Here is a 72089-nt window from a genome sequence, read left to right as displayed (position 1 = left end):
GAGGAGATAATTGACTGCAAGCAGGCCTGAGGGAAACTTTTGTGATGATGGAATTGTCCTGCATTTTGATTGGGTAGTGCTTATAGCACTGAACACAGTTGCCAATCATATTGACCTGACAGTCTACATGGGTGGATTTTATTGTATGTAAATTATATCTCAAGCTGATCAAAAATAATTTAATATCAACTATATAAAGTATATACATTTTATCATGTGCTGATCCAAAAACTGATTTTAAAAGTAATGTGGTAAACACTAATTATACTATGCCATCTTGTATTTTAAAATAAGAGATTAAGGAGATGTATATTTACATTCATATTTATATTTATATTAATAAAAGATGAGCCAAAAATCTAACAACTGGGTGAGGGAGTGAATAGGGTAGAGAGGACAAGGATAGAAGCTAAATTTTGCTGAATGCACCTTGTTTAGTAGATTTGACTTCAAAGATATGCAAACAATTTAAAACAAAAATAACTAATAAAACATCAATCCTTACAATTCAAAAGCAAAAGGAAGAATTTAAGTAAATATTGATTTGTGACTTTAAGATATCAGTAATTTGACTACACGTCCCTAACCTGAGAACAAGAAAAACATCCTATAAGGAAATGTCAAACTTTCCTTATTAATCATTTTATTAGCAATAATATTGGTATTGTTACACTGAAAAAAGTATACAGTTGGATAAAGCAAATAAGCAAGATAAGTTATTGGCAATCGAAATGTTTACCATAAGAGAGAATAAAAAGGGAATACACTTATAAAATCAAAGAATTTAAACAAAAAATTAAACCATGAAATCCTAAATATGAATTGGAAATATCAGTATAAACTTATAAAATATTTTCTCTGAAAAAATTTTAAAGAGAGTATTGCCTAGAGCTATATGACCTTGTGTGTAAATACCACTTACAACTAAGAGGACCAGGTCTCCTTGGAAAGTGGTGCTTTTGACATTTTGTCATACAGAAAACAAAGAAACTGTCAAAAAAAACCCCAACTGGAGTAAAAAGATTGTCAATCTACAAAAACAGAAACCAGTTTAAGAGGCAAAGCATTTATTTGGGATCAGAGAATTGCAACTTAGGGAGCACAGATTCAAGTAGAAACCCAAACAGTGTCTCACTAGGCAGTGGAAGTCAGAGGGTTTTAAAGGCAAAGAAGGGAGGTTGTGTTACAAAGAATTTTACTTGGAATGGAGGCAGAGAGCTAGTCATGGCTAAGCATTGACTATTGATTCTGTCTTCAGAAAGTCCAGAATCATGAGTCTTCATCATCAGGACATCCACTCTCCTGCAGACTTCTTCAAAAGTTGCTCATAGCACAACTCCCGTTTTGGCCCAGTCCAAGGCGTTTGGCCTGGTCCAAGGTTCAAGACAGCGAGACAGTTTCTCTGGAAGCAGCTCTGACTCCATTTTAAAATGGCTCTACTAAAGTCAACTTTGACAAGACTAAGGAGCCACATTGAGGGGCCTTTTTGTCCAAATCTGTTAAAATTCATGAGTTCATGATTATACACATGCATACACTCACAATCTCAATGATTTACTGCTTTTGAAATGTTCTAAGGAACTCAGTCATTATTCAGAAAACTATTAAATAAGAAAAAATAATTAAGCAGTTACTCTGCCTTGCTTAGATGAACTGTATTTAATGGTAATGAAAAGTTTATGAGGGGGCCAGCCCCATGGCTGAGTGGTTAAAGTTCCACGTGCTCTGTTTCAGTGGTCCGAGGTTCGCAGATTTGGAGCCTGGGTGCAGACCTACTCCACTCGTCAGCCATGCATGGAGGCATCCCAAATGCAAAAAATAGAGGAAGATTGGCCCAGATCTTAGCTCAGGGCTCATCTTCCTCAAGCAAAACAAAAAGAGGAAGACTGGCAATGGATGTTAGCTCAGGGTGAATCCTCCTCACACATATACAAAAAGTTTATGAATAACTTTTTCTTTATAAAACTACTCCAGTTAACCAAAATAAAAATTGTGAAATCTCTAATGAAATAATGCCTTTTAAATTCTCTCATGTGTTTATATTCCATTAATAAAATGGCATTGTGATATGGTAGGAAGCTTATTCCTGCAATCAGAACACCTAAATTTTAATTCAGCCCACTTTTCCTCTTAATAAGCAAATGCACATCATCTTTTGTTGCTGCTTCAGTGTCCTAAAGTATAAAATATGAGTGTTAGACTGGATGATCTTTTTTTTTTTAAATTAAATGGAGCTTTTTTTTTTGAGGAAGATTAGCCCTGAGCTAACATCTGCTGCCAATCCTCCTCTTTTTGCTGAGGAAGACTGGCTCTGAGCTAGCATCCGTGCCCATCTTCTTCTACTTTATATGTGGGATGCCTACCACAGCATGGCGTGCCAAGCAGAGACATGTCCCTACCCGGGATCCGAACCAGTGAACCCCGGGCCGCCAAAGCGGAACATGTGCACTTAACCACTGTGCCCCCGGGCCAGCCCCAGACTGGATGATCGTTAAAGGCAATTCTATTTTAAAAAAAGACTAAAAGTCTAACGTATTTAACAATGGATCATTTTCCTGTTCTCCATATGTATAACAGGAATTCTATTATTGAATAATTCCATTTTAGTATCTACATAATTACCAGTAGTTTAATATTACTTTATTTACTCAATTTCAGAGAGAAAAGTGAGAAATATGATTTACATAAATATATCATAATTTCTTCTCTGAGATTATTTCAGTTACAAATGCAGGAAATACCTGATTTATTTAAGTTCTATGCTAGACAAACCCAGAATATCAATGTCGTGTCACCTAGAATCTAGTCTCACCTGTGCTATTAACTTCCTGATTGACTAAGAACAACTTGATTAGCCTCACTGTATTTCATTTATCTTAAAAATTTATGGTATAAGACTTCCCCTCAAGACAAGATGGTTTAAATTTGTTTTTCCCTGTTTCTCCCAAATAACCACTACTATAAACTCTGGAAATAGTGCAAGAGGCAACCAAAGACTATTATGAAAGGGGACAAGAAGGGAATCTGATATGGAATCTCCATACTAGAACAACACGTTTGGCAGGGCATCTTGTGTCCCCTCACACAAAGGAGGACAATCCAGATCTGGTGTTTTCCAACCGCTAACCTAGGAACAGATGGTAGCCCAGGTGGGCTCATTCCTCCACGAGATCCCTTCGATGAAACCAGGTCTCTCTGACAAAACAAGTCAAGCTTGGCAACATCAGCAATGGGGATTCATTGCTTAATGGGAGCCTAACCAAAGATAAAGTGCCAGGGAAAACACTCTCCTCTCCCACCTAGAGTCACTGTGGTGGGCAGGCTGGCTGAACCAGTATAAAAGACACAGCCAAAATAAACAACCCAGTCTGCAAAGACTCATTGTCTTCAAAGCTCGAGACTCTCCTCCCCTGCCCAGAGACACCCACTAGGGCAGGTAGGCAGAACAAGAAAAAGGGACCCAGTCACAGCAAGCAGCCTGGTTGGGTAATCCATTTTGTCCCCATGGGCTTGAGACTCCCCTCCCCTGCCCAAACACACAAAGGTGGCCTGGAGGGACAGGCAGAATGAAAGGGACTCAAATCACAGCAAGCTACCAGGTATGAGAAGCCTCTTTGTTGGAAGAACCAAGGTGGGCTGTGGAACTGGAAAAAAGGACACAGCCATAACAAATGACCCAGTCTGGGAAGTTTTTTGTTCCTGGGGGTCCAACACTTTCCATCCCGGCCCAGAGAAACAGGGCACAGAACCCAGGAAAAGAGCACCGTTATAACAAGTGGCCAGCTTGGCAATACTTTTTGTTTCTATGGGCAAGACTCTCCTCCCCTCCACCAAACACAGACAAACACACATGCACACACACAAACATACGCACACACATACACAGAGGGAGCTATGATTCTCCTTCACCAGGCACAAGAGACATAAAGGGGCATTGGAGGACATCTCCCCACCTGAGAGACACCCAGGGACCAGAGCTGTGGAAACCTGTTTGACTTCTTCAGACAGCAACAGCAGGAAACAGTGGGAGTCCGGAGGCAACAGACATACAAAGCAGACCAAATGGCAATACAAAAACTCCAACAATTAAACTGTTTTAGAATCACAGCAAAGTTAGGCCAAGACCCAGGCAAGTCAACCTAAATAAGCTGACTGCTTACTAAATTTAAGATTTAAATATGAGTTAGAGTCTCCTAATATAATGGACAAAAAGTCCACAATACAATTGAAAAACACCCTTCATACTAAGAAACAAGAAAATCCAAACTGGAATAAGAACAGACAATCAATTGATGCCAACAGAGACTTCAGAGAAAAGAAAATTACTAGAGATGAAGGAATTTTACATGAGAACAAAAGGATCAATCCAAGAAGACATTGAAATTCTAAATGTATAAGCATAAAAAAAGATAAAGTGCCTAAAAATATATAAAGTCAAACTTGATAGATCAGAAAAGAGAAATAGCCAAATCCACAATTATCTTTGGACTTTAAACTACTCCTCTCAGCAACAGAGAGAGCTGTTAGATAGAAAATCAGCAAGAATATCTGAACAACACAATCAAACAGAAGGATCTGATTGACATATATAGAACGTTCCTCCCATCAAGAGAAGAATATGTGTTTTTTAAAGGGCCCATGGACTATTCACCAAGATAGAGTTTATGCAGGGTCATAAAACAAATCTCAAAAAATTTAAAAAATGGAAATCATACAGTGTGTTCTCTTCATATTGGAATCAAACTAGAAATCAATAACAGAAAGCTAATAAAAGCACTGCTCCTACAACACGGAAATTAAACAACACACATCGAATAATAATCCATGGGTCAAAGAGGAGATCTCAAAGGAAATGAAAACATACAGAAACTGAAAGGAAACATATCAAAATATGTGGGATGCAGCTAAATCAGTACTTTGAGGGAATTTTATACCACTAAATGCTTCATTACAAATGAGTAAAGATTTCAAAACATTGACCCAAGTTCCTACTTCAAGAGAGTAGAAAAAGAAGAGCCGAATAAATCTAAAGCAGGTAGAAGAAAGGAAATAAAGATAAGAACAGAAATCAATGACATGGAAAATAGGAAAAAATAGATAAAATCAATGAAACAAACAGGCAACTCTTTTTAAAAAAATACTTTCACACTGATAAACTTCCAAAACTTACAAAAATTGAAACAGAGAAGATACAAATTATTAATATCAGGAATGAAATAAAAGTTATCACTACAGATCCTGCAGCCATTAAAATGGTAATAAGAGTACTAAAACTTTCTGTGCATATATTTGGTGACAGAATTGCACCAATTCCTCCTTAACCACAAATGACCAAAATCAACCAAGATGAAATAAGAAATTGAATACTTATAACCATAAAATAAATTAAATTATTAATTTAAAGTCTCCTATAAAATAACCTTTAGGCTCAGATTGTTTCAATGTAGAAACCAACCAAATGTTTAAAGAATTGACACCAATTTTTCACAATCTCCTCTAGAAAAAAAAGAAGGTGGAATACTTCCCAACTTGTTTTATGAGGCCAGTATTAATCTGATACAAAAACCTGACAAAGACGTATAAAAAAAGACAACTATAGACCAGTATTTGATTCAGGTGATGGCTACACACACCTATACATGTGAAAAATAGTATAGAACTAATTACACACGTGTAAATGAGTACAAGTAAAAGTAGATAAATCTGAATAAGAATGGCAGATTGTATCAATGTCAATATCCTGGTTGTGATGTTGTCCTACAACATTGCAAAATGTTATCATTGGGGGTGAGTGCTAGAGTGTAAAAGGGATCTTGTGTCATTTCTTACAACTGTATGTAAATCTACAATTATCTCACAAAAATATCAATTGAAAAGTATATGTTGTCATCGAAAGACTGGATGTGGAATCAAAGAATCATGGAATCATGAGATTTGAGAACCATAAGAGAACACAGGGATCATCACTAAAACCTCATTTTACAGATAAGGAAACAGAGATATAGAGACTTTTTCCAAGGTCACAAAGAAAATTAGCGAGAGTCAGAAAAGCTGAGCTTGTCCCATCTCTGCCATTTGCAAGCTGTGGCCCTATGCAACTCACTTGACCTCACCTAGCCTGTTTCTTTACCTGTAAATTAAGGATAATAGAATTATCCCCAACAACCTGACAAAGATTCTTATAAGGATCAAGCGAGATAACCTATGTGAAATTGGTTTAAAAACTATACAGTTCTACCTGCTTCACAGTGTTGAAAATAAAATAGTAATTATGAAAGCACTTTTAGATTTTATTTTTTTTTTCCTTTTTCTCCCCAAAGCCTCCTGGTACATAGTTGTATATTCTCCGTTGTGGGTCCTTCTAGTTGTGGCATGTGGGACGCTGCCTCAGCGTGGTTTGATGAGCAGTGCCATGTCCGCGCCCAGGATTCGAACCAAGAAACACTGGGCCGCCTGCAGCGGAGCGCGCGAACTTAACCACTCGGCCACGGGGCCAGCCCCTGAAAGCACTTTTAAAAGATAAGAGCTCCATATAAATGTGAGCAATTGCAAAGAACAAGATGTTCGGAATAGATTTGCAAGAAAAAAAGTTGTTTTTTTTTTTTATTTCAAAGCTGTGTAAGCTTACATTTCTTATTGGTTTTAAAGAGTTCTATATACAAGATGTGGCATTTTTATTTAATTTATCTCGACCCATAACAAGGTAATTATTTTGTTTCATTGAAACTAAACATTATTTGATCTGATTTCTTGGTTTTTATTATCCGTTGTGTATTTTAAACAAAGCAGCAAAAACACTATTCCAAATGGATGGTGTTAATTGTATGTTTTCCCCTTGTGCTCAAAATATGTATTTATGTTTTGCAGCTAATTACTGCTAAAGTATATTCTTAAACTAAGAGTTTATTCTTTAGATAAGAAAAATCATGTTTAAAAAAATTCAGAGGATTACACTGCTTTGAGTTTACTTTGTTTATTAAATCACTAACTCCAATTGTGCCAGGCGAACTTTTAGGTAGTATATCTGTCCCTTTAACTTATGCTCAAATCATATTAAGAAAAATGTAATAATTTTCTGGTTACGTATTCCGGCATTATATCCATTTTCTGCCTTTTCCATGTGCCTGTTGCCTAAATGAAATGATCCATAATGACAGTATTCAATTATTTGAAGAAAAGATGAATCAGCTTACTACGCTATTAACCTCGAAGGGTGCAGGTCTATACAAATTGCTAGCTAACAAACTTTTAGTCATTAAAAAGTACTTATTTCAGGGGAAAAAAAGAAAAATCTTGTTTGCATTCTATTAAATAGCTCATTATGAAAGTAAATGTAGCATTTTTAGCATCTTTGTTATCCATCGGAGAAAAGAATCTATCCTAGTCAATTCTTTGTAAGGTCTAATTACAACTCTTTGTAAAAGTCTAATAGGCTTTCCCCCAATTTATAATTTGTAAAACTTTACATACCACAGGCAGTGTTTGCATGGGTTTAACATATCTTAATAGGAGAAGATCTAGTCTCTTATTCTCTGTAATTAAGTACTTGTATTTTATTAAGTTGTTTTGTATTTTCAAATAAATTTTTGGACTTGTGGTAACCGTACCTGTCAAATTTTGAATCAAAGTTCAATAGTGCATGTGTGGATATTTCTTGGGAAGTTGAAGAGTAATAGAATCTTTTCAGTTTGCCACATTAATAAAGTTTAGTAATCAAAATGCAGTCTACTCATTAAAGTTTTAGATTTCCATTAATATGGCTTCCGTGGCCATCTCACTTTAATAGACTTTATCTTTTTCTTTAATGTAATTTGAACTTCCTATACAGGTGAATTTAGTTGCTAAGACATTAAATGTTAATCCTTTCATGTCTTGAGAGACTCAGAGGTGATGTGTTGAGGTTTTGCCACTATTAAAATTATAAAAATTTACAGCTGTAAGTAAAAGTTAAAGCATTTAAACCGCATGTAGATTAGACCATAAAACAATATTTTTGATGCTGTGAAAATTGGATAATTGCTGAATTTAAACACATTTTTAGAAATATGTAATGAGGTAGGCATCATGTATAGATTTTTAAATAATATCAAACTTAATTGCTATCCCTTGTAGGAAAAAAAGTAGTATTTCTTTGATGTTTGAGTGCCAGCTTGGTTTGTGATACGTAATTCTGTTTCACTATATAGTTGTGATTATCTTTGAATACACCATCACTGTGTTTAACATCATCACAAAACTATACTGACAGGAAGGCTTAATTTTGTTCCCTAATAGCAATATTTCACGAGAATCATGTGAGTGAGGAAAAGGAAAGCAGTTAACTCTAGAAATCTCAAGTAAATTATTATGAGATGGTATGCAACACCGAAGGAGGTAAAAACTTGAATTTATCCATCATCATTATCGGTAAGCAGAGCTTCCAGGGAGGCAATATAGCACAGCACAATAGTTAAATGAACATGCTTTGGGGCCTCATCACTGTTTGAGTTACTAGCTCTTCCACTTAATGATTCCTTATCATTGGGAAAATTACTTAGCCAAAGCTGCCTCTTCCATAAATTTTGGAAAACAATAATAGATCCATTTTAAGGGTGTTATGAGGATAAATGAAGTATTACATTAACATTGAGCCTGGCACATAGCAAGCACTCAAGAACTTTAAATACTATATATTAATGTGGTGTATGTAAAAGTTTAAATCATTTGGATAATCTATCTGCTCTCTACTGTGACCACATTCACGGCTCCAAAACAGTTGGTATCTGGGGAAATGGAAATAACTTAAGGGGGCAATATGAAAGAAGGCAAGTATCACGTTGACCTGTGGCTAGGGTAGACACTAATTTTGTTCCGGCAGGGAATACTGATGATTTGTCTGACACTTAAGCTGTGGGTGAGAGAGGACAATATATGTGTGTGTATGGGCATCTATCTGTGGTCAGCTGGGAAAGGGTACCAAGAAAAAGAAAGAGTAGATAAGTTAACAAAATAAATTACTCTAATGTTTAATAGGTAGCATAATCAAATAGATAATGGAACAAAATAATAATTGTAATTACAATTAAATTCTTTGATTCCTTTCTATGTTCCTCTCCATGACTTGGTATCATGGAAATTTGGCCCACTTGGTCCAAGGAGAAATTCTGACCCTAGATAATATATGGAAGTAAATGTTCCATCTGCAACTATAAGGAATGAAAGAAAATGAGAGAAATGTGTGCCTAGATTAAAAAAAATGAATAATTTTTAAAGGGCTGATTATTATTTATGCATTTTAATGTATAGATTACTATACTTAAGAACAAAGAATATTTAGTTAAATGCTAATTTAATCTACATTTAAAACAAATTGAGCTATTTAGTGTGTACAATTAAGGTACTACTTAAACAAAATCAAGAACCAATACCTTTCAAATGTATTTTAATGAAAATTTTCTTGCACAATTTCAAGAAACGTAATAACACTTTTCTAGAATTTTGGTAGATGAAATAAAAATTATTAAAATGGCTTAATAAACTAGTGGTATATTTCTTTTACAGTTCTCCAGTAAATATGACAGTGGAAAAGGAAATTGCCAAGAGTGGCTATTAAGACATCCCAGATATATAATTATTAGTGTATTTAGTAATGCCCCACAAACCTCAAACAAAGATCAATGGCTTACAGAAGAATTTGCTATCTAAAGTGTAGCTGCTATGACTGCAATTGCATTTGTAAACTTTTTAAGCTCTTGATAATTTAAGGTCCGTCAAGCAATGGAAATCAAAGTCACTGTGCAAAAGTCCCCAAGATATCATCAAAAGAGACATAGATGTGTTGCTATCTCTAGACACTCCTGCCGTTTGTGACACATGTTGTAGTACAAAAAGGGAGATCCCTGAACTAGTCATAGAAGACAATGCCATTGAAAACAAAAATCTCAAAGGTGAATCCTCCAGTAGGAGAAATGTATTTGGAGTGGAGAAAAAAAATACATTACTAAAAGCAACAGCTCTGATCTTGCTATGATACGGCTATACTAGAAAGATAAGAATTTATTTAATTCTAATAATTACAAATACATGTGAATTCTTTGATATCTTCCTAATGGATTAATTTTTGTGTGATGCCCAGATGCTAGAAGCCATGGAATTGATCAAAATAAAAAACATCACTTTTGCTCACAGTTTAAAAGCTTTATATGGCAAGTGTCAAGTTTTAAAAATGTTTACTAAGGTACAGGAGTCTTTCTATTGGAAAAGAAATGTTTTCAGAGAGCATAAGTCACATGAAAAATGAAAACAACCACTGTTTTTAAATCTTCAGATGCATTGCAAAAGCATACATGTACCATTCCCTGAGCTGTGTGACCATGGAAATACATTTAATATTACTTCTGGTATGTGATTTAATAGAATTAATCAACAAATCAGATAATTAGTTAATGAAATTAAGCTACTTATACAGAGGAACTAAATATATAGGAGTAGTTTTTTCTTGTTCTTGGGAAAAATATTAAAATTATGTAATTCACTATAAGTTTACTGTAATAATCAACATAGAATTCTAAGGCAAAATTTGCTCAGAACTATATATACATTTCAGCAATATTTGATTTGAATTCAATGTTTATCTAGATGGATTATCTCACAAACAAAATTCATAAAGCAATTGCCAAACTAGAGCCTTTAATACAATGCATTCTCATTCATAGATGATGCCTAGAATTTTTCTAGGATCTCAGAATATCACATCTTCCAAGGTTATCAAGCTCTCTCTTCTGCATTCATGTGGGTTGTTTTCTAACTACTACAGGCAGGTAGCTATCACAAGTTTGCAGGAGATTATTTTATAGCCTTCTTTGGATGCCTTTAACTATTCTAAGGCTTATAGCTTCAGGCTTAAACTATACTTATTTTCACTACATTTCTAGGGCATTGTTTGATAGTCTCTAATGTTCAAATTCACTAACAAATGCCAATCTTTTGTTTTACTCTCTGGTATTTAAAAATTTTTCTGGCATGTAGTTTTTTCTAATGTCTACCTTAATTTTTCATGGTATGATTCAAGATAGTTCGTTCCTTTTCAGGTCTCCAGAAATCTTGCATATGAAAACAAATAAGTAAACAAAAATCTAATATCAATATCAATATTTGCTGTCATTATACTTCCTAATTTCACATCTTTTTGTACCTGGAAAAACAGTCTGAAGTTATTAAATACTTCTTATAAGTCAATAAAATTCTGATTATTCTTGTGATGTCCAGTTTTATTCACATTTCTCCAATTTTTAGAATCTAGATAGCTATAAAAAACATATTAAGTATGATTTTAACCCAGTAGAATATGAAATTAAGCTAGGAAATCAGCCATTTTAGAATAGAGTCTACACCTGTTTTGCTAGATGACCTTGGACCAGTCATTTTACTTCATTATCTACTGTTAAATGCTAATCAGTCAAATTCTCATTTCATGATATGAATCTGAAATATAATTTTCCATTGAAATCGATTGGGCTATTTGTGAATTAAGAGAAAGATGATGTTTAAATCCCGTTTGTAATATACAATAAGATTGTCAAATAAAAGATGATGATTACTATAAGTTGTTCTGTTCTTTGTTTTGGCCAAAAGAGTGTGAACAACATGGAGGAGTATTGACGACATTAACGACAATCACACTGAAAATATAAGCCATGATGAATATCAATCTACTGTGACAAGGGGCAATAAGCAAGGTAAATGATGTGTAGCCCTCGTGTATAACTTGCAAGTGATATTTGTGAGTTAGGATGATAACTTATTTTCAGTTAACACCTCTTTTAAGGATACAAAAATAAATTGTTTTCTTTCTGCTCTTTAGCCCTTGAGAAGTTCTTATTTCTCAGGAAGCAATCTTCAATAAATGAATGAATTCTCCAAACCAAATAAAATATCTAAATTCTATGAAATTACTAAACATCAAATTTCAAATGATAATGGGATAATTATACTACCATTAAAATTTGTGTTTAAAAAAACTGTGAGGCAATCGTGGCATATTAACATATGTAGATTATAATTACTCTGACTACAGAGAAAACGAATTAATTTTATTTATACTAGTCATAAAATTTCAAAGTACAATAAAGTTATGAGGAAAATTAAATCTTTAAAAAAGCGTTATGAGGGAGTAACATTAGCATTACAGTGGCATAAGACATTCTTTTTGGTCCTCCTTTTTCAGCAAAGAATTAAACATCCAGCAATGAACAAAAGAATTTTTATGTGAGTTGTGGGATCCAGCACCATATGCCAAGGGACCTGGGAGGAATTTCGCCAATCTCTGCATCCAAAAATAGGCAGGCAGACCTTGGGATGGGCTGTGAAATCAGTGAAGCAGCAAAACTTCTCTAACTCATCTCATCATATTCGGGGAAAAAACCTAGAGAGTACTCACCTGAGCAGATACTCAGGGATGAGAGAGAGATTGCTTAAGTCCAGCCTTCCTCTCGGAAGATTTCAGCATGCCATTGGTGGAAAATATAAGTTTGGATACAGCAGAGATAGTAAGAAGAGCTTTACCAGTACCAGCCTCCCGAAAAACACATTGTACGGAGCTGAACAATTAGGCAGTGGTAACCCATCTCAGAGGGGAAAAGGAGAGCAGTGCATGAGTACCTGGCTGCTCCAGTGGTCCAGGAGGCAGCTGCAGAATCCCATTTCAAGCCAGCAGCATCTAGAGTACTGAGGCTGGGCCTCCATGACAGGAAGGAGAGAGGAAACCAGAAAAGGAAAGATTAAGAATCTCAAAAGGTGTTAAAGGGACATGGTTCCCTCTGACTGTGCTCAGAATTTCAAGAGGAGCCCACCCATGGGTCTCTGGGAGTATCACACCTAGGGATCTCCCTCCTGGGCCTGCAGGCACTCCCAACACACCAAGTGTTAAACCCACACCTTCCTCCACTCTGTGGCTGGCTCTTTGTGTGTGCTCCCAAGTGCAGTGACAAAAGCAAGCTCTGGTAGACAGAGTGTGCTCAAAAAACAGGCCAGAGTCTGTGAGCAAGGGAGAAGCCACAAATTTGAGCTATAGCACCATCTTCTGAAAAACAAGAGAGGTTTCCAGTCACCAGCCTGGTAAGATGTAAGAACCAGAGACATAAAAGCTTAAGAATTCTGCCACAAGGGGGAGAAATAAGAGGGGAGGAGGGATACCCACACAAAGGTAGAGAAAGCCTCAGATAATAATTGAACCAACAAAGAGAATACCCCATCTGAAGGCAGCTAGCAAAGATTTTATGAGGTGTCAGCTACTCCAAATGTGAAATCAGCAATGCAAAACTGCAAGGAACATAAAAAAAACCAAGAAAACATATCATCACCAAAAGATAATAATAATTCTCTAATAACTGAGCTCAAAGGAACTAAATTTTGCAATCTAGCTAATAAGGAATTCAAAATAGCTGTTTTGAAGAGACTTGATAAGTTACAAGAAAATTCAGAAAGACAATTCAAAGAAATAATAAAAAAAAAACGATCAAAGTGAGATGTTTACCAAAGAGATAGAAATCATTAAAAAAAATCAAATAGAAATTCCAGAGCAGAACAAGTCAATGAATAAAATAAAAAATCAGTAGAGAGTATTTGCAGTAGAATAGAACAAATGAGGACAAAATAAATGAGGTAGAGGATAGGAACTTTGAAATAACCCAGTTAGAGGAGACCAGAGTAAAAAGAATGAAAAAAGGCAAAGAAAGCCTATGATCTATGAGTTCCTTCTAAAGCACAAACATTAGAATAATTAGGATTCCAGAGGAAAAGAGAGGGTCCAAAAGTTTATTTAAAGAAAAAACTTGCCAAACCTGGGAAGAGACTTGGATAACAAAGTTCACAAAGCAAACAGATCACCCTGTTATCTCAATGCAAGAAGACCTTCTCCAAGACACATTATAATGAAACTGTCAAAAATCAAAGATAGAGAATCCTAAAAGAAGCAAGGGGAAAAAAAATATTGTAATCTACAAAACAATCCCCATCAGGTTATCAGCAAATTCCTCAGCAGAAACAAAATAGACCAAGTAAGAGTGGAACTACATATTCAAAGTATTGAAAAAAAAAAAAGCCAACCAAAAATACTCTATCTGACATGGTTATCCTTCTGATATGGGGACATAAAGACTTTCTCAAGCAAAAGAAATGGAGTTCATCACTGCTAGACTTGCTTTGCAAGAAATGCTGAAAGGAATTCTTCAAGGTAAAATGAACTAGACATTAATCAATGACATGAAAACATACAAAAGTATACAACACACATATAAAGGTAAATATATAGTCAGAGTTAGAAAACTCTAATGCTATACCAGCCTGGTGGGTTAACCACTTAAATATAGAAGTCAAAAGAAAAGTATTAGAAATAATTATAGTTGCTATAATTTGTTAATAAATACAAAATATAAAAAGAGGTAAATAATGACATCAAAAATAAAGGGGGGAGGAAAACAGTGAAGCTTTTCTAGGTGATTGAAGTTAAGTTTCTAACAGCTTAAAAATAGACTGGTTTAATCTATGAAATGTCTTATATAAGCAACTTGGTAACCACAATGCAGAAAACTAGAGTAGATGCACAAAAGGTAAGGAAAGGGAAAACAATGCATACCACCATGGAAAATCACCAATTTACAAAGGTAGGCAGAAAAAGAGGGAAAAAGAAAGAACAGAAATATAAAACAACTAGAAAACAACTAATAAGGTGGCATTAGTAGGCCCTTACCTATCAATAATTATGCTAAGTGTAAATGGATTAAATTTTCCAATAAAAAGTCATGGAGTGAAAGGATGGATAATTAAAAACAGTCCAAACTATATGCTGCCTACAAGAGACCCACTTTAGCTTTAAGTACACATAGATGCTGAAAGTGAAGCATTGGAAAAAATATCCCATGCAAGTGGAAACCACTTGAGAGAGTATGGGTAGCTATGTTTATATCAGATAAAATAAACTGTAAGCCAAAATGGTAACAACAGACAAAGAAAGATATTATATAATGATAAAGGGCTCAATTCATCAAGAAGATATAATAATTGTGAATATATATGCACTCAACATTGGAGCAAATAATTATATTAAGCAAATACCAGCAGATCTCAAGGAAGAAATAGATAACAATACAATAAAAGTAGGGGACATGAGTACCTCACTGTCAGGGGCTGGCCCAGTGGTGTGGTGGTTAAGTTCATGTGCTCTGCTTCAGTGGCCCAGGGCTCACTGGTTCAATCCCAGGAATGGACCTACACACCACTCATCAAGCCGTGATGTAGCAGCGTCCCACATACAAAATAGATGAAGATTGGCACAGGTGTTAGCTCAGGGCCAATCTTCCTCATCAAAAAAATAAATAAAAATTAAAAAATAAAATAAAAATAAGAACAGACAAAAGTAAAAATGAACACCTCACTGTCAGCAATGGATGGATTGTCCAGACATAAAATCAAGAAAACAATCTTTCATAGTATATCCATACAAGCATACCTACTTTTCTGAGCCTTTGAAACTTTTGAATTATCACAACAGTTCTGGTTATATCTAATTCATATAGTATGAGTCATCACTTTTCCCAAGCTCTCAATAAACATTCTACCAGCATGTTAGTACTGTCTGCTTGGGTCATTGTTTGGGTGTTAAATCCTGTGTTACAGAAGTGTGCTGCTCTCATAAATAAACTTTCATTTTTCCAATATATTGATTCAGTGCCCTCAGAATCCAATATCATAGACTCTCAGATCATTCCAGTGCATGTTAATGATATCAAAATACATAAGAAAAAATCAACTAATCTACATGGATAAATAGACTAATTAAAGATTATTGTAGGAATCTTTCACATAATTCTTTCAAGAATTAAAAAATCATAAGAAAAAATAGTAAGAATACAGAGAAAAAAATCGCTGAGGTCACCAGAGTGGTATAAAAATAGTCAGAATTTGAAAGACTAGGGACAACAGAAACTGAGTGAAGTTTTCCACCTTTCTAACTGGTACATGGCACCAAGCAACAAGCTGAAAGCATAAAGCAAAGCAGAAGGAAGCAATTGAGAAATTTTGTCTGTCCCATGGGTCTGAAGAGAGAAAAAAGAAATCAAGTGGAACATGTAGAAGAGGGAAAAATACAATAACTGGAATTAAAACCTCAATATTTTAATTTTAAGAGTAGATTAGGCAGAGCTGAAGTGAAGGTTACTGAATTGAAAACAGATCAGTAGAAAATATACAGACTAAAGCAGAGAGAGGACAAAAACTAGAGAAAAGTATACGAGTACCATGGTGGAAAGAACTACCAGGAGTACTATTATAATCCCAGAAAAACAGCTCTATAAAGAGAGAAGAAACATAAGGAATATTTGAAGAGATAATATTCCTAAAGTGGCATAAAACATCAAACGACAGATCTAATGATGGTGTGTTAGACTGAGTCATTGAAGGTTGAGGTATGGGAGGTGCAGGAGACTGGGGTGTAGGAGAGACAGGAAGAGGGCCATCTCGTCATTTTCTGAATCCATCAGGGCAGGGAGGTCACTAATATCTACATCTTCTTCTATATATGCCTGCCTTGATGTTGAAGGCCAAGGTTCATTGTTTTTGTGGCTGATGTGGAAGGCTTAAAATATGACTATGCTTGGCTGCTTAGCCTCTATAATGGCTTGCTGCAAAATAATCCCTCAAAACTATTTTTACTTTTTGCCTTTTTTCATAAAAGCAAAAATCCTCTTCAAATTTCTTTTGGTTAGCAAAAACAGGTACTAATGTATGTCTTTCATAAAAGCACAGTGGCATAGAAGAAACTTGGACAGTGGGAGAAACCTATATAGTCAGTACAAATATTCTTAAAAGATTAAGAGATGTGAATATATTTTCAGATTAATAAATAAAAACTGAGGAGAGTCATACTAAGGATTTTAAGAGAATACTAATGGATTTTCTGTAGGCAAAAGGAAAATGGTGCCAGAAAATAAGCAAATAAATTCAGAAAAGAATAAAAAGCAACAGATAGGACAAATTTGTGAATAAGTCTAACTGAATATTGGCTGAACAAGACAATATTTATAGTATCTTGTGCAATTTAAAATTTACGTAGAATCAAAATACATGTCAAGAGTAACACAAAAGGCAAAAGAGGATAAATTGAACTGAGTGTTTTGATGTCCTTAATTTGTCAAGAATGTGTTAAAAATAGTAATTTGTATCTTAACCACATAAAAAAAGATATAGTATTCTCTAGGGTATCCACCAAATAGTAAATTCTTGTGTAAATAACAAACTATTAGATAGGTAAATGGACTTATACACATAATTATTTAAAGACAGTAAATAAACGGAGAAAAAAAAGAGGAGAGTTAGAAGCAAATAGTCATACTACTGACGCATTTGAGCTTATATTTACCAATATACTGTTCCTAAACAAATTAGACTAAATATGCTAGTTACAAAGTAAAGACTGACAGAATCAATGAAAAATATGTTGCTTATAAGACATAAAATTAAATTAAGGACACAGACAGAATGAAAGTAACATAATGGAAAAGATATATTTTACAAATAACAACCAAAGAAAGTTGGTACAGTTGTAGTAATATCAGACAAAGTAGATAAAGCAAGAATGCATTTCTCTAGGAAGAGTGACATTTCATTATGATGAAAGTATTCATTTACCAGGAAATATAACACATCTAAATATGTATGCAGCTAATATATATTTTCAAAATCTTAAGTGCAGCTGAAGTAAATCATAGTGGAACATTTTGTGAAACCTCTTTTAATAACTGATAGAACAAGGAAAGAAAGAAAGAGAATGAAAGAAAGGAAGGAAGAAGAAAGAAAGAGTGAGAGGGAAGATGGAAGAAAATGAGGAAGAAAGAGACAAGATTTAAATAACACAACTAACAAAAATTAATTTAACTGGTATAGAGGAACACAGTAGTCAACAGAGAAAGAACACATATTCTTTTCAAGTGCACACATATTATTTACCAAAATTGGCCACATGCCAGACCTTACAGCCAAACTCAAAACATTTCAAAAACCTGAGCTCTTACTGCGTATATTCTTTAACCACAATATAATTAAGCTAAAAATCAATAAGACAAAAAACCCCCAGAAATTCCGAATAACCCTAATTAAGCAATGAGCTCCTAAATAAGTCATAAATAAAAGAAAGTCACAACATAAACAAGAATATATTTTCAACTGAATGTTAATTAAACTTCTGGGATGTGGTTAAAGTCAACTTAGAGGGAAATCTTATAGCTTTAAATCATATATTGGAAAAGAAGAGAGCATGCAAATTTAATGATCCAGCATCCATCTCAAAAATTTGCCAAAAAAATAAGAAGAAATGAAGCCCAAAATCAGTAAAAGGAAGGAAATAATAAAAATCAGGGCAGAAATAAATGAAATAGAGACTAAAACGACAATCAAAAAGATCAATGACTGAGAGATGGTTCTCTGAAAAGATAAATAAAACTGAAAAACCTTTAGTTAGACTCACTAAGAAAAAAAGAGAGAAGCCTCCCGTAAATAAAATCAGAAAAGAAAGAGGAGAAATTACAACAGATACCACAGAAATACAAAGGATTATAAAAGAATACTATGAAAAGCTATATACTAAAGCATTGGATAATCTAGAAGAAAAGGATAAATTCTTAGAATTATACAATCTTCTAAAACTGAATCAAGACTAAATAGAGAATATGAATAGACTGATCACTAGTAAAGAGATCAAAACAGTAATCAAAAACCTCCCAGGCAGAGGGACATCAGCAATATGGCAGGCTGAGCTATTCCCTTTATCTCTCCCCCTTTGAACTACAACTAAATGGACATTCATTGGCCAATGGAGGATACTCACACAGGCCCTGGTTGACTCACACAGCTATACACCTGAAGGTGGATGGACTGGGCTGAAGGAAGTAGTGGAGATAAGTGAACAATCCCTACCCATCCCCAGCAGCCCTGTACACAAGCACAAATGCTTTCTCAGCCAGCAGGAGTGCCCATAGTGCTGCTGCCGTCGTATGAGTAGGAATGGTCCTGTTGCAACCATAAAAAGAGGTGGTGGTAATGCAGAGGCTGTGCATGAATGCTTTTCTGGCTGGCAGGAGAGTCCACTGTGCCACTGTGGTCCCAACAAGTGACCTAGGCTCAAACCTTGTAAAGAAGCCTCTCCCCCAAGCACAGCAGCCAGCGTCACCATAAGAAGAGGTGGTGGTGGATCTACACATGCAAGCAAACACTTTTATGGCCCGTAGGAGTGACAATAGTACCACTGTGGCTACACAAGTGGAAACTCACCTCGGTATGACTGTAAGAAGAGTTGGTGGCAGGCCCAAGCCCATGTGTGAATGCTTTCCTGGCTGGCAGGAGAGATCAACATGCTGCTGCAGTCCAAATGAGTGGCCTAGGCTCAGACCCCACAAAGAATCCCTGTCCACCAAGCACAGCAGCCGGCATGACCATAAGAAGACGTCATGGCAGATCTACGCATGTGTGTGAACACCATCCTGGCTGGCCAGAGTGCCCGTAGTACTGCTGCAACCCCACAAGTGGGAATGCACCTCACTGTGACTATAATGAGAAGTAGCAGCAACCTTGAGCCTGTGCATGAATGCTTTTCCCAGCCAGTGGGAGCTCCCACCATGCCCCAACAACTTCCAGCAGATGAGATGTGATCAGCAACACAGCTCCTGCTTCCCCAAGTGGTAGCAGGTGGAATCTGGGACCTGATACTGCCACAAATGTGCCAGCAAAGGATTAGGTCATCAAACACAATGAGAAACTACAGCAACAATTCAGACTAGAAGGAAAATGATGTCTCCAGAAACCTACAGTGAAGTCGCAGAAATGTACAATCCAAATGACAGAGAATTCAAAACAGCTGTCATAAAGAAACTCAATGAGTTACAAGAAAACTAAGAAAGACAGTTCAGTGAGCTCAGGAATAAAATTAATGAGAAGAAGGACTACTTCACCAAAGAGACTGAAACTAAATAAAACAAGCAGAAATTCCAGATACGAAGAAAAAAATTAATGAGATAAATAATCTAGAATCCTTAAAAAACAGGGCTAATGTTATGGATGAAAGAATTAGTGATTCAGAGGATATAAACTACAGAAATCCTTCAGGTGGAGGAGGAGATAGAACTAAGAATTTAAAAAAAGAAGGAATTGTTAGAGAAATATCTGACTCAATTGGGAAAAGCAACATAAGGATTACAGGTATTCCAGAGAGAGAGAGAGGAGAGGGAGAAAGGAGCAGAGAGCTTGTTTAAAGAAATTATAGCTAAGAATTTCCCAAACCTGGGGAAGAAACGGGACTTACAAATACATGAAGCCAATAGAAGTCCAATTAGATCAATGCTAAAAGACCTTCTACACGGCATATAATAGTAAAATTGGCCATAGTCAACAACACAGAAAAAATATTAAGGGCATGCAAGGCAGAAGAAAATAACCTATAAAGGAACCCCTACAACAAATTTCTTGTCAGAAAACTTACAGACTAGGAGACAATGGAATGATATATTCAAAATGTTAAAAGACAAAAACTTTCAGCCAAGAATACTCTATCCAGTGCAATTACCCTTCAGATATGATAGAGAAATAGGAGAAATAAAAGCTTTCCCAGATAAGCAAAAGCTAGTGGGAGTTCATTGCCACTAGAATCTCCCCTACAAGAAATGGTCGAGGATACCCTCATACTGGAAACAAAAAGACAAAGGACTACAAAGCTATGAGTAAGAACATAGACAGAAAACAGAAAACTGCAGCTCTCTTTCAAAACAGAGTAGCAAATAATTCTAACATAAGATAAAGGGAAGGAAAGCACCAAAAGTTAGTATAAACACTTCAACTTAATCACAAACTCACAACACAAAACAAAATAATTTGTGGTAACAATAACTCAGAAGAGGAAGAAGAAAGGCACGGAAACTGCTTAGACTAATGGAGACAAGAGGCTATCAGAAAATTGACTATCTCATCTATGAGATATTTTAGAAATTTCACAGTATCCACTAAACAAAAAATCAGAACAGAGACACAATTCATAAAAAAAGAGGAAACTGAGAAAACCACCACAGAAAATCACCAAAATGAAATGGCAGTCAGAAAAACAAAGGAAGAGAAACAACGGAAATATAGAATTAGAAAAGAAGAGATAAAATGGCAGTATTAAGCCCTTATATATCAATAATCACTCTAAATGTAAATGGATTGAATTCTCCAATCAAAAGACAAAGTCACAGGATGGATTGAAAAACAAGATCCAACAATATGCTGCATCTAGGAAACACATCTCAGCTCTAAAGAGAAACATGTGCTCAGAGTGAAGGGAGGAAAGACGATACTGCAAGCAAATGGCAAACAAAAGAAAACAGGTATTTCCATACTTATATGAGACAAAGCAGACATCAAGCTAAAAAAGACAATGAGAGACAAAGAGGGGCAGTTTATAATAATAAAAAGGACTTTCCACCAAGAGAACATAACACTTATAAGCATATATGCAGTTAACACAGGAGCACCAAAGTATATAGAGTAACTATTAACAGACCTAAAAGGAGAAATTAACAGCAACACAATAATAATAGGGGACTTCAACACCCCAATTACATCAGTGGATAGATCATCCAGATAGAAAGTCAACACAGAAACAGTGGATTTAAATGAAACACTTGATGAGATGGATTTAATAGATTTATATATAGCATTCCATCTAAAAATAGCAGGATACACATTCTTCTTGAGTGTACATGGAACATTCTCAATGATAGACCATTTATTGGGAAACAAAGCAAGCCTCAATAAATCAAATCATTTCAAGCATCTTTTCTGCCCACAATGCTATGAAAATAGAAATCAAGCACAAGAAAAAAACTTGGAAAGTAACAAATATATGGAGACTAAACAACATGCTACTGAATGACCATTGAATCAATGAAGAAATCAAAGGAGAAATTAAAAAATAACTGGAGACAGATGAAAATGAAAATGCAACATACCAACTCTTATGGAATGCAGCAAAACTGGTTATAAGAGGGAAATTCATAGCAAAAAATGCCCACCTCAACAAAAATGAAAAATCTAAAACTACACCTAACAGAATTGCACAAAGAAGAACAAAGACCAAAGTCAGCAGAAGGAGGGAAATAATAAAAATTAGAGCAGAAAGAAATGAAATAGAGACTTAAAAAAACAGTAGAAAGCATCAATGATAGTAAGAGCTTGTTCTTTGAGAAGATAAAGAAAATTGACAAACCCTTAGCCAGACTCACTGAGAAAAAAAGAGAGAAGGCTCAAACAAATAAAATTAGAAACGAAAGAGGAGTAATTACAACAAATACTAGAAATACAAAAGATTATAGAGAATACTATGAAAAATTATATACCCACAAATTGGATAACCTAGAAGAAACGGATAAATTCTTAGACTCGTGCAACCTCTAAAAACTGAATCAAGAAGAAATGGAGAATCTAAGTAGACCAATCACAAGTAAAGAGATCAAAAAAAGAAAATCAAAACCCTCCCAATAAACAAAAGCACAGGACAGATGCTTCTGTGGAGAATTTGACCAAACTTTCAAAGAAGACCTAATACCTATCCTTCTCAAATTATTCCAAAAAGTTGAAGAAGATAGAATGCTTCCTAAGTCATTCTGTGAGACTAACATCATCCTGAAACAAAAAACAGAAAAGTGTAGCACAAAGAATAAAAATTACAAGCCAATATTGCTAGTGAACATAGATGCAAAAATCCACAACATAATATTGCAAAACCATATACAGCAATATATTAAAAGGATCATACACCATGATCAAATAGAATTTATATCAAGGATGCGGGGATGATTCAACATCCACAAGTCAATCAATGTAGTACAGCACATTAACAAAATGAGGAATAAAAACCACATGATCATCTCAATAGATGCTGAGAAAGCATTTGACAAGATCCAACATCCATTTATAAAAACTCTCAATAAAATGGATATAGAAGGAAAGTATCTCAATATAATAAAGGCCATATATGACAAACCCACAGCCAACATCATATTCAATGGGGAAAAACTAAAAGCTATCCCTCTGAGAAGAGTAATAAGATGAGGGTGTCCATTCTTATGACTCCTATTCAACACAGGACTGGAGGTTTTGGTGAGAGGAATTAGCAAGAAAAAGGAATAAAAGGAATCCAAATTGGAAAACAAGATATGAAACTCTTGCTGTTTGCCAGTGACATGATTCTATATATAGAAAAGCCTAAAGAATCCCTCAGAAAACTAATAGAAATAAGCAACAACTACAGCAAAGTTGAGGGTACAAAATCAACTTACAAAAGTCAGTTGCATTTATATATACTAATGATGAACTAGCAGAAAGAGAAGTCAAGCATACAATTCCATTTACAATCACAATGCAATTGCGAAGGAATAAAATTTCTAGCAACTAATTTGACCAAAGAAGTGAAAGACCTATACACTGAAAACTATAAGACATTATGGAAAGAAACTGAAGAAGATATAAAGAAGTGGAAATATATTCCATGCTCATGGATTGGAAGAATAAACATAGTTAAAATGTCCCTATTACCTAAGGCAATCTACAGATTCAATGCAATCCCAGTCAGAATCCTAATGACATTCTTCACAGAAATAGAACAAAGAATCCTAAAATTTATATGGAACAAGAAAAGACCTCAAATAGTCAAAAAAAAAAAATCCTGAGAAAAAAAGGACAACTTTGGAGGCATCACAATCTCTGACTTTAAAATTTATTACAACATGATAGTAATCAAAACAAGATGCTTCTGGCACAAAAATAGACACACAGATTGATGGAACAGAATTGAAAGCCCAGAAATAAAACCACACACTTATGCACAATCTTCAACAAAGTAGTCAAGAACATAAAATGGAGAAAATAAAGTCTCTTCAATAAATGATGTTGGAAAAACTGGACAGGCACATGCAAAAGAATGAAAGTAGACCATTATCTTGCAACATAAAGAAGAATTAACTCAAAGTGGAACAAAGGCTTGAATGTAAGACCTGAAACCATAAAACTCCCAGAAGAAAATGTAGACAGTACCCTCTTTGTCATCAGTCTTAGCAGTATCTTTTCAAATACCATATCTACTCAGGCATGGGAAACAACAGGAAACATAAACATATGGGACTACATCAGACTAAAAAAGCTTCTGTGAGGCAAAGGAAATCATGACAAAATGAAAAGACAATACACCAACTGGGAGAAAATATTTGTGAACCATATATCCAACAAGGGGTTAATTTCCAACATATATAAAGAACTCATATAACTCAACAATAAACAAGCTACTCGATCAAAAAATGATCAGAATATTTGAACATTTTTCAAAAAAAGATATACAGATGACCTGCAGGCACGTGAAAAGGTGTTCAACATCACTAATTATTAGGGAAATGCAAATCAAAACTATAATGAGATATCAACTTACACCTGTCACTGTGGCTATAATTACCAAGACAAAAAATAACAAGTGTTGAAGAGGATATGGATAAAAGGGAACCCTCATACACTGCTGGTGGGAATGTAAACTGGTGCAGCCTGTATGAAACACAGAATGGAGATTCCTGAAAAAATTAAGAACAGGACTACCATATGATTCAGCTATTCCATTTCTGGGGATTAATCCAAAGACCATAAAAACACTAATTCAAAAAGACATATGCACTCCTATGTTCATCGCAGCGTTATTCACAATAGCCAAGACTTGGAGGCAAGCTAAGTACCCTTCAGTGGATGAATGGGTAAAGAAGATATGGTATATATACACAATGGAATACTACTCAGCCATAAAAAAGATGAAATCTTGCTATTTGCAACAACATGGATGGACCTTGAAGTATTATGCTAAGCAAAATAAGTCACACAGAGAAAGCCAAATACCATATGATTTCACTTATATGTGGAAGATAAAAACAACAGCAACAACAAATAAACACATAGACAACAGAGAATAGATTGGTGATTACCAGAGGGGAAGGGAGGAGGAGGGAGGGTAAAATGTGCAGAAGGGCACATGTATAGGGTGATGGATGGCAATTACACTTTGGGCAGTGAACACGATGTAGCCTACATAGAAATAGCAATATGATGTACACCATAAATTTATATAATGTTATAAATCAATGTTACCTCAACAAGAAATTAAACAAACAAACAAACAAAAGACCTTGCCAAAAGAGTAGTAATTACATTGAAAGAAAACAGATTTAAAAAAAAAGTGAGAGCAGGATATAATAAAATTAAGTAAATAAATATACAATGCAGGAAATCACTAAAGGCAAATGAATAATGAAAATCAAAGTAGAGGAAAATCCAATATTCAGTGAATATATGAAATAGAATTAACTTCACTTATTAGAGAATTGCAAATCAAAACCAAAATGAGATACTATTTCACACAGAAATCACTCCAATTGTTTTGCTTCTTAATTTTCTTGGCTCATATTGTGATTTCCTCTTTGAAATATATATTAAAATTGTGCTTTCAGGTTTTATTCAGAAACAGGGCAGAATTTAGATTTGAATTGTATTGAGTCATTTATTTTCATTTTGAGAGAATTGACACATTGGCTATATCAAATCTGCCAGTCCAGAAAAATGGTCTTACCATTTAGTTGTGTCCTTTTCTTTTTTTTTTTTTGAGGAAGATTATCCCTGAGCTAACACCCACCATTAATCCTCCTCTTTTTGCTGAGCAAGACTGGCCCTGAGTTTTAATATCTGTGCCCATCCTCCTCTACTTTATATGTGGGACGCCTGCCACAGCATGGCTTGCCAAGCTGTGTGTAGGTCCACACCTGGGATCCAGAATGGTGAACCCCAGGCCACTGAAGTGAAACATGCAAACTTAACCACTGCATGACCGAGCTGGCCGCTAAGTGTCCTTTTATATACAGAAAAGTTTTATGCTTTACCTTATATAGAATTTGTACATATTTTGTTCTTTTTATTCTTAAATAAACGGAATTATTCTGTTAGAAAGTCCAGGACTGGTATTTTAGGAAATAGCCTTCCATGAAAGCAGAAAACAAAAAGTTAACTGTTCTGATATTTATAAGTTTTTAAGTTCCCCATCCACTCATCCAATAAGTCTCTATATGACAAGAATAAATCACTTTAAAGAGGAACAATCAGAGAATTAAAAAGGAGGCTCTAAGAAACTAAAACATATGTTTTTTAATAAAAAAAATTTGTAAAACATTTAGATAGAGTGGAAGATAATATAAAAGTCTCCCAGAAAGCAGGAGATGGTAATATTTTGCAAATATGTTATTTGCTCACCTCTATTCACAGCCTGCCTGGAGTAAGCGGAAGCTAATAACAGGTTCTGGCCAAGGGAGTATAAACATAAATCAACTGTCAGTCACAGACTGAGGCATAGAAAAGAGTGTTTGAGTTATTTATGCCGGCTATCGTGATCATAGGAAACTTCATATTTAGATGAAACAGCTACAAGATCAAAGCTACCTGAAATGCTCTGTGGCATTTGTGTATAAATTTTCAAGAACACCTTTTTGTTCTCTCATATAATGACAATAACAAAGCAAAGCAAAGCATTACATGGAAATTTTATTGTCAGTGCGTATTTTGTGATTAATGAATCTCTATATCTCTAAAACTATCAATGACATGTTTTTGAATAGAAATTTGGCTTGGACAATCTGGGAGAAAAAAGTTCAAAAAGTATTGGTTAAAATGTCTACATAATTTGAAATGTAAGCCTGTGTACATATAGTGATGAATGTAACTACCAGTTTTAGCATGGTAAACATATTTTAATTTAGGTTTTCATACTTTTACTCTTATAAGCTATAGATTAGAACGAATGCATTATTAAATGACAGACCAAAGATTAAAATATAACTATTAAAGGGCAAGAGTTCTAAATTATTTTTAATGTAGTAAGAAGCAAGTTCAGAAAATCTGATTATTTCTTTGTCACAAGACAATTTTAAAGACATAGATTGACACATGTACTGAAAGGTTTAATGAGGTTTTATTGTTCAAACAACTTCAATATTCATTCTTTAATTCTATTCTCTCAAATGAGAAAATTATCTCTCTTTAATCAATAGTATATACATCAATTCAAACTATGACTTGCCCTCTCTTAGAAATTGTATGAATTTCTAATTTCCTCTGAGCTTTTGCTCCCCATGCTGAATAGCTTACACTGCAGCATTCCAGGAAACAGTATTAGTTTTTGCATGCCCTTTTTTTAAACACTAACATAAGCAAAGGGAATTTGCTAAATGTAGTGTGACTGCTGTATAATTCTTCAAAAAGTTATACCATGATTTCTTCTCTTTTTTTTCCTGAGGAAGATCTGCCGTGAGCTAACATTCATTGCCAATCATCCTCTTTTTTGCTTGAGGAAGATTAACCCTGAGCTAGCATCTGTGCCAATATTCCTCTATTTTTTTGTGTGTGGGACACCACCACAGCATGGCTGGTGAGTGGAGTAGGTCTGTGCCTGGAATCCGAACCCACAAACCTGGGCTACTGAAATGGAGCACACAGAAGCTTAACCACTCAGCAACAGGGCCTGGCCCATATACCATGATTTCTTAATGCTGCACAACTTGCATTAGTCAATATAAAATCTTTTCAAATGCATGATAAGAAAATTAATATATCCTTGAAAATGAAGATGAAAGAGATTATGGAATCAGGAAAACATCCTAGTGATTAAAGAAAATTAGATTATAAGGTACACACACTCAAACTTACTCATAAAACCAATGCAAAAGATTATTATCCAAGTTGGAAATAAATTTTTGCAAGTAGTACATTCTTAAAAGGAAACCACTTACATACTTGCTTTTATAGACGTTTGGTTAATATAAAATGAGAGAAAACTTTAGTAGTTATGTTCATTAATGTGATATCAAACAAAAGGATTTTAAATAGAGTGGGTGGTAATTTTTATGGGAGTATGCATATATTTAAATGTAAAATTATCCTTTCCAAATTGAAAAGAGTATGATTTCAATATGGAGTTTATTTTTAATTAGTCTTTAAATAACATTCTAAATTATTAATTATTAAAGAATTATAATTTATGTGCAATAAACATTATTTTAAACATATAATTAATGAGTTTTGAAAAATGTAGAATTTACAATTACTAAAATCAAGATATAGAATCTCCTCTTCCCTACATCTCTGATACAAGGCAATGACTAATATTTCTACCATTATTGTTTAGCCTTTTCTAGAACTTCATATAATGTCATCATATATATACTCTTTTCTCAGGGTTTTTGCACTTAACATAATGCTTCTGAGATAACTCTATAAGGTTGTATTATCAATAATCTTTTCTTTTTTTCAATTGAACATTTTATTTAGATAATTATAGATTCACATTTGATTGTAAGAAACAACACGGAGAGATCCTTTGCTTTACCCAGCTTGCAGTGGTAGTAGTATCTTGCAAAGCCATAGCAACAATATCATGACTAGGATATTGACATTGATACAATATACTTGTCTGCAGATTTTTTGAGTTTTACTTGTATTCATGTGTGTGTGTGTGTGAATTTAGTTCTAAACAATTATCTCATGTGTAGGTTCATGTATCCACCACAAGTCAAGATATGGAAGAGATCCATCAACACAAGTCTCCTTCATGATTCCATTTATAAGCACACACACCTCCCAACTGTCCAGCCTTCATTGTAAAACTCTGGCAACCACTAATCTGTCCTACATTTCTAAAAATTTGGCATTTCAAAATTCTTACATAAGTGGAATGAAGAAATATGTAACCTTTGTGGTTGGCTTTTTAACTTAACAAAATTCATTGGAGATTCATCTAAGTTGTTAGATGTAACAATAGTTTTTTCCTTTTGATTTCTGAGTAGTATTGCATGGTCCATCAGTTTCCTAGGGCTGCCACAATAAAGAGCTACAAACTCAGTGGCTTAAAAAACAGAAATATATTGTGTCACTGTTCTGGAGGCCAGAAGCCTAAAATCAAGAGTTGGTTCCTTCTGAGAGTCATAAGGAAATGATCTATTCCAGGCCTCTCTCTTGAGATTATAGATAGCTGTCTTCTCCTTATGTCTTCACATTGTCTTTCCTTTGTATATGTCTTTGTATTCAAATTTCTCCTTTTTATTAAAAAAAAAGTCAGATTTGATTAGGGCCTCATTTTAAAATGACCTCATTTTAGCTTGATTACCTCTGTAATGACCTTATATCCAAAAATAAGGTCATATTATAAGACATTGGGTGTTAGGCCTTCAATATATATAATTTTTGAGGAAAATTCAACCTATAACAGTGCACCAACTTGTCCCCCAAAATTCATGCCTTTCTGATATGTAAAATATATTCACCCTATCAAATATCCCCAAAAGATTTAACCCACTCCAGAGTCAACTCAAAGTCCAAAATCTCATCAAAATGTCACCTATATCAGGTATGAATGAGACTCAAGTTATAATTCACCTGCAAGCAAAATTCCTCTACAGGTATAAACCTGTGAAATCAGAAAACAAGTTATTTGCTTCTAAAATACAGTAGCAGGACAGGTACTGCATGAACATTTCTACTCTGAAAGGGAGAAATTAGAAAAAACAAAAAGGGTATCACTGGTCAGGTCCCAAGCAATTCTGAAACCTAGAAGGGCAAATGTCACTAGTTTTTTAAATGCTTTATTTTTTTAGAGAGTTTTAGGTTCAAGCAAAATTCAGAAGGTACAGAGATTTCCCACGTACACTCTGCCCCCATACATGCATAGCCTCGCCTATTATTAACATCTCCCACCAGATAGATACATTTGTCACAATTGATGAACCTACGTTGACACATTAACTTCATCCAAAGTCCATAGTTTACATTACAGTTCACTCTTCATGTTGGACATTCTATGGTTTTGGACAAGTGTAAAGTGAGATGTATCCACATTATGGTATTAGACATAGTATTTTCACTGCCCTAAAAATCCTCTGTATTGTACAACATGATGATTATAGATAACATTGCTGCATGATATATAGGAAAATTGTTAAGAGTAGATCTTAAGAGTTCTCATCACAGGGAGAACTTTTGTTCTTTTCACAATATATGTAAATCAAACCATCATGCTGTACACCTTACACTTATACAGTAATATATGTCAATTATTTCTCAATAAAACCATAAAAAAAACCCTGTGTTCTCCTTATTTACCCCCCTCCCCAAAAGCCCTGGCAATCATTGATCTTTTCAACATCTCCAGAGTTTTGCCTTTTCCAGAATGTCATGTAGTTAAAATCATACAGAATATAGACTTTTCAAATTGACTTATTTTATTAAGTGATGTGCATTTAAGTTTCCTTTACATCTTCATAGATTGATAGCTCATTTCTATTTAGGATTGAATAATATTCCACTTTGTCCAGAAGTGCCACAGGTTACATATCCATTCCCCTACTGAAGGACATCTTGCTTGCTTCCAAGTTTGCAATTGTGAATAAAGTTGTTATAAACATTTGTGTGCAATTTTTGTGTGGACATAAGTTTTCCACTGCTTTGAGTAAATATCAAATTGTGCTCTTGTTGGATCATATGGTAAGGGTAAGTTTAGTTTTTAGGAAACCACTAAGCTCCCTTCCAAAGTGGCTGTACCATTTTGCATTCCCATAAGCAATGTAAGAGTTCCTGTTGGTCCACATCCTTGCCTACATTTGCTGTTGTCAATGTTTTGGCCATTTTAATAGGTGCTGTCAAGAGATTTTCACATATTGAGGTATATGGGGTGAAAAAACTGATCCAGCTTGGAGCATCATGGCAGAGTGGGCTTTCCCAGTAATCTATCTCTTCCAATATAAAATGAAAAAGACATTCATACTCCAACAGAGGACCTCCAAACACATCAGGAAAAACGTCAGAGAGACCCACACAGCCATACAACAGAAGATGGAGAGGCTGGAGCCCCACTCAGAAGAGGTGGAATGGGGTAAGAGAAAACCCTGCTCCCTCACCTAAAGACTGAAAACTGGGATACGGGAGGCCTCCTAGAGGGAAGGAATGGGGGAGGGGATAATCATTCACAGGAACAGCGAGAATCCCTGAGGGCCCTTGCAGCCTAGAGGAAAGCCCTCTACTGGGGCAAAAGCTTTCACAGGGAGTGACCTTATCAAGCCAACACCCCAGGAGAGCAGATAGCAAGAGCACAGGGAGAAAAATTCCAAAAGCACACAGGAGAAAGTATTCCTGCCCTCACCCACCCAGCACTGGCTCCAGCACCTGGGATCTTGGCAGAAGGCAAAGGGATCAGAATAAAAAATCTCTTGACACCCCCCCCCCGCCCCCACCGAGTGGCAATAGGCAGTAACTGTGACCAAATAACACCAGTATGCAAAAAAACAGAGCCATTTCCTCTGGCAATATCAAACATTATATGAGCTCTCCAGACCACAAAGAAAATGGCAAGTATCCAGAAATCAGTCCTGAGAAACAGAAATATGTAATCTAAATGACAAAGAATTCAAAATAGCTATCATCAAAAAACTCGATGAGTTAAAAGAGAATGTAGAGAAACAATTCAATGAGTTCAGGAGCTACTTCACAACAGAAATTGAAAATATAAGAAGAATCAATCAGAAATATTAGAGTTGAAAGGCACAATGAAGAAATAAAACAAAATATGGATTCCCTGAATGCTCAAGCAAACATCGTAGAGGAGCTCATCAACATAATCAAAGATAGACATGTTGAAATGCTCCAAATAGAGGAGGAGAGAGAAGTAAGACTACAAATAAATGAAGAAAGTCTCTGAGAGCTATCTGACTCAATTAGGAAATGCAAATAAGAATTATAGGTATTCAAGAAGGAGAAGAGGAGAATGGAGCAGAAAGCTTGTTCAAAGAAATAATAGCAGAGAACTTCCCAAACCCAGGGAAGAAGATGGAAATCAACGTGGAAGCAACTATCAGATCTCCTAAATATGTCAATGTAAAAAGACCTACTGCAAGGCATATAGTACTGAAACTGGAAAAAGTGAATGACAAACAAAGAATACTAAGGGCAGAAAGGCAGAAGAAAACAACCTACAAAGGAACCCCTATCAGGTTTTCAGCAGATTTATCTGCAGAAACCTTACAGGTTTGGAGAGACTGGAATTACATACTAAAGTCTTTGAAGGACAATAACTTTCAGCCAAGAATACTCTAGTGAAAATATCCTTCAGATATGATGGAGAAATAAAAACTTTCCAAGACAAACATAAGGTAAGGGAGTTTGTGGCCACGAGACCCCCCTCCCACAAGAAATCCTCAAGAAGGCCCTCATACATGAAAAAAAACGAGAAAGGTGCTACAAATCACAAAGTAAGGAGACAGATAGATAGACAGAATCAGAGCAGGATAGCAAATACTCAAGTACAGCATTAAAGACAAAGGAAAGGAAAACACCAAAAACAAAGATAATCTTGTCATTTTAACCACAAACTCATAACACAAGATGGAATAAGATGTGAGAAAGACAATTTAGGAGGGGAAAAGGAAAGGAACTGACTTGGTTGAGTCTAATGAAATAAGAGGACATCAGAAAAGGGACTATCAGATACACGAGAGCTTGAATGCAAACTTCATGGTAACAGCTAAACAAAAAGGCAGAACAGAGACATGAACAATAAATAAAGAGAAAACAAAGAAACACAACATAAAAAACTACATGACTCAATTGGTAGACCAAAATACACAGGACGAGAAACAAAGGAAATGCAGGAGAATCGGAAAATGAGTGATAAAATGGCAGCATTAAGCCCTCATATATTGATAATCACCCCAAATGTAAATAGATTGAATTCTCCAATAAAAATACAAAGAGTAGCCAGATGGATTAAAGAACAAGACCCAACAATATGATCCCTCCAGGAAACACATCTCAGCTCCAATGACAAACACAGGCTCAGGGTGAATGGATAGACGACGATACTCCAAGCTAATGGCAAACCAAAGAAAGTAGGTGTTGCAATACTTATATCAGACAAAGTAGACTTCAAGATAAAACAGGTAATGAAAGACAAAGAAGGGTAGTATATAATGATGAAAGGGACACTCCTTCAAGGAGAAATAACACATAACTATCTATTCACCCAACAGAGAAGCACAAAAGTACACAAATCAACCATTAACAAAACTAAAAGAAGATATTAATAATAACACAACAATGGTTGGAGATCTCATCTCTCCACTCACATCAACGGATAGATCATCCAGACAGAAAATCGACAAGGAAACAGTGGAATTAAATGAAAAGCTAGACCAGTAGGACTTAACAGACATACATAGAACACTCCATCCAAAAACAGCAGAATACACATTCTTCTCAAGTGCGCATGGGACATTCTCAAGGATAGACCATATGTTGGGAAACAAGGCAAGGCTCTATAAATTTAAGAACATTCAAATAATAACAATCACCTTTTCTGATTACAATGCTATAAAGCTAGAAATTAATTACAAGAAAAAAGCTGAGAAAGGGACAAAGATGTGGAGACTAAACAACAGGCTTTTGAACAACCAATGGATCACTGAAGAAATTAAAGGAGAAATCAAAAAATATCTGAAGACAAATGAAAATGGCAACATACCATACCAACTCATATGGGATGCACCAAAAGCTGTATTAAGAGCGAAATTCATCGCAAGACAGGCTCACCTTAACAAACAAGAAAAATTCAAAATAAGCAACCCCAGACCACACCTTACTGAATTAGAAAAAGACCAAACAAAGCCCAAAGTCAGCAGAAGGAGAGAGATAATAAAAATTAGAGCAGAAATAAATGCAACTGAAACAAAAAAAGGCAGTAGAAATGATCAATGAAACAAAGAGCTGGTTCTTTGAGTAGATAAATAAAATTAACAAACCTCTAGCCAGACTTACAAAGAAAAAAGAGAGAAAGCTGAGATAAATAAAACTAGAAATGAAAGATAAATAAAAACAGATACCACAGAAATACTATGGATTTTAACAGCATACTATGAAAACCTATATTGCAACAGAATGGACAATCTAGAGGAAATGGATAAATTCTTAGACTCTTACTACCTCTCAATGCTGAATCAAGAAGAAACAGATAATCTGACTATATCAAACACAAGTAAAGAGACTGAAACAGTAATCAAAAGTATCCCAAAGAATAAAAGCCCAGGACCAGATGGCTTGCCTGGGGAATTCTACCAAACTTTCAAAGAGGATTTAATACTTATCCTTCTCAAGCTATTTAAAAAAATTAGGGAAGATGGAACACTTCCTAACTCAGTCTATGAGGCCAATATGACTCTGATACCAAAACATCACAAGGACAACACAAAAAAGGAAAACTATAGTCCAATACCGCTGATGAACATAGATGCAAAAATCCTAAACAAAATATTGGCAATCCAAATACAGCAAAACATCAGAAAGATCATACATCATGATCAAGTGCAATTTATATCAGGGACACAGGGATGGTTCAACATCCACAAATCAATCAATGTGACACAGCACATTAAAAAAATGAGGAATAAAAACCACATGATCATCTCAATAAATGAAGAGACAGCATTTGACAGGATCCAACAGCCATTTATGATAAAAACTCTTAACAAAATGAAGATAGAAGGAAATTACCTCAACATAATAAAGGTCATATATGACAATTCCACAGCCAACATCATAGTCAATGGGGAAAAACTGAATGCCATCCTTCTGAGAAGAGGAACGAGACAAAGGTGCCCACTCTCACCACTCTTATTCAACATAGTACTGGAGGTTTTGGCCAGAGCAATTAGGCAAGAAACAGGAATAAAATGAATCCAAATAGGGAGTGAAGAAGTAAAACTCTCACTGCTTGCAGACGACATGATCTTACATATAGAACACCCTAAAGAATCCATCGGAAAACTATTAGAAATAAGAACTACAGCAACATTGGGGCGTACAAAATCAACTTACACAAATCAGTTGCATTTCTGTACTCTAATAATGAACTTACAGAAAGAGAACTCAAGAATACAATTCCATTTACAATTGCAACAAAAAGAACACAGTACCTAGGAATAAATTTAACTAAGGAGGTGAAGGACTTATACAATGAAAACTATAAGACATTATTGAAAGCAATAGATAATGACATAAAGAGATGGAAAGAGATTCCATGCACATGGATTGGAAGAATAAACATAGTTAAAATGTACATACTATCCAAAGCAATCTACAGATTCAATGAAATCCCAATCAGAATCCCAAAGACATTCTTCATGGAAATAGAGCAAAGTATCCTAAAATTCATATGGGGCAATGAAAGACCCCTAATTGCTAAAGCAACACTGAGAAAAAAGAGCAAAGCTGGAGGCATCACAATGCCTGACTTCAAAATGTACTACAAAGCCATAGTGATCAAAACCACATTGTACTGGTACAAAAACAGACACACAGATCAATGGAACAGAACTGAAAGCCCAGAAATAAAACTGCACATATACGGACAGCTAATCTTCAACAAAGGTGCCAAGAACATACAATGGAGAAAAGATAGTCTATTCAGTAAATGGTGTTGGGAAATCTGGACAACCACTAGCAAAAGAATGAAAGTAGACCATTATCTCATGCCATAAACAAAAATGAACTCAAAGTGGACCAAAGACTTGAAGATGAGTCCTGAAACCATAAAACTCCTAGAAGATAATATAGGTAGTATACACGTTGACGTTGAACTTAAAGGGATCTTTTCGAATACCATGGTCAGACAAGGGAAACAAAAGAAAGAATAAACTGGGAGTTTGTCATACTAAAGAGCTTCTGCTAGGCAAAAGAAACTAGGATCTAAACAAAAAGACAACCCACTAATTGGGGGAAAATATTGGCAAATCATATATCCAATAAGGGGTTAATCTCCATAATATATAAGGAACTCACACAACTGAACAACAAAAAAACAAATGGCCCGATCTAACAATGGGCAGAGGATATGAACAGACATTTTTCCAAAGAAGATATATGGATGGCCAATGAACACATGAAAAGATATTAAACATCACTAATCATTAGGGAAATGCAAATCAAAACTACCCTAAGATACCACCTTACACCTGTTAAAATGGCTATAATCACTAAGACTAAAAATAACAAATGTTGGAGAGGGTATGGAGAAAAGGGAACCCTCATACACTACTGGTACGAATGCAAACTGGTGCAGCCACTATGGAAAACAGTATGGAGAGTCCTCAGAAAACTAAAAAATAGAACTACCATATGACCCAGCTATCCCATTACTGGGTATCTACCCAAACAACTTGAAATCAACAATCCAAAGTAACATATGCACCCCTATGCTCATTGCAGCACTATTCACAATAGCCAAGACATGGAAACAATCCAAGTGTCCATCGACTGATGATTGGATAAAGATGATGTGGTATTTATATACAAAGGAATACTACTCAACCATAAGGAAAGACAAAATCATTCCATTTGCAACAACATGGATGGAACTGGAAGGAATTATGCTAAGTGAAATAAGCCAGAATGAGAAAGACAAACACCAGGTGATTTCACTCATATGTGGAATATTAACAAACATATGGACAAAGGAAACAGTTCAGTGGTTACTGGGGGAAGGGGAGTGGGAGGTGGGCACAGGGGGTGAACGGGAGCACTCATGTGGTGACAGACAAGAAATAACATACAACTGAAATTTCACAATGATGTAAACTATTATGAACTCAAATTTTTTAAAAAAGACCAAAAAAACCTGATTCAGCTTGAACTAAAGAGCCTGACTTATGGCCTATCAAATATGCATTGTACATCTGCATTTACTGTTAAAAAATGCATTCTCTTAGATAAGAATGCATGCTTTCCCTTCTATGCCCTGTTGGTAATGCCTGTATTAGTCCCTTTCCTGACATTAGGGTCATGTTGACTTGATAATTTGCCACTAAATATCTCTTTGAAAATTTTATGAAAATGTATCCTGGATGTGTTTAATGTATATCCTTTGTGCTAAAAAGATATAAGACTGTACTGAAAACCATGCTTCTCCAGAAGGCTTTCTAGGACCTTCCTGGGTCATAATCCTCACTGTGGCTCAAGTAAAACTCACCTTATTTCCCTTATCCATAGAATGATTATTGGCTATTTGGGTGGAGAGTGCACAGTGGTCTCTCATTATTTTAATTTGCTTTTTCCTGATGTTATATGATGTAGAGCATCTTTTCGTATTCTTATGAAAATTCCATTAGGGGAAAATTCCATTAGTTCTTAAGTCTAAAGAATAATTCTCTTTGGCTTGATACTTTGCTCTCCAGGCCTACTGGAGTAGAAGTCCCACCTTCAAGTCACGCTGAAGCAGAGGTTCTGCCTTCTGAACCTACCAGGGTGGTGGCCTTGCATTCTGGACCCACTGGAGAGGACTCCTGCCCACAGGACCCCAAGGCTCCTGATGGCTCTGCCCTTGAGGCTTGTGGCAGCCCTACCCTCAAGGTTTCCCTCTGCCTGGGACCATACCTCCACAGCTCTGTGAAACATTGATCTCGTTCTTTGAAATCTAGGTGGAGGAAGCCGTGCCTCCAGAGCTCATGCACTCTGCATGCCAGCAGAGATGATGTCGTGCAGATGCCACCAAAGTTTGCTACCTGTGCTCCCTGGATGGATGACCACTGTGGCACACATCACACCTGGGCCTGCCAGACATGCATTGGGTTGCAGCCAAGGAGCACAGAGCTGAAGTGTGGGGAACAGAGCAGGCAATATGGGACAGCATACACTGAAGTCCCACAGACAGTGGCTCTTCCTTTGAAACTGCTCTATCTCCCCAACTTGTACTATGGGTCTGTGATGGGATTGGTAGCCCTCATGATCTCTGAATCACCTTGGTAGGAAGGAGACTCATTCTTCCACTGTTTTGGAGAATAGCTCCTGGCTTCTTTTGAGGTGACTAATCCATACTAATCTCCTTATCAAGTGATCCCTTGGCCAAACCTTAGTCTTCTTATTTGTTGCAATATGAATAGGCTGAGAATTTTCCACATCTTTAAATTCTGTTTCCTACTTGCTTAAGAAATCCATCTTTAAGTCATTTCTCTCTTCTTGAATTTTACAAGTAGTCAGGAGGAACCAGTCCACTCCTTTAACACTTTGCTTAGATGAGCTTCAGCTAAATATCTAATTTTATCACTCACTAGTTTTATTGTTCAGAAAACACCATAACATGAACACAATTCAGCCAAGGCATTTGCCACTTCATAAAAAGGATTGTCTTTCCTCCAGTTTCTAATAACTTGTTTCTTCTTACTAACTGAGACCACATCAGAATGGTCTTTACCATCCATATTTCTACAAACATCCTGTTCAGGATTATTTAGGTATTATCTAAGAAGATTGGAGCTTTTTATACAGCTCAACTCTTTCTGAGCTCTCACCAGAATTGTCCATTCATGGTTTGGGGGCCCAGGGCAGGCCATCACACAATATCCCACCATAGCATATTGATTATTTTAAAATAAAATTACTTGAGAAGCAAAAAGGGCATTTTGACCCTCCTGTCTCTGTTCCCCTGAAAGCAGGAAATAAATCTCCAGTGTGAAAGGTGCTCTCCTCATCACCAGAGCCAGGGATTCAGGGCCGAGAAGCCTGAATAAACAAACCTTGCTAATGTACTACCTCAAGCCTAAACTCTGCTTAAATTCTTCACTAATTACGTACCCCAAACCTAAGTTTCTTTGTCCTGTCAATTCTTCACAAATTTATTGTTTCCTTGTGTAAAAACACACACATATATATGCTGCCTGCTTTGTTCACTCTCTGAGCATCATTTGTTTATGATCTCAAATATGTATGTGTTAAACTGGAGCTTTCTTCTGTTAATCTAGCCTTGTGTCAATTTTATTATTAGTCCAGGCATAAGAACACAAGAAGGGAAGGGAAGAAAGGAGATTTTCACCACCTTCACAAGTGCAATGTAGGCTTTTTCTAGCATGCATCTCAACACTCTTAAAGACTCTAACCACTACTCAATTACAAAGCTACTTCCCCATTTTTAGATATTTGTTACAATAGCATCCCAACTTCTTGGTACCAATTTCTTAGTCCATTTGTGTTGCTATATAAGAATACCATAGACTAGGTAGCTTATACACAACAGAAATTTATTTCTCACAGTTCTGGAGGCTGAGAAGTTCAAGATCAAGGTGTAAGAAGATTTGCTGTCTGATGAGAGCCCACTTCCTAGCTCATAGACATCCATCTTATCATTGTGCCCCAACATGGTGGTGTAGGGGAGGAAAAATAATTTTCCCTCTACCCTTCTAGGTTCTTGGCTGAGACCCCCGTCATAATAAAAAGACCGATTAATAGGAGAAAAACAAATTTAATTTTGTATGTACAGGAGCCCACACGTACATGAGATTCAAAGGCAGTCAGGCACTTGATGGTTATATACCATCCTGAACTAAGAAAGGAGATAGGGGTCTAGGACTTCAAAGGGGAGGATGACAATTCACATGAAGACGAGAAGAGCAGATGTTTGCCTTGCCATGTAGATAAGTCTCTCAGATGAAAAATTTATCTCTGATAATAGCTCTCTTCTGGTACAGTCCCCCTTCGCAAAATCTTTGGGTAATTAAGGAGTAGGTAAAAAGCTTTCCCTGAGTCTGCTCAGTCTTGATTGCCTTCAGCTCAAAATAATCCTTACTCCAAAGAAGCATATTCTGCAGTGGCATGTTATGCTCCCCTTCAGTGGAAGGAGAAAGAGAGCTCTGTGAGTTCTCTTTAATAAGGGCACTAATCCCATTCATGAGGGCTCTGCCTTCGTAAGCTTATCATCTACCAAAAGCCTCATCTCTAAATATCATTGCAAACAGGATTAGATTTCAACATAAGAATTTTGGGGAGATATATACGTAATATAATTTAAAAACAAATTCATGTCTAGATACACTGTAGTGAAATTGTAGAATTCCACACAAAGATATTTTAAAGGTGTCCAAGATAAAAACCAATCACCTACATAAAGAAGAGAATTATATTGACAGCAGATTTTTTAACAATAATAAAAATCAGAAAGAAAAGAAAGTCTACAAATAGACAACAATTAGGCTTAATGTGGAATTTTCAACAGAAATATGGGAACCCAGGAGATATTAAAATGATATGTTTAAAGCCCCAGGACAAATAATTTTCCAACTTGAATCTCATGCCCAGAAAAGTTATATTTCAAAAATGAGGGCAAAATAAAGACCTTATCATATAAACAAAAAAAAAAAATCATTTACTGCAGGCTGGCCCCATAGTGTAGTGGTTAAGTTCATGGGTTTGGATCCCAGGTGCAGACCTATACCACTCATCAGCCATGCTTTGATGGTGACCCACACACAAAATAGAGGAAGATTGGCACAGATGCTAGCTCTTGCCCGATATTCCTCACCAAAAACAAAAAACCTATCAAAATCTCTCATTGAAGGAAATACTAAAGAGTCTGTTCTTCATGTTAAAAAAGAGAAATCTGGCCCAAAATGGAGTCATTTGTGCTAAACCCCACATTAGCAAACCAAGACCTAATTGCAATTTCAGCTTCTCCCAGGAATGTGACGTTTAACCGGTCAATCTGGAATTACCAGATCAGCACTAGTGAGGTAATCTGCCTGACAGAGCTCCACCCTCCCCCAAAGGTAGGTGACCTTGCCTGAAATAATCCACTGTGTGCTAGCAACTTCCTTTTCTCCTCTCCCTTCTGCCTATAAAAGCCTTCCATTTTCTACAGCTCCTTGGAGCTCTCTTCTATTTGTAGATGGGATGCTCCCCAATTCATGAATCGTTGTATAAAGCCAATTAAATTTTTAAATTTAAAAATTTAAATTCTTTTTATGTTTTTAAAAAATTTTAAATACTCAGTTGAATTTTGTTTTTTAACATTCGTGAAGAAGTAAAAAAGCCTTAGAAGAAAGTCTGATAAAGGAGGAAATTGTAATAATATAGTTTAACAAAACAGCTGGATGAAAGATATTAAAATAAAATAATGAAAGACAAATAAAATAAAAATAGAATAATAAAATAACATAATAAATAAAATAAAATTGCATTAAAATATTTAAAACTAGGACAAAACATTAAACAATATACAATGCAAATAAAAAGATATATTTTCTCAGAGCAACAAAAAATAAGTTGCCTGGAAATACGTCCATTAAAAGATGTAGAGACTCTCTACAGAAAATCATAAAACAATTTTGAAAATTATTAAAATAAACATTTAAACAAGTGGACAGAAAAGCCATATTTATGAATAGGAATATTTAATATCAAAGAGGCTTCAGTTTTTCTGAAATTAATCTAAAGATTGGGCACAAATTAAGTCTAAATTGTAGTAGAGTACTTCATGGATTCTGATTTTAAAAAATGTTAAAATGGAGGTTGGCCCGCTGGCACAGGAGTTAAGTTCTCATGTTCTGCTTCAGTGGCCTGGGGTTTGCTGGTTCAGATCCCAGGCGTGAACCTATGCACCACTTATCGGGTATGCTGTGGCAGGCATCCCACATATAAAATAGAGGAAATGGGCACAGATGTTAGCTCAGGGCCAATCTTACTCAAAAAAATAAAAAAATAATAAAATAAAAATGTTAATGCCCTCCTGGTGGCATAGGAGTTAAGTCTGTGTGCTCTGCTTTGGCATCCTGGGGTTTGCTGGTTTGGATCCCAGGCATGGACCTAGCACCACTTATCAAGCCATACTGTGGTATGCGTCCCACATATAAAATAGAGGAAGATGGGTGCAGATTTTAGCTCAGGGCCAATCTTCCTCAGCAAAAAAGAGGAGGATTGGCATCAGATGTTAGCTCAGGGCTAGTCTTCCCCGGGAAAATAAAAGTTATAATGTATATGGTAAGCAAAAGCCAAGAATTTTTAAGACACTACTGCATAAGAATGACAATGTTGAGGTTAATTCTTTATGAGCCATCAATCATATTATAAATTTGCAGTGATTAAGCCAGTGTGGTATTGTCTCAGGGATTGATAAATAATCCAATAGAATTTAATAGAAAGCTCAGAAACAGACACATGCATATATAAAAACTTGCTATGTGACAGAAGTGGCACCACAGCTCAATAACAAAGAATCAAGTATTCACTAAATTGCACTGGGACAATTGGTTATACAAGTGGAGGAAACAAATAAAATTTTCTCTATATCTCATACCATACACAAAATATAATAACAGGGAGAAAAATTATATCCCCAGCGATGTTATTTGACATATCTAGAAAACATGTATAAAAATATCCAATGACAAGGGAATGGTGAAATAATTTGTGGTACATTTTTAGAAAGGTGTATCCATATGTAGCTGTGAAAATAAACAAGCTATAGCTTTATTCATAATGTACAAGAACTTCAAACAATTATACAAGAAATATATGGTATTTATATAAAGCTCATATATGGAAAGAGATTTTAGAAATATATACATGTGTAGTAAACTAAAAAGAAAAACCTATTTTATTTTTTAAAGAAGAAATTACAAGCCAAAAATTCAAAAAGTTTGTCTTTTGGTATAAAGAAAAGAGATACCTATGGGAAGAGGGATTATAGAGAACTTCAAAAGCAGTGGTAATATTCTGTTTCTTAACCTGACTGATGAATTCCTGTGTATGTGTTTTATTACTCTTACATTTTATGCAATTTTTAATTTTTTATAGGCAAGAAATATTTTATAATAAAACAGTTTTAAAAAAGTTACCCTGTTGAGGCATGAAGAATGCAAGACAACAAGCAGAGAGATTACTAAATAGACTATTCTAAGAATTCAGGTAAAATGTGAGGATGTGAGTTATGGCATTGATATTAGTGATGGATATGGATAGAAGAAATACTTAGAAGGCAGGAGAAATAGAACTTGGTGAATGCAATGGCAAGCATATCAGTCAGGTCTCAATGCAGGAAATAAAAAATAATCAGGTATTTTAAATAGAAAAAGCAATTTAATACAAATAGGAAAAGATATTATAGCCACTACACTTCAAACTCATAGTGTTCTCCAATGGACTCTTCATTTACAACAGCCCCTCCCAACTCATAGAAGAACATTCCTCTCCTTTGTTCCTCTGCACTTGCATGTGGTCAACCATAGACCACATGTCCCAAATTGAAATTCTTTGCCACTCCCAAATAAACCCATTCTGCTGGTAAAATAACTGGTTGTTTATTTGTTTTATGTTAACATTATTTGGTGTGTTGTACCGGTATATGGAGAAGACCCCAAACAACTCTGGGGCTGGTGGACAAACAGAAGCAACACCCACAAAGCCCATTGAGTTCACTGATTTCTTGCCATCTCTGGATGTGTAAGGGTAAGTTTTCTTTTGGATCTCAGGGTCTGCTTTCCTCATATTTTGAAGCCTTTAAGGCCTTCTTCAAGAACTGTCTTTTCTGTTAAAGGCTTTTGCCCTTTCTGTGAGTACTCATTTGGCCTTTGGTCGGATTCATTTTGGAATAGGTCTGCTCCTACAGGAGGTGTGCCATTCAGCCTTTGGCTTGACTTCTGAACCTGGCTGTTCCTTTTGGAAAGGAGCTAGCCTTTGGTCTGATTCCTTTGGAACTGAGCTGGTCTTAATGAACCTGTGCTGTCCTTTGGTTTGATTCCTTTTGGATCTGGGATGTTTCTAATGAAATTATGCTGGTATGTGGCCTGTAGCCTGTTTAGGAATTTTTCTTTTGCTTTAGAGAAAAAACCTCTAAGAAATGGGATCTCAGTCATCTAAATGCTTTAAGGAATTCCCCCTTCAGAGACTCCAGCTGGTTTTATGTTTAAAATCCATGGTCTCTTCTCATGTGCATTTCTAACTAAATGGACCAACTTAAACGAAAATAATTTAGAACACCAACGGTTATTATGGGGAACGTTTGAACTCTCCAAACTTACTTTCCTTAAAACTGAGTTGGACATCCATAGCTCTGAAATTGCTGAAACAGAATGGAACATTTATTTTGATTGGTATTTTGAGGCTTCCAGACATTACTAGGAGTCTACAATTGTCTCTTTCACAAAATAAAATTTTAAGATTAACTGAGGTGAACAAACAATTAAAGAAAGACAAAAGGTTTTTGAAGTTGTAGCTGCCCCTGACACAGGAAGGGTTAATAATCACTGGAAAAAGCTTGCCAACAAACTGTGACCCGGAGGTGAGAAGGCCGGTTAGCCAATGACAGGTAAGACCTCCAGGGGGAGGCAACCTAAGACAGGCATTGGCTGCCCAGGGGCACAGATGGAGACACGATATCAGGAACAGGAGGGGCCATTGCCTAGGAGGCCTTGCATGCTCCGAGAGAAAGTATACGAGCACAGCAATAACATGATAATATCAAAACAGAGGCCAAGGGAGGGCTCCTTGAGAAATCACTAAGAATTCTTGGCATTTGCTAATTACTTCATCCAGAACACCTGTGTATGTTTAACAGATGTAAGCTATGTATCTATTGAAATGCTGGTTATAATAAACTCAGAGTGGCCATCAGCCCTCTCTGCATCTATCCTGATGTGTACATTGGATTGTGACACTGACAGAAGTCTCTCTTTCCCCTCTATATCCGTTGTCTCTGGATCAGTGGCAGCCACCTTGTGCTCAGGCACTGCCACTCCATCATCTTTCTCCTTCCCTTCTATCCCACCTACACTTCCTCTATACCCTCAATTTCCCCATACTAATTCTCTCACCGAACTTCCATTTTCCCCTAAGCCTCTCTCTGCTCCCTCCACCTCTGAACCTATCAGAACCTATCCTTTTAGAGTTAAATCTTCTGAGGATCAAAACAAACTTCAAATCTCTTATCTTTCCTGGACTAAGGACAAATTATGAGCCATAGTTGAAGAGGTTTTCTAAAGTAACTGAGGACTGCCATAGGTTTGTTGAAGAATTTAACATAGTTACTCAAATTTACCAACCTGGTTTTTTAGACCTATATCAATTAATCCAAATGCTTGTTGGTGAAGGCCAAGCCAAATGTTGGATGAAACTTGCCCAATGGGAAAATTCTGGAAAGGATTTAGAAAAATAAACTCCTAACTTTTCACAAGAGGCTACAGTACTTGCTGGAAAACTCTAACAAGCAATTTCAGTAGGTTTTATTAAGCCTATTGATTGAAACAAAATTTTGGCTTGCACATAAAAATCTGATGAATATGTTCATGACTTTATAATCAACGTCACTTTGTTTTCAAAGAAAATTCTCATCTCCCTTCAGATGTTAAGTCCACTCAAGTAACTTTTAATTCTGTTTATTAACAGGCTGAACTGGGACCTTTTTCTTTTAATTAAAAAGATCAGGATGGAATGCAAAAGTATGTACACTCAAGATTTAGTTAGTTTGGCAACGAAGCTCATTCATACCCAAATGAGTCATGTAAAAGAAAGATAGTCAAAATTCTTCAATTTCAATTCTAGCAAATGAAAATCCTTAAAGAAACCAAAAACCTCATAATTTCTGCTATTATTGCAAAGAGCCAAGACATTGGAAAAGAGATTGTTAGAAATTTAAGTACTTTGAGTGCCTTCAGCCTTCTAACCAGCCTTTCCAATGTTTTCCTAATTCCCAATGATGAGGCTTCAAGAAACTACAGAGGCTTTTCCCAATTCTTCCTCTTAATCAGCTTAGAGAAACAACTCTCCAGAATGGGAATGAGTCTCTCTCTGTCCTTATTGACACCAGAGACACAATCATGGTACTCAACCCCACTACTATAAAGTAGCCCCAGCCTCAGAGTACTAAAACAGTTGAAATAGTGAGGATCTCTAATAAATCTCAAAAGGTTCCTCTCTCTGAACCTATTCCCTTTTGTTTAGGTGCTTTGAGAGATACCTACCCTTTTCTCCCTAGCTCCTCTACAGCTATTTATTAATTAGTTTAAAATGTCTTAGAAAATTATCGTGGTGAAAGAAAGATTATTTTCAAAGATCAAATTATTTTGGTGAAAGAAAAGTCTCTTTCACCAAAAGGGGGAAGTAATTAATTATTAAATAATTAGAATTAGATAATAATTCTAGTTCTAGAATTAAGTTAATTTCTAGAATAATGCAAATTCTAGAATTTGACAGTAACAATCAAAACAGTCAACCAAGTGAATTAAATGACACTTCAAGATCTTTTTTTTTTAAAGATTTTATTTTTTCCTTTTTCTCCCCAACGCCCCCCGGTACATAGTTGTGTATTCTTCGTTGTGGGTTCTTCTAGTTGTGGCATGTGGGACGCTGCCTCAGTGTGGTCTGGTGAGCAGTGCCATGTCCGCGCCCAGGATTCGAACTAACGAAACACTGGGCAGCCAGCAGCGGAGCGCGCGAACTTAACCACTCAGCCACGGGGCCAGCCCCGACACTTCAAGATCTTTTACTTGCTCTGTCTCTGATGGTACTACAGCTGACTCTGAAGACACTGATCATTTGTCCCTATTGAATCAGCTACCACTCTCCTGATAGGCAGTCTCCAACTGATATTAGCAAAATTTACAGTACACCTTCCATCAAGACTCAAATAGATCCCTCAAAACCTCTCCCCAGAATTAATCAATATTGTATAAGTAAAGAAGCCCTTCAAGTTATAGAGTCCATAATAGAAGATTACAAGTCTCATGGCCTCATTATCTCTTGCCATAGTCCCTGTAATACTCCTATTTTACCTATAAGAATAGCCAAGGGCCAAGGGTGGAGGTTTGTTCAAGACTTTCTAGCAGTAAACAACACTGTCCTCTCTCAACACTCTGTTCTTCCTCATAGCTACGAACATTTGTCCCAACTGAAAGCAAATTCTTTACAATAATTTATTTATGTGGTGCATTCTTTAGTATTCCAGTCAAAGAGGCTAGCCAATATTTTTTTGCCTTCACTTGGAAAGGAAAACAATTCACCTGGATAGTAATGCCTCAAGAGTTTACTGAGTCCTTCTTATTTCTCACAAATCTTGAAGGCTAACGTAGACGATATAAACTTTACTAGGGGCTCTATTTTCTTGCAATACGTGGACAATTTGATCTTTCGCTCTCCCTCTCAAGTTTCCTCACAGGAAGATAGAATCCATTTGCCAAAGCTTTTAGTCTTAGAGGGACACAAGGTTGCCAAGAAAAAAGTGCAGTTTGTCTAAACTCAGGTTCAATATTTAGGGCATCTGGGCTACATCTAGATCCAGTTAGGCTTCATGTTGTCTTAAGTTTTCCAAAACTCAAAACTAAGCATCAACTGTGAGATTTTCTTGGGCTAGCTGGTTATTGTTGAAATTAGATTCCAAATTTCTCTCCTTTGGCCAAAGCTTTGTATGTTTTACTAAAGAACAACAACTCTGACCCAGTTTTATGGGAAGAATGGATGACATAGTCTTTCAAATCTTAAAGGAGAGTTTAATGAACCCACCTGCCCTTTGGAATCCCAATTATCAGATTTCGTTTTCTTTTTGCATATGAAAAGGAAAGGAATGCCCTTATGGTATTCATCCCAAAATGTGGGGACCACCACTGACCCATAGGATATTATAGCCAGCAACTGGATCCTGAGGCATGGGACTATCCTCCTTGCCTTAGAGCCATTACTGCAACTGCCCTTTTGATTAAGGCCACTGAGGGAATTATGAGATCCCCTGTAACATCTTTGTACCTCATGCAGTAGAAACTCTCCTGAATTCTCATCACACTCAACATTTTTCAGCCACCTCACCTCCTATAAAATCCTTTTGTCAGTTTCTCCTCACATAACTTTTTCACACTGTAATCACTTTAAACATGCTAATCTTCTCCACCTCTGTTACTTATGAAGCCCCTCTTGACAGCTTAACACTGATGGATCACCTTCGACCCCTTATGATAATCTGCAGGAAACTCCTGTGAGTAATGCTGACTTCTCGTGGTTCACTGACAGTGTTTATTTAAGAGGTGACAATGGCAAATATTGTGCTGGATATGCAATGTTAACACCCTCTGAGGTAATTGAAGTGGCACCTTTGCCTTTGGCTACTACAGCCCGATAAGCCAAATTATACACACTCACATGGATCTGCTCCATAGCCAAAGGCAAAACTGCCAACATTTATACAGATAGTAGATACACTTTTATAGTGGCTCATGATTTTGAAATGTTGTGGAAGAAATGTCACGTCCTTAATTTAAGTGGAAATAAAACCAGCCCTATGTTCAGGAATTATTGGATGCTATGCTTTTACCTCCTGCTTTAGCTATTACTAAGATCCCAGAGCATTCTAAAATTGACTCTCTAGAAGCTAAAGGAAATCACCTTGCTGACACTGCTGTATGGAATGCTGCTCTGAAAGAAACCAACAGCAGCCAAACCTCTGTCATGGTCCAGAGGGATATTTCTCCAAATGATTACTTTAAAAAATTGGCTGGAGAAACCCAAAAATCAGCTTAAGAAAAGGAAAAGCAAGGTTGGAAATTCAACAATTTTTGGTCGAATGAAAGGAGAAAGCTCTAGTTCAAGCCAGATAGCAGCCCAGTCCTACCAGAGACTCAACAATTCCCACTTCTAACCACTGTGCATATATGAAACCATTGGTGTACTGACAAAATGACAGCATTTATGAATCAGTGTTGGAGTGGAAATATTAATAAGGCCACAAAATCACCACCTCACTTGTCTCAACTGCCCAAAATCTTAGCACTGCTGAACTAGTTGAGATAGACATAGTCAAAAGTTAGCATAGGGGAAGCCATCTTATAGAAGGAAGCCACACTGGAAGTATAAATGACCCTGACTCATTAGGTCCCCCTCCCCTGCCTTATTCTCACAGTGTGCTTTGGACAAATGCTTAGACTAGAGATCATGACTTGTTAGCAGAAGATTTAAGTCCTTTGCCCAAACTGTTCCTTCTCCCCCCATAAGAAAATAACTAATGTTTTCTTAGATTCCTCAAGAATGTCATATTCAACAGATCTGAAACTTTTTTCTATAGTGAGATGGCCAGTGGTCTGAGGTCATCCAAAACCTGGCACTCCTGAGCCCCCTCCCCTATCCCTGATTCTTTAGTTACATTCATATGTAAATATCAGTTTCTTTAACCTTTGTATCCCTAAACTTCACATTTCCAGAAAACTAGGGCTAAGATTAGAGCCCAAGTGGCCTCATACTGAAGTTTTGCTTAATTATAGTTCTTTGTAAGAAAATGAAGCTTCCCAGACCCCAACTCCTCAGGTTCCAGGTGCCAGAATCTACCATCCATCATGGAGGCAGACAGTCAAGGACATTCATCTGCAAATTCTCTTATCTTGCCATCCCCCATCCTGCAAGCAACCTCACAAGGCCACATGAAAGCTGCCCCACCAACGAGCAAGGCCACATGCTCCCCTTCCCTACAAGCAGCCACATTCCTCACAACACTTAAAAACTCTCACCTCCTATGTTTCAAGAAGACAAATTTGAGGGTTTACTCTCCTCTCCTGGCTGATGTTACCTGAAATAAACCCCTTTTCTTGCCATAAGCCTAGTATTCCAGTTTTTATTTTGGCCCCTCTGGTGTGGTGGCTAAAAGAACCTGTGTTTGTGTCCAGTAGCAAACATACAATCCAGGGAAGTCAGTTTGCATTACTCCAAGACATTTTGAATTGCCTAGTGGACCATTTGAGGCTTGGAAAATTGATTTTATATGGTTGTTCCCATATCATGGATATAACTATGTTTTAGTCATGGTCTGTATGTTTTCTCACTGGACTGAAGCCTTCTTTTGTAGACAGGCTACTGCCTCTTCTGTGGCTAAAGTTCTTTTGGAAAAACATAATTCCTCCCTGGGGAACCCCTCTCAAACTTCATGGTGATTGAGGAGATAATTTTGCTGGTCAGGTGCTCTGACAAGTCTGTGCTGTTTGGCCAGTTTTATAACACTTCACTATGCTTATCACCCTCAATCCTCTGATTTACTCCAACACCCTAACAGCATTATTAAGACTCAATTGACAAAATTTATAGAGACCCTCCAAGTATCTTGGCCAAAAACATTATTGCTGGTCCTTTTAAATCTTGAATTCACTTTCTTTGGAACTCATAAACTCTCACCCTTTGAGATAGTCGCAGGAAGCCCAGTGCACCTGGCCGCTGCCTCTTTTGCCCTGCAGCTGGTAAACAGAGATGCACTTCAATATTGTAAAGGCCTTATTGCTTGTATCAAAGGTAACCATGTTCTGGTAGAGCAATCTTTCATAGTGTGTTCCAGGGAGATGAAGACCTTAAGCATCACACCTTGCAACCTGGAGATTTCATCTATTGGAAAAGACACCTTAGGAAAGATTCTCTCCAACCTTGCCAGAAAGACCCCTATCTGAAACTGCTATCCAACATTTGTGACACCAAATTCCAATGAGCAGACTCTTGTATTCATGTAACATATCTAAAGAAAGCACCGAATCCTGATGGGTCTTCCACACCATTTGGTAACCTGAAGGCAAAGATCTTCTGGAATTGAAGCAGATGACATCTGATGAGACAGTTTTCCCAAGATGTCAAAAACAGGTCTATTAGAAGGATTCAGACTTACATGGAAAATGCCTGAGATCTCCCTTCTACCTCTCCTTGCTACTCAAATGTAAACTGAATAGGTTTTCAATCTCTGCACTTTCCCTCTGATGTGGGACATAACACTCAGGAAAGGTTCTTCCTGGCATTGAGGAACAAAAGCCTACTGAATTCAGAAAAAACTGACTTTTGATCAGCCATGCTTTCAGAGAGAGATCTTTATCAAAGGGGGAAAAATGTGAAAATTAATAAACAGAAACTTCATTTAAAATAGACTTGGGAGGCCAGAAGTGAGAACTCTGGTGCACATGCTGCTCAATGCACATTACTGACCCCAACACCAAGAGATGTTCTTGCATCTCTCACAGGAAGTGACACATTTACTACCCCAGCAGAAGGAAAGAAGAAATTTCTCCTTGCCCAGCAATGGCTCAGTCAATGAGAGACTATCATAACTCAGCCAATGGAAAGCCACTACACTTCAAGCTCCCCGTCTCCTCCAATGGACTCTTCATTTATAACAGCTGCTCCCAACTTCATAAAAGAATGTTTCTTTCCTTTGGTTCTCCAAACTTGCATGAGGTTCACCATAGACTGCATGTCCCAAATTGCAGTTCCTTCCATTACCAAATATACCCATTTTGCTGGTAAAATAACTGGTTGCTTATTTGTTTTAGGTCAACAATATTTACTGGGTATCAGATTTTCTTCTGGTGCCAAGCATACAGTAGTAAACAAAATAAAAATCTCTGCTTTAATGGAGCAGGGGAAATAATAGACATAATATGTAACTGAACATAATATACAACAAAATATATACTATCCAAAATATATATTATGAGTAAAATATAATGTATGTATGTATGATATAGCTTATACAATAAGTTAGAAGATAAGTGCTAAATAAAAAAATAGAGCATAGTAAGACATTTTGATATCAACTCAACACAAGGCAAGCCATACTGTAGAAAAGGAATCATTCTGTAACTTTGAATGACCTCTGACTAACTAGCCAAGATATGCTCTGTAGATTTTGTAGCCCCTCCAGGCTGCTTTAGGATGCTAACTTTGTTCTTTTGAGTTCTCCAGGAATGTGCTGACCCCTGGGCAGAGAGCCTATGCTGATAGCCATCATGAATGACAACTGAAAGATCAGGGTGTAGGACATTGCCCCATTCTCTGATGCATATCCAGCAAAACAATGGGCTATCAGGAACTGGGACCAGATGTCTGCTCCCACCCAGAGATCAGAGGGAGGCCCCACCCAGAGACCAGTAAGCTCCCCTACCTGGAGCCCAGCCCTATATATAACTGGCCTGTAGTCTTTTTTTCTGTAAGATGGTTCTTTCAGTCATTAGGTGGCCATCTTCCCTCTTGCTAGCAATCTGTAATAAAGAAACCCTTTCTCTCCTACCACCTTGCCTCCTGACTATTGTCATGTCTTGTGGCAAGCAGAGGACCACCCTTGGGCGGTAACAATTTGGAAATGCTGGGAAAGGAGTTCAGATTTCAAGTGTGCTGTTAATACAGGCCTCACTGAGAAGCAAATATTTGAGGAAATATATAAAAGAGTAAAGAATGTGGACTATGGAAATATCTGGAGTAAGGGGTAAAGTTGTAGTTTTCACCATGAAACAAACAAACTGCTCTTGACCCCACATCAACTTTCAGCTGCTATCCATTTCTCTATCTTCTCAAAGTCACACTTCTTTAATAACAAACCATGATTTCACTGCTTTCTTTTTTTCCTCCCCAAAGCCCCAGTACATGGTTGTATGTCTTAGTTGTAAGTTGTTCTTCAAAGTAATACTTCTTGAAAGAGCTGCTTATTGTACTAATCTCCAGTTACTCACATTATGTTCTCTCCTCAGCCCATTACAATTGTTCTTCCATACTGTCACTTTTCAACAAATTTCTCGTTAGTTTCACTGATGACATCCATATTACCATATACAATGTTCACACTTTTATACTCATCTTAATTACTCAGCAGCACTTGAGAGAGTTACTATACTTTTATTTTGGAAACACTTTCTTCCTTTGGCTACTCAGATACCAGACTCTCCTTGTTTTACTTATACATTACACACAATACTTTATCAGGTGTTTGTTTGTTTTGCTGCATTCTTCTCTCCTGGTTGAATTTAAATATTGGAGTTTCCAAGGGCTTTGTTCTAGGGCTTCTCTTTTGTACCTCCACCTTCCCCTGCATAATCTCATCCCATCCCATGGTTCTAATTACCACTTTTAGTCTTGTGATTCCCATCTTTATATTTATAACTCGGACATCTCTTCTAATCTCTGGACTTATATATCCAATCATGCATTTGACATCTCCTGTGGATATCTAATAGGAATCTAAATCTTAACATGTTAAAAAAATAGCAGGATCTTTCTTTGCCCAACCCACCCCATCCAAGGTCTGGCCATCTCAATAAATGTTACCACCATCCAACTGGGTTCCCAAGAAAAGGAAAAATATAAAACATCCTTGATTATGTCTTTTCTCTTACAACCTCACATCCAATAAACCAGGAAATATTATTGACTTTCCTCCATGATATACCCACAAATCTGTCCACTCATCTCCAATACCATGCCTAACACTCTAACCTAAGCTAGTATAATCTGTCACATAGACTAGGATTCGTAACTGGTCTCACTGTTTCCATTTGGGTTTGTTTTGTTTTTTTTTTGAGGAAGATTGGCTCTGAGCTAACTACTGCCAATCCTCTTCTTTTTTGCTAAGGAAGACTGGCCCTGAGTTAACATCCGTGCCCATCTGCCTCTACTTTATACATGGGACGCCTACTACCACGTGGCTTTTGCCAAGTGGTGTCATGTCCGCACCCAGGATCCGAACTGGTGAACCCCGGGCCACCAAGAAGTGGAACATGTGAACTTAACTTCTGCACCACTGGGCCGGCCCCATCACTGTTTCCATTTGTGATATCTGATATCTCATTCTCCAGATATTCACAGCTCCCTAAGTGAACATCTTTAAAAATAAATGAGCTCTCACATTCATCGTAGTTCACTGAGGTCCATAGAGATGGCACCAGGGCAAGTGAGAGTAGGGGAGACACTGGATGACTCTGTGCCTTGCTAAGGAAAAATAACTAAGCAGGGGCAATGGAGATCCTAAGAAGCTGAGAGGAAAAACATCATCATATGCATTCTTTGTGCAAACTTGCCTAGAGGAGCACAAGAAGAGGCATCCAGATCCTTCAGTCATCTAAGAAATGCTCAGCGAGGAGGAAGACCATTTCTACTAAAGAGAAAGGAACATTTGAAGACATAGCAAAGGTGAACAAGGCCCATTATAAAAGGGAAGTGGAAACTTGTATTCCTGTTAAAGAAGAAACAAACAAACAAAAAAGCCAGTTCAAGGATCTCAATATAGCCAAAAAGCTTCCTCTGGCCTTTTTCTTGTTTTGTTATGAGTATCACTCAAAAAATCAAAAAAGAACATTCTATTTTGTCCATTGCTAATGTTACAAAGAAAATGAGAGAGATGTGGAATAATGTTGATGCAGATGACAAGCAGACTTATGAAAGGAGTGTTGCTAAGGTAAAAGAAAAATAGGAAAAGGATATTACTGCATACCAAGCTGAAGGAAAGCCTGATATGGCAAAAGAAAAAAAAAGAGGAGTCATCAAGACTGAAAAAAGTAAAAAAAAAAAAAAAGATGAAGAGGAGGAAGAAGAAGATGAATAAGTTTGTTCTAATACAGTTTTTTTCTTGTCTATAAATACAGAACTTATTTCTTTTAAAGAAAAATATTGATATGCGAGACTGTATAAGTTTTCTCTTTAAACTGTACAGTGTCTTTTTTGTATAGTTGATATAACATGCTACAAAATGTGTCTTTAGAGAGCCCTGTCCTGGTGGTACTTTCAATAGCCACTGACCTTGCTTGTTAAAATATGGAGGGCCATAACTCGGCATGGATCCAGGTTCTTGTTGGCTCATAGCACAAATTACTTATGTATGGAGATGGTAATTTTTCATCCTTAGTTGTCTCTGATGCAGCATACAGGAAATAATTATTATTCTGTTAACTGAATACCACTCTGTAATTGAAAAAAAAACAAAGCAAACGTTTTCTTAACATTCTGAAAACTTCAAAGTAAATACTTTCTTTTAGTGTTATCGATTTCATAGATCTGAAACTTTTCTCATTGATGGGTAGTCTTCTGCTTTTGCACCTGTTAGATCACATGAACTATTACAGTGTTTATCTTTTCATATAGCTAGCTGATAAAAAGCTTTTGTCTACATTCTCGACATACTCAGGATGAGAGTAATAAAAATTAGTTTGTGACAGTTTTCATCCATAACTGAAACTCAAAAATCTTCATCAATTGGTATCAAATTTCATATAGCCCAGTTACATTTACAAAGTAAAGAATAACCAATCTACTCACAGTATTGGATTATTAGAATCAAAGATTTTAAAAGTATACTTTGAAGAAATAATAGAAAAGTATGTTCTATGCCACATGTAGTGACAGTTATATTTGCAGTTTCCACATTAAAGACCTGAAAATGTATCTTTGAAAGCTTGGGCATAAATACAAGACTGCCATATTAAAATTTTTGTTGACGTCAATCCCTAGAAAGTTTCTATAAAACTGCTGGCTGTAAATGTCTTTTCTCATTTATCTAAATATGGACTGCTGAGAAAACTTGAGATTCTCCATTACAATTAAGTTTTTTTAATTAATTAGACTGACTTTTACAATTATAATGCCACACTTAAAATAGGGCATATTTTCCTATATTGTGATTTATCCCTTTATAAGTTAAATAGACATGAGGAAATCAGAAGCTTAAACTTTGCATCTCAGTGCCAATTATCTAATTTGTTCAAATTCAATTTTTCTTTACAAAACTAAAACTACCATTTATTAAGATTATATGCTTATCTGCTTAACAGTTTAGGAAAAAGTTTGTCAATTTTGTGGGTTTTAAGATTATCATTCTCTTTAAGTACCAGTGTTTTAAAATAGCCTTCTTGTAATTGTACATGTTTTTGTGATGTAGTGCTGTTTTGTTATATAAATTTTGACCTGGTTTCTATCCATTTGAATTGTTTATTTATAATTTCAGGAGAAATACTGAACATCGGAGTCCTAGATGATACTAACAAACCAATAATTAGAGAGGTTCATAAAAAAAGAATCACATGTCAATTAATTATTTTAAACCAGCCAACATCTTCCCATTGCACTTGGGGAAGGGTGAAACAACTCCTTCCTTGGCCTACGATGTCCTTTTTTTGTTTTTTTTAATTGACCCCTGAGCTAACAGCTATTGCCAATCACTTTTTTTTCCTTCTTCTTCTCCCCAAAGTCCCCCAGTACATAACTGTATAATTCCAGTTGTGAGTGTATCTGGTTGTGCTGTGTGGGATGCCACCTCAGCGTGGCCGGATGAGCTGTGCCATGTCCGCACCCAGGATCTGAACTGGAGAAACCCTGGGCTGCCAAAGCAGAGCACACGAACTTAACCACTCAGCCATAGGGCTGGCCCCTACAATACCCTTCATAAGATCTTACCAGTACCTTTCTAAACATACACTATCACTCTCCTTCTTGATGTGGTCCAGCTATGCTCACATTTTTGTGTTCTTCAACCACAACAGGTGGTTCTGTCTAAGACCTTTAAAATAGCTATACCTCTGTCTGGAAAGTGACATCTCCCAATCTACTTATAGCTGACTTATTTTGACCATTTAGGTCTCAAAGTAAAAGCCACAGTGAGGCCTTCTTTTACTACCCAACCCAAAGTATTCCTGCAGAAAATCTTTATGCAATTATCTTGTTTTAATATTGCATTAACACTCATAATTAAGTGATTTTCAAATGGTATTATTGAGATACAGTTGACATACTATAAGCTGTACATATGTATCAAATGCACAATTTGATAAGTTTTGACTTAGATTTACATCCTCGCAACTATCACCAAAATCAAGATAGTAAGTATATTGATTACTTCCACAGATTTCTTCTTGCATTTTTGTAATATTTCCTTCTCATCCCTCCTTGACCATTCCCCTCATCCCTAGGCAGGCACTAATATGCTTTCTGTCATTATAGATAAAATTGCATTTTCTATACCTTCATATAAATGGAATTATAGAGCGGGTATACTTTTATGATTGGCTTCTTTTACTCAACATGATTATTTCGAGGTTCATTTATGTTATGGTATATATCAATAGGTCATTCTTTTGTACAATAGTATCTATCATGGATATATGACAGTTTATCAATTTACCTGGTGTATTAGTTTGCTAGGGTTTCTGTAACAAGCTACTACAGACTGGCTGGTGTAAACAAGAGAAATTCATTTTCTCACAATTTTTGAAGCTAAAAGTCTGATCTCAAGGTATCTGCAGGGTTGTTTTCTTCTGAGGCCTCTCTCCTTTGCTTGTAAATGACTCGTGAGACTGAGCCCCTAACCTGTGGGACCTGACACTATCTCCAGGTATACAGTGTCATGAATGAGTTAAATTGTAGAATACCCAGTTGGTATTACAGAGAATTGCTTGGTATGGGAAAAAATCCCATACATCTGGTGACCAGAATTGTCATAAGTGTTGTGAGTGTGGTAGTAGTGTAAAAATGCAGGAGAAACACAGGTGGGAGGACTGAGGTTTTCCATTACAGTTGGTGTCAATGAAGTGGTATTTGCTGACTGGCCCTGGCTCATGGAAACATGTGGTTTGAGAAGAGAAAGAATGAAAAGGTGGGGGATAAAAAACCTTTGATTCCTGGGTGGCCTTATGGTCACCCATGGTGTGGGGCAGCAGCAGTGCTGTTACCAGTTACTAAAGATAAAATTTACCAAAGGAATTTAGAGACAGATCCAACTCCCTGGAAGGTGGTTCCTCACATGCATAAGAAAATACAAACTAATAAGAAAAAGGCAAAATATACAATTCTTTGTGTATTGTTATCTATAATAGCTAAAATTAAATTAAAAGAGAGTGCTAAGTCAGACCTTGATGCTAGACCAAGCTCAGATTTTGGTCTGCCTGAGCTTCTGTCACTAGCCTTAAAGCTGATGCCCAAGGGAAAAATTATACATGGACAGCAGAAAGTACCTCTAAGACCTCTGGTCACCAAGAAGGTAGTTAGTGTTGGGTGAGGGCAAAACCAAAAAGCTATTGAAACTAGGGGACATAGTATGAAAGAATAGTTTCATTTTGTAGATCAGTGTCATCAGCTTCCTGAAGGACCCCTATTGATATGGGTCACGAGAGTAAATAATTTGAGGGTTGTGTCTTTGGTTTTGAATGCTACAGAGTGAAAGAGCATGTTTGGGTTGCTACAGGACCCTCAGCTCACTTTGGAATAATCATGAATGGATATATAGGATCTAGACCCATGGGAGGTTACTCCGGAGAGAACAGCCAGCTTGATGAACTGGATAACAGCTACTGCCAGGTCTGTTTGCTGTTAGAAGGGGGGCTGTCCAACTCCCCCGACATATGCCAAGTGAAACACTCCAGAGGAAGTAGCTGATATGCTTCATATGCAAGCCATGTGGGACTGGCTTTATGATGACTGGGATAGTCACCTGATGAATATGCCCATTAGTGACCCGGGGGGCCCTTTTCACATGGGTGCCCCATATAACTTTATTGTTACAAAATAAATGGAGAGTTTGGGAAATCTTATTGAATTTGCTGCCTCAGCTTCCCCTCGTTGGTCTGTGGGTCTTACAGATGCAAATAAAAGTATTAGGTTGATTAACAAGAGAATGAAGAAAGACTGAGAAGAGAATCAAAAGACTGGTCTTAGCAGGATGGATATTTTTAGATGGTTATTAAGGAATAAGGTAAATAAAAAAATATTGATAAGAATGGAATAAAAAAACAGAGGAGCATCATAGGACTCATTCCAGCAGGGTAGAAATCTTCAGATGATTATTAAGAAATGGGATAAATAAAATGGAAATTGATGGGGTTAAATAAAAAGGTTTTATTATAGCACTACCAAAGGTTGAGTAGGCCAAAGGGACCCTCTGCTGGTCCCCCAACATTAAAGGGCCCCAAACAAGTCTGCTCTACTTGTCCCAGGTTGGAGAAATGTAAAAAGATAGGAGGCAGAAATTACAGTGAGAAACCTGACCAACAATCAGTTGTGGCAGGGGTTGAGCAGATCTGTTAAGCTAAATGTTGACAAAAGGTCCACGGTCCTTTGACTTGACTGCTCACTGGAGACCCAAAGCCTTTTAAGCTAAATATTGACAAAGGGCCACAGTCCCTTGGCTTGACGGCTCACTGGAGACCCAAAGCCTTTTGCAGAATAGTGGGTAAAACAGTCAGAGGGAGGAGAAGAGAAGTTTCCAGGGTCTTTTGATAGAGGAGTCCCATGCACTGTGGTACCCAAACCCAATGGTGAAGCCCTGACTCAGGCTACAATTAGATTGAGAAAACATAAAAATGTAAGAACCAATACGATTATGAAAATTGGAATGTTTAAACAGGCTTTATGTAAAAAACTTGTGAATCTTTTACCTTAATATTTTATGGAAATGGATATTATGTCATACAGGGGAACATTTACCCTACCTAATATTATAAAACAGAAGGCATGTAAATCCACCCTTCAAGCAATATTAACTGGAAATGCTAAATGGGAATCAGTAAAATTGCCTGAGCCCACACGCTGTGGAACAGAAGCTGGAGTGCTGTTAGGGACAAATCCTCTGTGTGCAAGCCCTATAGGGAACATAGACTGGGGCTTATGGTTAAAGCCTGTGAGGACCTCCCAGTGATGACTGCTGGGACTTTAGACTAGAGAACATCCATGTGAGGGCCAATTACTACCTTGCTAGCAGGCATTAATTGAAGCTATCCTTATGGCTGAAGGACATAAAATGATCTTGAAACCCGAAATAACCACAATGTCTAAGTGGTTGTTGGAGAAATGCTCTAATGGGGATGGCAGTACTCAGAAAAATTCCATAATAATATGAAATGACTTTTACGGGATCTTGTTATTTGGAGAATGTGAGGAGGAGCTACTCACAAGCTTCTTTTCTCCTAGGACTGACTCTGGAACTGCATGAGGATCTACTGGATTCTATTGTCACATGGGCAATGCTCTATAAACAGCTCTCAACTGACCAACAAGTTGCTGCTTGGTTTGTAGTGTGGGGAACCGGTCTTGGCCACGCCAAGATATGTCTCTTTGGCATGAGGATTATTTGAGGCTGGTTTCTTTGCAGACAGGAAAGCAACTGAGAAGTAGAACTTGCTTACCCTTTTGTTAAGAGACATTTACATTGTAAAGGAAATCTCCATCTGTAAAGATATCTCCCTCTCTGTGCCAGGAAGAAGAGAATGGCCTTATCTCTAGAAACTCCTATCAATACAGAATGCAAGGACTTAAACCTGCATAATGATCTTATTCCTGTTTCTGATAATCTCCTGTAACTGACTCCCCCCACCCCAACATCTTCCTTTGTCTTTAGATATTTAGGGTGGGGGCTTCAGCCATTTTGGCGAGTTGCTCAGCTTGCCTGACATCTCCCATGTATACATGTTATAAAGCTTTGTTTAATTTTCTCCTGCTATTCTGTCTCGTGTGAATTTAATTCATTCTCTGGCCAGACGAACTCACATTGGATAGAGGAAATGTCTTCCTCGCCTACAGTAGACAGCAGTTTCGTGGTGACTGGACAATATCTTGCTTGGAAGGCCTCCACTCTGAGCAAAGAAGATAAAAACAAGACAGCTCAGTGGGCGGAAGTGCCTGCTGTTTTCCTAGCAGCGATGGAAGAATTGAACAGTGGAAAAAGCCCCCATGTTTGGGTTTTTACTGACTCATAGGCAGTGGTGAATGGCCTGGCCATATGTTCATATAGAAGGACAATGGAAACCTGTCCTGTTAAAAGGACACCCATATGAGACACAGCCTTGTGGAAATCACTATGGACATTTGAGGGATGCATTAAAATAGGACATGTTGACGCCCATAAGAAGAACCTCCTCCCAGGTTCAGAAGGTGATTGAAATCAGTAAGCAGATATCCCTCTGTGGTCACTTAAGGTGGCTACCAGGGACCATGAGATGATAGAATGTGGGGATGCTGTAGCAATGCAGAAATAGGCTGAATTTAAACATTTTCCCCTTGCACCCTCTGAGGCACAATATGTCAATAAGAGCTGTTCTGTCTGTTTGCAAAAGAGACAGAGACTGAAGAAGGCTTTGTGGCAGATTCTGTGGGGGGAATACCCTGAACATAGCTGGCAAGTAAGACTGATGCTACTAGCCCTGGGGAGCTGAAAATGGGTCCTGACAGAAATAGATACTGACTCTGGACTGGGCTTTGTTTACCCTGTAAACAAAGATGTAGATGCAAATAGAATACTGTAAAAGAACTGGAGCACAAGATATTGTACCAATTTTGATTGCTTCTTCTTTAAATCAAGGAATCAATTTTGATTGTTACTTCTTTAAATCAAAGAATGCACTTTACATCCCATAATCTCCAACAATTGGCAGAGAAATATTCTCCTCAGAGTACTAGTTTGAAAGAGAATTGAAATGGGCAATTGAACCATTAGTTGTCTAAAATAGGGGACCATAACGCATGAAGGGCTGGCTTACACACCCTCATCAGTATGTGCTCACACTTAACATGAGTGGAACTAAAGGAACGTTCCCACTGGATAGATTTTTCTGTTTTTCTTGTGGATCTTGGGAAGAGGTAATGCGAAAGGATACTGGTATGACTTTGCAATTTTAGCCAAGGGAGAATAGAGGTATAATGACTATACATTTTCTTTCCTTCTCCCCCATATTATCTCAATATTTTTCCTCACCTGATGCAGTGATCACAGGACCAGAAACGCAATTACAAGGCTAGAAACAGGGATGGTTTATAAGTAAGAAATTGTAACTATGTCTTTAACCTTTATCTCCGAATTTCTTGGGGCCTGATGGGGCAGGATGTGCCTTCACTCCATCTCTTAAAATTGGTATTAACAGTGAATTGATCTATATTGCATGGTGGTAAAAATAGTCTAATAGTTTTATACTCATATACCTTTACCTTATCTGAATAGAAGTGGACTTGCTAGAGTAGTATTTCTGCCTGCGATCTAGACCAGCATAGTGGCCAAACGTAATGTCCCTTCCAAAGGTAGAAATGTTTTGGTATATACGAAGAGAAAGAAAAATAGCAGCTGTGGGTAAAAGAATGAATAAATGCATTATGTAATGAGGAAAATCCAATATTACATGGACACCTCAAAAGAGGCTCAGAGCAAAGGATGACATTGTCTCTTAGCTTGATTTTATCAGATGCCTGAAAGGATGAAGATGTATATTGCTGACACTCCTGCTTTGGAAACTGACAAAACTGAAGGAAGTGTTACTGAGATAGGTTTGTTTTGCCCACCACACGATATGCCGATCACTGAGATGGCAAGTGTGCAGAAGAGAAAGGGTTTATTGACAAGGCAGCCAAGCAAGCAGATGGGAGAACAAATCTCAAATCCACCACCTCAAAAATGGGGATTAGAGATACTTATGGGATAGAGAGGTAGGGTGATCTGAAGTGTGGGAATAGATGATTGGAGGTAAGAAGAAGCGAGGTAATTGATGATCTCTGCAAGTTTAGTCAAGCTTCAGGGCTCTTCATAAGATGCGTGTATACAAAATGGTGGCATTAGAATGATCTGAGCGTGGAGTTTTTGGCTCCCTGACATGAGGAGGTCACCTATAAGACACTCACACAGGCCCAGTTGGTGGGTTGGTGGTCTTACCCAGGCTGAACTGGACAGGGTTTGATCCTTAGTTCCTGAAAAACAACTCAAGTACCCACTATGAAGTTGACCCTAGTGTCTTAGATGTTATCTATAAGGAACCTAGTGGGAGTCAGATAATATATTGCCTATCTACATGCCTTTTAAAAACAAGCAACACGATTAACAGTGGGTGGGTGAACGACTAAAGGCTACAAATAATAGCTGTCTGAAAAAAGCTTCACTTACTACCTATATAATCATTAATGGCTAACTGTCCACTGGTTTCAGAAGTGTACGGGTGGAAAACTTTGTCCTCCTTCCTTTCTAGGTTCTTTGGCTGGTCTAATAATTAAGGTGACATAAGACAGACTAACAGGAGAAAAACAAAGTTTGTATATACAGGAGTCCCAAAGGCATGAGACCCAAAGACAGTAAGGCAATTAAGGCTTACATGCCATACTGAGCTAAGGAGAAAGGGTAGGGGTCTGGGGCCTCATAGAGGAGGAAGACAATTCATAGAAATATGAGAGGAACAAATGTGTGGTAAACAAATGTTTGTCTTGCCATGAAGATAAGCCTTTCTGATAAAAATTTATCTTTGGTATTAGCTCTGTCCTGGTGGAGGCCCTCTATTTAAGTTATTTTAGGCGGTTAAGAGGAAGGTAAACAGCTCTTCCTGAGTCTGTTGGGCCTTGAGTGTCTTCAACTCAAAATAATCCACATGCCAAAGTGGCATGTTTTGAGATCCTATATTCTGCTCTCCCTCAGAAGCCTGCAAACCTGAGCAGCCTTACTCTGAAAGACCTTTTCATATGATATGATAGTTATTAATGACTAAATGGGATTCTTGTAATGTGCTGGTGTCTTTTGACCTTTATGATTGTTTTGCTATAAGAGATTCATATGGGGGCTTTTGGTAAGCCCCTAGGTAACCTAAGGATGGGGGCTGGTTGCCAGTGGAGCCAACCATGTGATTAGAGGGTTAGAATTTGCAGTCCCACCCCCAGACCACTGAGTAGGGGAGAGGGGCTGAAAATTGCTTTCAATGACCAATGGCCAATGATTTACTCAATCATGCCTGCATAATGAAGCCTCAATAAAAACCCAAGAGGATGGAGTTTGGAGAGCTTCTGGGTTGGTGAGCACGTGGAGATTTGAGGAGAGGTGTGCACTCAGAGAGCATGGAACTCCGTTCCCTTTCCCCATACATTGCCCTATGCATCTCTTCCATCTGGCTGTTCCCAAATAATATCCTTTTATAAGAAGCTAGTAATCTAGTAAGTAAAATGTTTCTCTGATTTCTGTGAGCTGCTGTAGTAAATTAATTGAATCCAACGAGGAGGCTGCTGGAATCTCCCATCTATAGCTGGTTAGTCAGAAGCATAGGTAACAACCTGGGACTTGCAATTGGCATCTGAAGTGGGCAGGGAGAATTATGGGGGAAGGGAAAAAGCCCACACAACAGAACTGGTATCATAATGGTGCAGACATGCTTTTTTTCGCACAGATAAATATTGTAGGTATATGTTTAACTTTTTAAGAAAGTGTCAACCTGTTTTCCAAGGTGATTACACAACTTTACATTCCCATAAGCAGTAGGTAAAAGTTCCAATTTCTTCAAGTCTTTGACAACATTTGGTATGATCAGTCTTTATAATTTAATCCACCTACTTGATATATGTTGTTATCTCGTTGTGGGTTTCAATTTGTAGTTCCCTAAATTCTAATGAGGTTGGGCATCTTCTTGTGTACTTATTTGCCATCTGTATATTTTCTTTGGTGAAGTTTCTGTTCAAATATTTTACCGATTTTTGTTGTTGTTGCACTGTTTGTTTTCTTATTACTTAGATGTGAGATTTTTTATTTATTCTGAATTCAAGTTTTTTATTAGATATGTTCTTTCTAAATATTTTCCCCCAGTCTATGTCTTGAATTTTTTTTTAAAGTACACTTTATATTTTTGGGCTGGCCTGGTGGCATAGCAGTTAAGTTTGCATGCTCCTCTTCGACGGCCTGGGGTTCACCAGATGAGCTCCAAGGTGCGGACATATGCACCGATTATCAAGCCATGCTGTAGCAGGCATCCCGCATATAAAATAAAAGAAGATCGGCACAGATGTTCTTCCTCAAGGCCAATCTTCCTCAGCAAAAAGAGGAGGATTGGTGGCAGATGTTAGCTCAGGGCTAATCTTCCTCAAGGAAAAAATACACTGTATTTTTTAGAAAAGTGACTTTTAATTGCCTTAATGTTTATTAAAAGCATAAAGCTTTAATTTTAATGAAGACCAACTATCTTTTTTTTCTTTTATAGACCATGTTTTGGTGTTTTATCTAAGAAACATTTGCCTAAGCCAAAGTGACAAATATTTTCTCCTATTTTTTCTTCTACAAGTTTTATAGTTTTGGGTTTTAAATTCAGATGTATAATCCATTTTGTATTAATTTTTGTATCTGATGCCAAGTATGTGTTGAAGGTAGTTTTTTTAATACGGATACTCAATTGCTCCAGCACACTTTGTTGTAAAGACTATCCCTTCCCCTTTCCCCACTGAATTGTTTCTGTACATTACCAAAAATCAGTTGTCAATATATATGTGAGTCTATTTCTGAACTTTCTATTCTTATCCATTGATGTGTTTGTTTATTAGGGTATGCTAGGACTCCAAATTTGTTCATCTTTCATCAAAGTTGTTTTGGCTATTATAGATCTTTTGCATTTCCAAATGGGTTTTAAAATAAACTCAACAATTCCTGCAAGAACTCTGCTGACATTGTGATTGGAATTGTGTTGAATCTATAGAGCAAACTGGGGAGAATTGACATCTTAACAATATTATGCCTTAATCATGAAAATGGTAAATCTCTCCTTTGATTTAGGTCTCAGGTCTCTTTTAATATAATTTATCAATATTCTTTTTGTTTTCAGTATATAGATCTTGCACATCCATTGTCAGATTTATCTCTAAATACTATATTTTTTTTAAACTGAAAATGGTATTTTTTATTTAAAATTCCAATTGTTTGTTGCTTATATAAATACAATTTTTATATTTATCTTATATACTGAAGACTTGTTATGTTCATTTACTACTTTTAATAACTATTTTTTATATTCCATTAGATTTTCCACATAGACTATCATTTATTAGTCATAATTTTTGTTGACCCTCATTAGATTAAAAGCCTATAAGAACTGAGTGAGACCTTATTTTTATTTTTCTTATTCAGTATAAAATGGAAGATGGAGAATGACAGTAATGGAGCTATTAAGCTGGGTAGGGCCCAGTTCACAGAGGATCTGAAATGGCATGCCATCAAAAAGTGATAGAGCTAAAAATAAGTGTTTCTAGGCAGAGTTGGTAACATTTTCAGTAAAGAAGTGCGACTTTTCTAAAATTATAAATTTCTCAATTTTCTAGTCTTTATATTGTCTATAGTATTTTTGGTACATTATGCTGAAGAGTTTGGATTACATTATGCAGACATGGTGAGGCACAAAAGTGTTATAAACAAGATAGAGATAAGACCATCCTAAGTTTCAGATAGATTCATCAGGCAATAATATAGAGGATGAATTTGAGAGAGGGAGTAGATCCTCAAAACTATTATCAGGAAGATTAATGAAGTATGTTTTTTTTTAGGATTAGCACCTGAGCTAACAACTGATGCCAATCTTCTTTTTTTTTCTTTCTGCTTTTTCTCCACAAATCCCCCAAGTACACAGTTGTACATTTTAGCTGTGGGTCCTTCTAGTTGTGGCATGTGGGATGCCACCTCAGTATGGCCTAATGAGCCCATGGGTCCGTGCCCAGGATCCGAACTGGTGAAACCCTGGGCCACTGAAGCGGAGTACACGAACTTAACCACTCGGCCACGGGGTTGACCCCATGAAGTATTTTTTTAATATTTAAGGAAAGAATAATGATGATGACAGTTTTCAGAATAAGTTGTAGTAATAGGTGAAGGAAATTATTTGAGTATATTTAGGAATTAAAGTCAGAATAAATCAATGACAGAAAATATAGGTTTGGGGATGTTGAACATTGACTTATCAAATATTACACCCAGGTAACTCGTTAAATCAAGTTAGTGTGTGATAGCATCAAAACTGGCATAGAGAATGAAGAAGAGGGACAGAATTAACCATAATGAAGTTGAAGAGCTTAGTTTTTGACGTTTTGTGTTACAGTTACCTGTGTGATATCCAGTGTTTGTAATCTGTCAATAAGTTTCATACACATATTTGAAGTTAAATGTTTGGTTAGATGGAGATATAGATGTTTATTTTCAGCATACAAGTATTAGTTAAAACATAAATAGGAACTATATTGGCTATGTAGAATCTGTACAATGAAACACTAAGGGAACTTGAGGCTGAAATCTACGGAACATAAAATGACAGGGAAGGGGAAGATAATGGGGCTAAGGAGAGTCAGAGTGGTTCTGTAGGAGTTAAGAAATCATTTCATTTTAAGAAAGAGGTAGTGATCAAAATTTTCCAATGCTTCAGGGTGAGCATTTTAATATAATGGCTTTATAAATATCTTTGGCATATTGGGGGTGACTGGTGACTTTAGCTAGAGACCTTGTCATGCATGGTTCGTGACTGGAGCCAGAGAGAGGGCAGAAGAGTGAGTGAGAGGAAGAAGATATATACAGGGTTAAGTTACTTTTTCAAGAAGTTTAGATGAGAAGGGAAAAATGGAAACAAGTATTCTCAGATAGAAAAGTTTGTGGTCAAGATAGGTTTCTTTTAAAAGAGTAAGGATGGGAGGCACTCAGAGACGAGAGGAAAGAACCAGCAAAGAAGTAAAATTTGAAGTTGTTGGGAATGTGTATGCAGAAAAGACAGAGGGTAAGAAACCCTTTTTTATAATAAGTGTAAGATAGCATCTATAAATCATGTTCATGCCCTATCCTTTTCCCCCTGAGCAAGGGTGAACTCTCATTGACATTAGCAGGGGTCAGGGATTACAACCGAGGGAGCAGACAATTTCAGTCATTGGCAATCCATGTTCACTTCCCAAAGTACCAAGTCAAGATTTTTCTCTATTCCGTATTAGTTGAGCTAATAATATAAGTAAGAGTGTATGGGTTCTAGAATACTTCACTTACTTGTGCTAGTTTCCAAAATGCAGGCAGAAATAAGAAGTGACAAATATTGTTCTAAGAATTTCTGAAGCTCATAAGTCCCACAACTCAAAACATCCCCCATATCGTCTCTGATTTTAGGCTCTATAAAATTCATCCTTAACTGCGCTTCAGGTTTAACAGAAGGGGAATGGCACAAAGAAGAAAGGCAACTGAGCAAGGGTGGGTGAAGTTTGATTGGCTCAATGTTCCCTACCTCATAGCAGTCTCTGGAGGTCCACCATCCATGCCCTTAATTTAAACCTTAATTTACCCTAACAAAACAAAATGCATCCAATTGATTTATTATCAAAGTCCCTAAGTGACACTGTAAGCAAAAATAATTGCAATTTCACAGAAGAAAAGAGTGTATGCTGGAAAAAGTTTCTATTACATTTTAATTGTACGATTAATACATTATATTTGAAAAAAGAAAATATCTTAGTCATGAATCTCTTTAAAAAGGACCCTCAAACATGTCTCCAAAACAGATAACCATGAATAACCACTCTTTTCTGCTTAATTAATTTAAGTAGATGACATTTTTACTGTCCTGGAAATTTCATTCAAAGCTGATGGTGTTTATCCACTTTTTCAGGGAATTTTGTTTTCATTCATCAGTAAAGTTTTATAATTTCATACCTAAAATTCTTGCATGTTTCTAGTCAATTTGCTTCCTAATCATTTAAAATTTTTGTTTTAGTTGTTTAATAAGTCTATTTTTATTATATTTTATATATGAATGCTACTCATTTTTTATGTTGCTTTTGAATAAAATTTTCTTGCTTTTTTATTATTTTCAAGTTTGTCAGTTGATTCTTCATTTACAAAGATACTTTTTATTTTCCAAATCTATCATTCTTTCCCTTGTCTTACTGAGTTGGCCAGGGCCACAGGCAAAAGGTTAAATAATAGTGGTGATGGCAGGTATCATGGTCTTGTTTCTCTCGTTAATGGGAGTTTTCTAGCATATTATTACTAACTAAAATTTTGTTAGATCTCCTTCTAAGCTAAGAAAGAGTCCTGTTCCAAGTTTTCTTAGCTTTTTTTTAAATTTGTGATTTTGAATTATTTTCTGTTGAATTTCATGAAATGCGCTTTGGAAGAAGCCATTTATTGAAAAGAATTTGTGATTTTTATTAAACAATTTTTTGTAGTCAAACACATGGAACATTTTCTTAGTTTAAGCCATCTTTATATTCTTCAGATAAATCTCATTTGGTTATAATATATTTTTTAATACATTTTTTGATTTGACTCAATATATCACTGAATTTTTGCAATCAAGTTTATAATTTACTAAGATAATAGCTTCTTTTCCTTACTGTTTGTCATTTTTTTAATTGAAGTGAAATTCATATAACATGAAATTAACCAGTTTAAAGTGTGCAAATCAGAGGCATTTAATACATTCATAGTGTGGCGCAACCAACTATAGCAAGTTTCAAAACATTTTGATCACCCAAAATAAAATCCTATACCCGTTACACAGTCACTCCCCATTTACTCTTCCCCCTAGTCCCTGGAAACCTCTAACCTGCTTTACTACTCTATGAATTTACATTTTCTGGATATTTCATAAAAATGGAATCATACAATATGTTGCTTTTGGTGCCTGGCTTCTTTCACTTAGCATACTGCCTTTGAGGTTTGACAATGTAGCATTTATCAGTACTTTATTCCTTTAATGTCTGAATGATATTCCCTGTATGCATATACCACATTTTGCTCATAGACTTTTGGGTTGTTTACTTCTTTTGGCTACTGTGATAGTACTGCTATGAACATTTGTGTACAAGTATTTGTTTGAGTACATCTTTTCAAGCCTTTTGGATATATGCTCAGTAGAAGAATTGCTGGGTTATACAGTAATTCTGTTTAAATTTTTGAAGAATCACCAAAATATTTTCCACAATGGTTGCACCATTTTAAACTACTAACAGCAATGCACGAGGATTCTAATTTCTCCGCATCCTTCCTGACACTTGTCAGTTTCCTATATATATATTGATATCTATAGGATATATATATATATATATATATATATATATACACTTATATATATTGATATATATATATATTATCCATCTCTTTCTTTTAGGCTGTATATCTATTTTAAGTTGATTTTTGCATATAGTGTGAGTTATGGGTCTAACTTTGGTCTTTTGCATGTAGCTATCTAGCCACTTGTTCCAGCACCATTTGTTAAAAAGACTATTCTTTCTCTCATTGAATAGTCTTGGCACCTTTGTTAAACTCAAGTAACCACAACTGTGAGGACTTCCGACCTCTTAATTCTGCTCTATTGCTGTGTATATCTATCCTCATACCAATGCTACACTGCTTTCATCATTGTAACTTTGTAGTAAGTTTTGAAATTGGCAATTGTGACTCCTCAAACATTGTTTACTTCATATTTTTTTGGCTACTCAGGGCCTCTTGCAATTCCTTATGAATTTGAGTATCAGCTTTTCCTTTTCTGCAAAAAAAGGCTATTGAGATTTTGATAGAGGTTACACTCAATCTGTAGATTGCTTAGGGTGGTATTGCCATCCTGACAATACTAAGTCTTTCGATCAATGAACATAGCATGCTTTTCCATTTATTTAAGTGGAATTTAATTTCTTTAAGTGATGTTTTATAGTTTTCAATGTATTAGTCTTTCATCTCTTTGATTAAATTATTGTCTGGTTTAATATCACAGTTATGCTAGTCTTTTAAAGTAAGTTGGGAAATTTTCTATTATTTTCTGTTTTATAACAGAAAATGGACATTATGTGACCTTGAAATTTTATTGGAAATTTTTTTAACTTCTGTATGATTTATTTTGTTTTTCCCATTAACTTTGTATAACTGATTTATTATTTCTTATTTTTTGCTGTCTCTCTTTTTTTATGTGAGGTAGCATTGGTTTATAACATTATGTAAATTTCAGGTGTACATTGTTATATTTCGATTTCTGTGTAGACTATATCATGTTCACCACTCAAAGACTAAATTGCCATCCATCATTGTACACATGTGTTCTATCATCCCTTTCGCCCTCCTCCCTCCACCCTTCTGATAACTGCCAATCTAATCTCTATGTTTGTTGCAGTGGTTGTTTTCATATTCTGCTTATAAGTGAAATCATATGGTATTTGACTTTCTCCATCTGACTTATTTTGCTTAGCATAATACCCTCAAGGTCCATCCATGTTGTCACAAATGGCAAGATGTCATCTATTTTTATAGCTGAGCAGTATTCCATTGTGTATATGTAGCACATCTTTATCCATTCACCCACTGGTGGGTTGTTTCCAAGTCTTGGCTATTATGAATAATGCTGCAATGAACATAGGGGTGCAAATATCTTTACGCATTTGTGTTTTCATGTTCTTTGGATAAATACCCAGAAGTGGACTAGCTGGTAGTACTATTCTTACTTTTTTGAGGAATTGTGTTACTGTTTTCCATGGTGGCTGCTCCAGTTTATATTCTCACCAGTGGTGTATGAGAGTTCCATTTTCTCCACATCCTTGTCAAGGCTTATTATTTCCTGTCTTGTTAATTACAGCCATTCTGACAGGCATGAGGTGATATCTCACTGCAGTTTTGACTTGCATTTCCCTAATCATTAGTGATGTTGAACATCTTATCTTGGACCTGTTTACCAACTGTATATCTTTGGAAAAATGTCTGTTCAGATCATTTGCCCATTTTTTAATTGAGTTAATATTTCTTTTCATTTTGTTCATTCTTGGAGAGCTCTATCCAGAGTGGATCTATTATAAAGTGAGTGACTCTCTTCCACTGTACAATGACTGGTTTATTTTCCCCTCTAACCCACAATTATATGGCTGAGTACTTTTTCTTCTATCTACTTGTCTCTAACCTGAAAAAATAAAAGGGAGTGGTGAAGTTCTCAGCTGAAATACGTGAAGTTGTTGATATATTGAATACATGGACTCTGTTTTCTCTTCTAGGTGTTAGTTGTTCTATACCAGAGTTCATGCCACCCTTTTGAAGTTATATACAATTCCAATCAGGGGATCCCTTGGACTTTGAATATTTTCCCTCTAATTCAGTTTTTAGCTCATTTTTCTTCACTTTCCTCAGAAGAAAGTGTGATTTCAAGTATGTCTCAACCAGAAGAAGGAAACAAGGGATGAGAACACTAACCAGAGTTAGCCAAACTGCAAAGTCAGAGGGCGCAGTCCTCCCCAAGACCTCTTCACTTACAACCTCACCTACAAGTTCAGGGAGTTCCCAAAACCACCCTCAGTTTCAATAATTCACTAGAAGGTCCCACAGAGCTCACTAAAAGCTATTATACTCACGGTTATGGTTTATGACAGGAAAGAATAAAGATCAAAATAAACCAAAGGAAGAGAGCATAGGGCCGAGTTAGGGAGGGTTCCAAATGTGAAGATTTCATTGTCCTCAGGATGCATTACCCCCCTGATATTGATATGTGCAGTGTGTGGGGAATATTGCCAATCAGCGAAGTTCACTTGAGTTCAGTGTCCAGAATTTTTTTTATTGGGGCTTCATTATGTGGGTAGGATTCATTGATTGATTACCCACATGGTTGAACTCAGTCTCCATGTCAACTGATACCACGTGACACAAAGCTCCCACCCTAAATCAAATGGTTGGCCTTTCTGGTGTGGCCAGC

General features: G+C 36.5%; 1 pseudogene; it reads left to right on the top strand.

The window, feature by feature from the left end:
* Positions 1-33216: 33216 nt before the first annotated feature.
* LOC103555165 (high mobility group protein B1-like) lies at positions 33217-54247 on the top strand (annotated as a pseudogene).
* Positions 54248-72089: the final 17842 nt, after the last annotated feature.

This window comes from Equus przewalskii, chromosome X, assembly GCF_037783145.1.
Source record: "Equus przewalskii isolate Varuska chromosome X, EquPr2, whole genome shotgun sequence".
In the NCBI taxonomy this organism is placed as follows: domain Eukaryota; kingdom Metazoa; phylum Chordata; class Mammalia; order Perissodactyla; family Equidae; genus Equus; species Equus przewalskii.
The sequence above is the reverse complement of the archived record's forward strand: the minus strand, read 5'-3'. Positions and strand labels throughout refer to the sequence as shown.